The 72089-nt window shown below is 35.2% G+C and overlaps 2 protein-coding genes and 2 pseudogenes across 3 annotated transcripts; 2 read left to right on the top strand and 2 right to left on the bottom strand.

Annotated features, from left to right (window-relative positions):
• The first annotated feature begins 1369 nt into the window (after nt 1-1369).
• On the top strand, nt 1370-3945 carry LOC125679833 (uncharacterized; annotated as a pseudogene).
• Nucleotides 3946-20710: 16765 nt separating this feature from the next.
• LOC130046414 (uncharacterized) lies at nt 20711-49937 on the bottom strand. Its single transcript, XM_056161545.1, has 10 exons — nt 49818-49937; nt 47516-47554; nt 44837-44936; nt 39911-40064; nt 28085-28274; nt 25642-25737; nt 23677-23727; nt 23273-23371; nt 21533-21631; nt 20711-20899 (listed from the first exon to the last, which is right to left on the bottom strand). The coding sequence occupies exons 1-7, from the start codon at nt 49845-49847 to the stop codon at nt 23707-23709; spliced, it is 630 nt and encodes a 209-aa protein (XP_056017520.1). The 5' UTR covers nt 49848-49937; the 3' UTR covers nt 20711-20899; nt 21533-21631; nt 23273-23371; nt 23677-23706.
• LOC130053892 (uncharacterized) lies at nt 29125-36058 on the top strand. Of its 2 annotated transcripts, XM_056161543.1 has the most exons (5): nt 29125-29789; nt 30697-31158; nt 32349-32577; nt 34463-34584; nt 34933-36058. In XM_056161543.1, the coding sequence occupies exons 1-4, from the start codon at nt 29301-29303 to the stop codon at nt 34504-34506; spliced, it is 1224 nt and encodes a 407-aa protein (XP_056017518.1). In that variant the 5' UTR covers nt 29125-29300; the 3' UTR covers nt 34507-34584; nt 34933-36058. The 2 variants fall into 2 exon arrangements, with proteins under 2 accessions (XP_056017518.1, XP_056017517.1); XM_056161542.1 differs by lacking the exons at nt 34463-34584; nt 34933-36058 and having other exon boundaries at nt 32349-33518.
• LOC130053893 (uncharacterized) lies at nt 36281-38641 on the bottom strand (annotated as a pseudogene).
• Nucleotides 49938-72089: the final 22152 nt, after the last annotated feature.

Raw genomic sequence — 72089 nt, 5'->3', positions numbered from 1 at the left:
ATCTATTGAGGGATGAGGATAAAAATATGAGGGCTGGGGATTAATTTTTAAGTGATGAGGATCAGTGTCTAAGGGTTGAGGATAAGCTTTCTAGGGCTGAGGATAAAAGGTTAGGGTTAGGGTTAGGGTTAGGGTTTAGGGTTTAGGGTTAGGGTTAGGGTTTAGGGTTTAGGGTTAGGGTTATAACATAATTATGGTTAGGGTTAGGGTTAGGGTAAGGGCACTTTGACGTGTTGCGGGTGCGGGATTGCGGGACTCCGCCCACTTTTTGTCATGTGACTTTCTAAGCGTGTTTATTCTTGACTTGATAGCTGTTTGATGGTATCTGACGTCTTGCTTAGAGATGCTATATGGAACATTAAAACCAAAGATGAATTAGGATTGTAGGAGAGCGATTTCATGGTAAGTATATATTGTCATATGTTTATGATTTATGATAACAATATAGGCCTAAATTAATTGTATGTACTTAGCCAAAGTGAGTGAATATGACTAGTATGTAAATTTATATGTGACATTTAATAATACTTAACACGATAGCTAATCGTTATAACATTGAACAATAATATTATGGGTTGGAATATGATAGTGAACAATGACAAGGAAAAGAATGTGTTTTTTGTTGTATAATATTATATATGCATTCGGAAGACATATATATGTTCGTATAATAATAAGTAGAAATGGGGTATACCTAAGGTATGCCCAGGGTATACCCAGGGTGTACCCCATGGTATACCCTGGGTATACCTCCGGTATACCTCAGGTATACCCCAGGGTATACCCAGGGTGTACCCCAGGGTATACCCAGGGTGTACCCCATGGTATACCCAAGGTGTACCAAGAGTCAGGGTATACCCCAGGGTATACCTAAGGTGGTATACCCTGTGGTATACCTAATTTAATATACTCCAGGGTATACCCAGGGTATACCCCAGGGTATACCACAGGGTATACCTAATTTGGTATACTCCAGGGTATACCCAAGGTATACCTAGTTTGGTATAACACAGGGTATACCTAAGGATATACTCAGGGTATACCTAAGGGTTAGGTTTAGGGTTAGGGTTAAGGGTTAGCGTTAGGTATTTAGAGTTATAGGACTAATTGTTAGCTATATTATCCTTTTTTGTTGCAGATGGAGACCGACGATGATGAGCAGTCCTTTGCAGATACAGTATTAGAAAACAATAATCTAGCCAAGATATACAGTCCTTTATATGAGAATCCCCAGGTTTTTCTTAGGAGGAATGAAATAATATTTGGACGAAGTGTAACTGTCGATGAAGCAGAGAGAGATGTATGGCTGCACTATTCCTTTGATGTTGACGGGTGTGTCTTGGAATTGAATACCTTGGAGGCGATCACAATGCCTGTTCGACACATATCCCTGTTATCAAACGACGTTGCCAGTCTAAGGGAAGTAAGAAGTGTTTATAAAAAACACGTAGACTTAACACAATTTAGTAAAAGTGAACTGATGACATTCAGCAGTAGCGTTGGTTTTCAGTTATTTTATGAAAGGGGTTGGGAATGTTGGATAGCTTTAATTCCAACCCATCGACGAAATTCAGTAGGACTTTCAAGAGTGCAAACCAGACAGCAAACCGCCAACTTTTTTATGGAATTTCGAGAGAAATTCAAAGCTATGTTGATGTCTCTTGCTTTGCGTGGAGAGGCTACTCGAACAATTCAAAAGAATGATATGAATAATGTTAAAAGACTGTTTGTCTTGCCCGATGACTGTTCATTAATATTGAAATGCCTTCAGATTTCCTTAAACCAGGTATCTCAGATTGAGAACATGAGACCCATCCTGTTTTGTTTCCGATTCGGAGAGAAGATGACCAGCGCACTATCACTTTGTGATTTCAATAGCAATTTCATATTGCGAACAACCCTTCATGTTGCTTCAAATATATCCACAGATGGTGACGTTGACCTTCTGTGGTCTACCGCAGGGCTACAGAATATCATCGGCCATAGAGGTACTCTAAGCACCTGCTTATCCTTCGTAGACTGTGGCAATTTCCGAAGTAATTTAGATGGCAGGCCAATGGATATTAAAAATATTCTAAGAAATTGTTGTCGTTTTCCTGACCAAATACAATTTGTTCAACTGTATGCGGATGTTCCACATCGTAAGCCAAATGGTCGTTTTCATCCTGTCTCAGCATGCATTGGGGGAGGCATGTGCTTTCCAAGGTCAACATCAGACGCTTTTCTAAAGGATGCTGATCATTACATCTCAAGCTTAGAGAACAATTTCCTGCTGATGAAAAATAGTTCTTGCAGACTGGAGTTTGTGGTATCGCTGGATACTCTTTCGTCTGATCACCTGAATTCTCGGGACTTTTTTGTTCAGAAAAATTTAGAAGAACTACTAGAAAACGTTCCGTTGCTGGTTCCTTTCCCACCGCAAACGCTGAAATGCATACGACATCTGGGGATATGGATGTGTAAAGAACTCCGAGAAATGCTAAGAGAGTTTCAAAACACTGGAAATGTGCTTACCACGTGGCAATCCTATCAATTAGAATTAGCCTGCGAGAAAGTGCTATGGGGACAACCACTCTGTGCAAGAAGTACAAGATATGCAGTCAATCTTGGTCCCGGAGGTCTATCGCCAAGTCGAAGTTTGACGGACCAGTATGGATTCTTGGCGTTAGACGTATATTCAACAAGTATGCTTGATGATCGAAGCATCCCTCCACCTGAGATATGGACCAACTCTGAGAGCACCCGTAAAATGATTAAACGCTCAGTGGGTTTGCACGACCATTTGGATGCCTGTTATGGAGTCATTGGTAGACATTTGGTTATTGCATTGCTTGGCGACTTGTACGAAATTGGAACCGCCTCTCGTTACGTTCTATTTGAAGACTTTTTAGGGGAGATGAAATCTGACAAGACCAGGTTTAAGACGATCGGTACCGTGACCATAAATTCATTGGTAAAACTGTTGGCATCGAAAAGGAGAAGCCAAACACAAATGGTATATCCAAGCTTGTGCATACTTTTGGAGAAAAATACTCTTCCATTAAAAGAAGTTCTGCAGGCTGGATTTCAGGAGCTCCAATTAAAACACTTTCCAGCAGTAACGACATACGACCGTCATGGAAATGACTCTGGCATGGTCATTTCATGGGAATTTTTGGAGTCTTGTTACGGATAATCAGCCTTCCGAAGTAGATGTTAGTACACAAGAACTTATGTCAGATCTAGTCCGCGGTGATTTGGAAAACCGCGGACTAGTGTATCAAAGCAGACTGAAGAAGACCCCAAAGATATTACCATGGATGTCGATATGCCTACGGCGACTGAAAAGAGAACACCTCCAGTTAGATTCAACGGTGATCGTATTAACATAAATCTCCTGCATCGCTTTCCTGATGCAGGGGTTGTATGTTGAATACGACAGACTTGTTCCTCTGGTGAGAGATCTTCCCGTGGATCAGAATCGCTTAATTTCCCTTGAAATATTATCCAAATTGCGGCTGGCCAAATTAAACTTACGAAATCTACCATTGCACCGCCTACACTTTACCGTCCCGCATAAAGTCGATATGGAATTGGGGAAAGAAAGGACGAAACAAAATGAAGACGACCCTAATTCGAAAGGAGAGAGAACAACGGACGAAGTATCCACGAAAATAGGATATGATGACGATCTCCTTGTGTTTGAAAGAAACATAGGACCACAAAGAAGCATAAACTGCAAACCAATAAGAAAACTGACCAGCAGTACTTGGTCCGGGCAAGAGATAGAACACCTTCATGAAGTGGGCCGTGTCGATGGTCTAACCACTCGCCAGAAATTCGAACTTTTCAAATCCAAATGCGCTCAAAGGAATATTCCTTTCCGAACATTCAGAGCGTTTGAAACGAAATTAAGCAGATTATAAGTAAGACGATTGACTTGTATTCTTTGATATGCAAAACATAACCAATGTTATTAAAGACAAGTTTACCGGCAGCATTCAGAGCTGTTCAAACGAAATGAACCAGAATATAAGTGAATTGATTGACTTGTAGTGATTCCTATGCAAAATATTACAACTGTTATTAAAATAAAGATCAGTTTTTCCTATGACAATTTTTATTTCTTGGTTCAATATAGTCTACCTGACATTATTCTATATGGAACAAAAGTTTTATTTCTTGTTGCAGGGAATGCTTATAATGATCAAATGTTTTCTTACATTGTTCAGTCTATAAATGAAAAAAAAACCCATCTCTTTCATGGTAACGTTTTGCCTTGCATGCGTCTGGTTCAAATCAAACATTGTACATAAAGAGGTAAAACAAATGACAAAGAGCGTAAAACATACTTCAGAAATTATTCGAATAGTCCTTAGAGAGAGGACCATTATGAACCCTTAACTCTTCCCGACCCTGCGGTTAAAGACTTAACCCTGATATGGGTGCTCATTTCAGGGTTACCTCAGGGTTACCCCCTTAAAGGGATCAATCGTTCAGGGTTACGCCCTTTTTGGGATAGTGGGGTCATGTTGTCCCTTATGAACCCTTAATCCTTCCCGATCCCTTTGGTTAAAGACTTAACCCTGATATGGGTGCTCATTTCAGGATTACCTCAGGGTTATCCCCTTAAAGGGATCAATCAGTCAGGGTTACGCCCTTTTTGGGATAGTGGGGTCATGTTGTCCCTTATGAACCCTTAACCTTTCCCGATCTCTTTGGTTAAAGACTTAACCCTGATATGGGTGCTCATTTCAGGGTTACCTCAGGGTTACCCCCTTAAAGGGATCAATGATTCAGGGTTACGCTCTTTTTGGGATAGTGGGGTCATGTTGTCCCTTACGAACCCTTAACCCTTCCCGATCTCTTTGGTTAAAGACCGAACCCTGATATGGGTGCTCATTTCAGGCTTACCCCAGGGTTACCCCCTTAAAGGGATCAATAAGTCAGGGTTACGCCCTTTTTGGGATAGTGGGGTAATGTTGTCCCTTATGAACCCTTAACCCTTCCCGATCCCTTTGGGTAAAGACTGAACCCTGATATGGGTGCTCATTTCAGGGTTACATGTACCTCAGGGTTACCCCCTTAAAGGGATCAATCAGTCAGGATAACGCCCTTTTTGGGATAGTGGAGTCATGTTGTCCCTTATGAACCCTTAACCCTTCCCGATCCCTTCGGTTAAAGACTAAACCCTGATATGGGTGCTCATTTCAGGTTTACCTCAGGGTTACCCCCTTAAAAGGATCAATGGTTCGGGGTTACGACCTTTTTGGGATAATGGTGTCATTTTGTCCCTTATGAACCCTTAACCCTTCCGGATCTCTTTGGTTAAAGACTGAACCCTGATATGGGTGCTCATTTCAGGGTTACCCACGTAAAGGGATCAATCAGTCAGGGTTACGCCCTTTTTGGGATAGTGGAGTCATGTTGTTCCTTATGAACCCTTAACCCTTCCCTATCCCTTCGGTTAAAGACTAAACCCTGATTTGGGTGCTCATTTCAGGGTTACCTCAGGGTTACCCCCTTAAAGGGATTAATCAGTCAGGGTTACGCCCTTTTTGGGATAGTAGGGTCATGTTGTCCCTTATGAATCCTTAAACCTTCCCGATCCCTTTGGCTAAAGACTGAACCCTGATATGGGTGCTCATTTAAGGGTTACCTCAGGGTTACCCCCTTAAAGGGATCAATCAGTCAGAGTTACGCCCTTTTTGGGATAGTGGAGTCATGTTGTCCCTTATGAACCCTTAACCCTTCCCGATCCCTTTGGTTAAAGACTGAACCCTGATATGGGTGCTCATTTCAGAGTTACCTCAGGGTTTCCCGCTTAAAGGGATTAATGGTTCAGGGTTACGCCCTTTTGGGGAAAGTGGGGTCATGCTGTCTCTTGTAAACCCTTAACCCTTCCCGATCCCTTTGGTTAAAAACTGAACTCTTATATGGGTGCTCATTTCAGGGTTACCTCAGGGTTACCCCCTTAAAGGGATCAATGGTTCAGGGTTACGCCCTTTTGGAGAAAGTGGGGTCATGCTGTCTCTTGTGAACCCTTAACTCTTCCCGACCTTGCCGGTTAAAGACTTAATCCTCATATGGGTTCTCCTTTCAGGGTTACCTCAGGGTTACCCCCTTAAAGGGATTAATCAGTCAGGGTTACGCCCTTTTTGGGATAGTGGTGTCATGTCCCTTATGAACCTTTAACCCTATCCGATCCCTTTGGTTACAGACTTAACCCTGATATGGTTGCTCATTTCAGATTTACCTCAGGGATACCCCCTTAAAGGGATTAATCAGTAAGGGTTACGCCCTTTTCGGGATAGTGGAGTCATGTTGTCCCTTATGAACCCTTAACTCTTCCCGATCCCTTTGGTTAAAGACTGAACCCCGATATGGGTGCTCATTTCAGGGTTACCTCAGGGTTACCCCCTTAAAGGGATCAATGGTTCAGGATTACGCCCTTTTGGGGAAAGTGAGGTCATGCTGTCTCTTGTGAACCCTTAAACCTTCCCGATCCCTTTGGTTAAAAACTGAACTCTTATATGGGTGCTCATTTCAGGGTTACCTCAGGGTTACCCCCTTAAAGGGATCAATGGTTCAGGGTTACGTCCTTTTGGGGAAAGTGGGGTCATGCTGTCTCTTGTGAACGATTAACTCTTCCCGACCTTGCTGGTTAAAGACTTAATCCTCATATGGGTTCTCCTTTCAGGGTTACCTCAGGGTTACCCCCTTAAAGGGATTAATCAGTCAGGGTTACGCTCTTTTTGGGATAGTGGTGTCATGTTGTCCCTTATGAACCTTTAACCCTATCAGATCCCTTTGGTTAAAGACTTAACCCTGATATGGTTGCTCATTTCAGGTTTACCTCAGGGATACTCCCTTAAAGGGATTAATCAGTAAGGGTTACGCCCTTTTTGGGGATAATGGGGTCATGTTGTCCCTAATGAACCCTTTAGCCTTCCCGATCGCTTCGGTTAAAGACTTAACCCTGATATGGATCCTCATTTCAGGGTTACCTCAGGGTTACCCTCTTAAAGGGATCAATCGTTAAGGGTTTCGACATTTTTGGGATAGTGGGGTCATGTTGTCCCTTATTAACCCTTAACTCTTCCCAACATTGCCGGTTAAAGACTTAATCCTCATATGGGTTCTCCTTTCAGGGTTACCTCTGGGTTACCCCCTTAAAGGGATTAATCAGTCAGGGTTACGCCCTTTTTGGGATAGTGGGGTCATGTTGTCTCTTATGAACCCTTAACCCTTCCCGATCCCTTTGGTTAAAGACTGAACCCTGATATGGGTGCTCATTTCAGGGTTACCTCAGGGTTACCCCCTTAAAGAGATCAATGATTCAGGGTTACGCCGTTTTTGGGATAGTCGGGTGATGTTGTCCCTTATGAATCCTTAACCCTTCCCGATCCCTTTGGCTAAAGACTGAACCCTGATATGGATGCTCATTTCAGGGTTACCTCAGGGTTACTCCCTTAAAGGGATCAATCGTTAAGGGTTACGCCCTTTTTGGGATAGTGGAGTCATGTTGTCCCTTATGAACCCTTAACTCTTCCCGACCTTGCCGGTTAAAGACTTAATCCTCATATTGCTTCTCCTTTCAGGGTTACCTCCTTAAAGGGATCAATGATTCAGGGTTACGCCCGTTTTGGGATAGTGGGGTTGTTGTTCCTGATGAACCCTTAACCCTTCCTGATCCCTTTGGCTAAAGACTTAACCCTGATATGGGTGCTCATTTCAGGGTTACCTTAGGGTTACCCCCTTAAAGGGATCAATAGTTCAGGGTGACAACCTTTTTGGGATAATAGGGTCATGTTGTCCCTTATGAACCCTTAACCCTTCCCGATCTCTTTGGTTAAAGACTTAACCCTGATATGGGTGCTCATTTCAGGGTTACCTCAGGGTTACCCCCTTAAAGGGATCAATAATTCAGTGTTACGCCCTTTTTCAGATAGAGGGGTCATGTTGTCGCTCATGAACCCTTAATCCTTCCCGGTCCCTTTGGCTAAAGACTGAACCCTGATATGGGTGCTCCTTTCAGGGTTACCTCAGAGTTACCCCCTGAAAGGGATCAATGATTCAGGGTTACGCCCTTTTTGGGAAAGTGGAGTCATGCTGTCTGTTGTGAACCCTTAACCCTTCTCGATCCCTTTGGTTAAAAACTGAACTCTGATATTGGTGCTCATTTCAGGGTCACCTCAGGGTTACCCCCTTAAAGGGATCAATGATTCAGGGTTACGCCCTTTTTGGGATGGTGGGGTAATGTTGTCCCTTTTGAACCCTTAACCCTTCCCGATCTTGCCGGTTAAAGACTTAATCCTCATATGGGTTCTCCTTTCAGGGTTACCTCAGGGTTAGGGTTAGGGTTAGGGTTAGGGGGTTAGGGTTAGGGTTAGGGTTAGGGTTAGGGTTTAGGGTTTAGGGTTAGGGTTAGGGTTAGGGTTAAGGGTTAAGGGTTAGGGTTAGGGTTAGGGTTAGGGTTAGGGTTTAGGTTTTAGGGTTAGGGTTAGGGTTTAGGGTTTAGGGTTAGGGTTAGGGTTAGGGTTAAGGGTTAAGGGTTATAACATAATTACGAGTTCATTTGGAGGTTCATCTCGTCACTGTCAAGTAAAAATCACGTGTTGTATGTGGGCGGAGTTAACCATTAGTATATATATAAAGCTCTGGCGTTGAAATCGTCCATTTTGTTTCTTCGGATATATGAATAGGCAAAAAATAATCAGGTGTTGTTTTTATCTTAATTCTTGTGAGACTTTGAAATGTAAATGACCACGTGATTACTAATTGAAATACTTGAATTTGATAAACCGGAACTTTTCTGGTTATAATGTTTACTTGTACAAATTATTCTTTTTCAGTTTTCTGTAGTTAACATGTGTGAAACAGAAGTTTTGATAACAACTGTAGAAGAAAATATGTTGCCGAGTTTGAAAGTAATAATTTTGAAGCTTAATCTTTCTTGAAAAGCGATTCAACCCTGCGTATAAGAGACTGTTGAATAGGCAATATCGCCCAAGATCTGTGGCTGCCTTTCACTGGGGACATTGATGGTATAGTAGGAATTCTCAACAATTTTCCAGATATTACTGCTCCGTTTTCGTATATCAGTATATTACCGAGAGGAGAGAAAAGTTTAATTGATGTATACCCAATTTCGAGAAAACATTGACCGTTACAGTTGTACAATTCTGACGGTATGCAGTATTTGAAATGGACAAAAGGTATCAAATGCTTAGAAGGGGATGGCTTTGATTTTCACTTGACTCTCTTACCAAGAGAAGGAAATTTGCATTATCCTAAGTACAACAGACGTGAATTTCAGAAGTTGCAGTATGCTTATTATGAAGATTTCAAAGAGCAGCTTTCAAATACTAGAATGAATTTGGATGAAAAAAGTTTGTCCAGAAGTACAATGAAGAAAAACGTAATTTCCGATATCAGAAAATTGCATGTTTTACCAGTTGACCGAGAATTTATTTTGAACACCTTCGACAAAAGTCTTCAAAAGATGCACAGAATTGAAATTTTTAATATATGTATCATTGCATTCAAATTTGGTGATAGAGATCATTCAAGCTCAATAGAAATAAATGCTTTTAATGTGTACGCAGTTGATGTGAGCATTCATGCTGCCCTTACCATTTCATCGCCTATTTTGTCACAAAGTTTGTTTTGGTCGCGCTATGGTTTACAGGACATCGTTGGTGATAGGGGAAATGTTGTTCCAACATTAACCCTGCGATCCAAGACTTGCACGATTACTGCTTCATTATCTTCCTCTACAGAAAGCCATCAGTGAAATCAATGAAACGAGTTTGATTTTTGTTAAAACTACTTTCTGTGAATTGTTTATCCTAGTTATCAATAAAACTCTATTTTTTCTTGATGAGTAGTGTATTTTCAATGCCAAGAAATGTATTATCCATAAACCATTTCAGAAAAAGAGTGAAAAAGAATTTATCTCTTTCAATACAAGAAGTGGAAGTTTAACGTTATCTTAGATAATTTAGATAAATACGGTGAGGCGAATGACATTTAAGAAAATCAATTACTTACCCATTACTTTAGATAGTTAAACAAATTTCATGCAAATCTGAAAGAAAAATTAAGCACCAACTATAATATTTAATAAGAAATGTGTACAGGACCACTATAAAGGAAACCTACTTCGACCCCAGCTCCTCTACAGTTAAACTCTAACTGACTGAAATGTGATGCTTCCACGCTAATATACCCCAGCCCCAATGAGGGTGAATGATAAGGGTAAGGATTAATTTTTAAGCGTTGAGGATAAGTGTGTGAAGGTGAAGGAAAACCAATTGAGAGCTGAGGATAAAATTCTGAGGGTTGAGGGTTAATTTTTAAGCAATGTAGATAAGTGCATGAGGGTTAAGTATAAGAGAATGACGGTTGAGGATAAATTTCTGAGGGTTGAGGATTACTTTTTAAGCGTTTAGAATAAGTGTCCAAGGTTTGAGGATAAGATTTTGTGGCCTGAGGATAAAATTGTGAGGGCTGAGGATTAATTTTTAAGGGATGAGAAAGTGTATGAGGGTTTAGGATAAGCAAGTGAGTGTTGAGGATAAATTTCTGAGGGTTGAGGATTAATTTTTAAGCGTTGAGGATAAGTCTTTGAGGGATGAGGATAAGCAATTGAAGGATGGGGATAAATTTATAAGAGTTGAGGATTACTTTTTAATCTTTTAGGATCAGTGTCTGAAGGTTGAGGAAAAGCTTGTGAGGGTTGAGGATAAAATTCTGAGGGCGGGGGATTAATTTTTAAGGGATGGGAATAAGTGTATGAAAGTTAGGGTTAGGGTTAGGGTTAGGGTTTAGGGTTAGGGTTAGGGTTTAGGGTTTAGGGTTTAGGGTTAGGGTTTAGGGTTAGGGTTAGGGTTAAGGTTAGGGTTAGGGTTAGGGTTAGGGTTAGGGTTAAGGGTTAAGGGTTAGGGTTAGGGTTAGGGTTAAGGGTTAAGGGTTAGGGTTAGGGTTAAGGGTTAAGGGTTATAGTCTACCCCCTCTAAAAGTGTAAAAAACGACCCGATTTATGTAAAAAACGACTCGACCAAAATAAAAGTGTAAAAAACGACCTGGTCAAAGTGTAAAAAACGACGTAAGTGGTAAAAATCGACTTACGGATTTACAATTTGTCGGGGCTAAAAAAATATCAATTTTTTTTAATATCTTAGATTTCAAGGGGTTAGATTTGGGTGACAATGCACTTAGTTAGGACTTTTTCTGAGATTTGGTTTTTGAGTTATGGATTAGCCTTAAGTCGTTTTTTACACTTCTGCTACCAGCACGAAAAAAAGTGATCAATTGGAATTTTTACATAGAAATATTCTTTGGCACATTTTAAGATTCGGCGAAGGGTTTCCCGCAGATTTCATCCGAAAATAAATGTATTATATGAGATTTATATTTCGTCGTTTTTTACACTTTCTAACCCTAGGGTTAGACAATTATTCAGAAAAATTGGTTTCTTAATATTTAAAGGAAATGAAGGTTTATTTTAATGTTTTAAGGTAACTAAAGCTAATTTTACGGACTTAGACTTAGATATAGGTACCCTTATACAGGTACCCAATATGGGATTGATATTGCGTCGTTTTTTACACTTTTCTAACCCTGGGGTAGAAAAATTATTCAGAATCTTCGTTTTCTTAACTATTTAAAGGAGATGAAGGTTTATTTTAATGTTACCTAAAGTTAATTTTACGGAAAAAATGAATCGCGACTACAGAAATATCTTATTAGAGTTATCTCTCTTGTACCGTTCACGTTTAGGGTTCATGAAATAATAGTCTAGTCAATCTAGCTCAAAAATGAGCAAAACCTCAAACTAATTGCAACAGAAATGAAATTTTGATTATTCATGCAAGAAAACACATGCAAACAACATATTAAAAATCGGCTTTGTATTTCCATGGGAAAATTCGAATTTTGGGGTAAAGGGATGTGTTTTTTCATGAAAATCACTAAAAACTGGAAATTAAAGAAAATGTCCATTTTATGTAACATACAGTAAAAATAAGTTTCATATCTCAAATTTCAACCTGGAAATGTTCGATTAATTTTTTTTTACAGCAGAATATATTCTTTCCTTGACTGTAATTTTTGGGTAAAATCTTGCTTTTTTGAATATAATTGTTAAAGGTTGAAATTTTAAGAAGAAAACCCACATTTTGTCATAATTGAGTCTACCAATAAAAAATTAAAGTTAGGATTTATTTTAAAAACTGCTCTACAAGCACGATATATAGATTATTGGCAATATATATGAAAAATGCCATTTTAGGTAGGAAAACTTACCTTTTTCTAAAATAAAAATAGTGAAAAACTGGAAATGATAGGGAATGACTGTTTTATATAAGAGATGACAGTGATCTTATAAATTTAAGAATAAAACGTCCAAATCAACAACTAAACTTTTCTGCACCAAAATTTATTTCTCTTGCCGAATTTTGGGCTGAAATCTTCATTTTCCAACAAAAATCGTTAAAAACTGGATTTTGGAAGAAAATACTTTTTCCTGTCCATTAGGCATATATGAGTTACCAAATAAAGATTTATACATTAAAATAAACTGTTAACACAAAACAAGTGCCCCTTCAAAAATGGTCCTTACATCGGAAGTTGGAGGCGCGCTTACCATTCCGGACCTATGTTTCACATAAATACATGTAGTATTTTAAAACAAACAGTGTATAGTAAAGCTTACGTTACCAAATTCTTTATTAAGCTTAGTTTTAAAAGTTTGTACTACATCTATGACGAAACAAGGTTAAGTTTCTTCGATTTTATGAAGAAATCTTTAATACGTGCACTTCGTCAAGTTCTAGAGTTTGGGAAAGAGGGGGGTGGGGGGGGGGGGTTATAGCCGTACTTGATGTTTAGTTCTATCCAAATTATTGTGCAATTAGTACCGAGAATTTCAGGAGTAATATGTTTTAAAAACAATGGACACATAGAATTAAAAGCAAAATGAATCAGGTACGTAGCATCGTAAAAAAAGGGGGGGGTGTGAAGATAATTTCACAATATTGCCTGAAAATTGACAAGTAAATTTTAATCCAAAGTTATAAAAATCCTTGATGGTGTGTGTGGTTGGGGGGGGGGGGGGGGGGGCTAAGGTTGTTCTCTCAGTTCAATTTTACACTTCCACTGTGTACAGTTCACGACAATGCTATTTTTTTTAAAAAAAAAAGAGGAGGGAGGGCAACCAATCTGTCTAAAAATCGACCTCTGAACGTAAAATTTTATCAATTTTGCATGTAATGATAAAAGGTGTAGAGCCATTATTGCTACGTGCCTGATAATTATATAAGTGATCATTTGAGTAATTGCAGTACAGTTCAGTCCATGTTTTTACAAGTACAACGGCTAGTGTCACAATTTGCCTTGCATTTACAGCGAAAAACGTTCAAAAGTTTATCTGACGCGACTTGTAATTTAGTTTTAACGGATACAAGAATTGCTGAAAGCATTGATAAGCCCCAATTCGAAGGATCCAAATTAATCATTTCTTTAGTCCACTCTATGACTTAAAAAATTCTTGCAGTGCTCCTTTTCTGCAGCTGTAGTTAGTAGTTAGTGGCAATGACTGAACTTAAAAAAATTATATTGTGTTAGACAATTCTTCACAAAGCAAATCTCCTATAAGTGTCTCTATGGTATTCCATCGTACAAAATCGATATGACATCGACACCAGAATACATCTTTTTCTCTATGAAATCCTCATTTGGGAAGGTGAAGATAACGAACAGTGATCCATCTCGTAACTCCAATAAGCAATACAAAATAGAGAGGTGGGCAAACACGGACCCCTGGATATACCAGAAGTGGGATCAGGTGCCTATGGGCTATAAGGAGTAAGCACCTCCTGTTGACCGGTCACACCCGCCGTGAGCTCTATATCTTAATAAGGCAAACGGAGTTACCCTTATTGGATATCTCATTGTGCCCAAAAAACGGCCTAACAATCTATATGAAACAAGTCAAACAGATCTGACCCAATGATAGGTTGTATTGGCAAAGTAGATTGTTATAACGATCATATAATTCGCGAAATGCTGACTTTAAACGAAACAGTTGAAACCCCTTCACCATCAACTTGTTTGTCAGTAGCCTGCCTCCATTTAAAAACTAATCATATACAGAATTTTTTCGCGATTTGTCTACATTTTGACTATACAGGACCCGTTCCGATGCCGAACATTCCTGACGTTGTGTCGCATCCTGTGAATGCATGTAGAAATGGCAAGGATTGACAAACTTCGTTTCCTAAAAAGACGTCTGGTTTTAACGATATTCTTCACTTAGGGGCAAGATAAAAAATTCAGTGTCTCACAAAAACTATATGTAGGCTTGTATATCTTATTAGAGTTATCTCTCTTGTACTGTTCATTTTCGATAAATGACTAATGCTATTAGCAACGGATTTCTTTACTGATTATTATATTTCAATCTTCTTTATACCATTTTTTTTCGCCTCATTAAGACAAGAAAGAATACATGTAAATAAAACATATAGATTGGAAAATAAAGTTTTTAAACTTTAATAAGATATTTCTTCTTCAACCTGTTAATATCACAGTATATGCATAGACTTTTGAGAGTCAAATTTTCATTTCTTAAGCTATGTAAGTGTGCTTTATACTCCTTTCTTAATGAGATGCTCATAAATATGCATACCGCATCGAAAACGAGGCTACCGTCGGTTTCGACGCACAACAAACATGTCGGATTTAGCGGAATGTACGAAGTCGGTTGGTTGCGCAACGCGAGATCTCAGTATTGTCCCCCCTCATTACCTTCGGTTTTGTTGAAGAAACAATAAAAACTTTAAACAAGAGTGAAGGATGCAAAGAAGTTTCCAAGGGATACAAATATTTCAGCGAGAAATACATCTCGGATATCAGAGGTAGGTCAAATCGTCTATCAGCTGATCAGTTTGACAGATACTATCAACTGATCGATCTTGAATCGTTTTGTGGCTGTAACTTACACCATATCAGCCTGTAACAAAGATGTCTACTGAAGAGATGATCTTACATAATAATTAGTTATATGAATTAAATATGATGATTGTTGGTAAAACTGATCGATCGTATACATGTCCAAGTACCCCCCCCCCCTCAGAAAAAAAAGTTTTAGGCCTATAGCATCCCAGCCTGCTGAAAAACCATATATTTTTGTTGAATGATAAATAATCTAGTAGTTTCAATGAGTTAATTTATGACAAACTAGCATCATTTTATCAATTTATAGCCCCTGCATATATATATCATATGATTTATTTATTCCAAATTAGGGCCCTCCTGGGCATACATCACTATTATTAATACATATATATTCTCAATAAGATATGTTTAAATCATAATGCATTTGACAGATTTCAGTATGTAATGTTTATGAGAAGAAAAAAAAAGTGCATTGTAATTTAGTATTATGAGCTACAAACAATGTTCATAACATGAGACATTTTGAACATGGTATTAATACTTAACGTATTACATGCAATTAACTTGTGCCGTAAAGTTTCAACTTTGCATTTGATGTGTGATTTCACCGCAACACCTACAGATAACATTATATTGAAATCACATGAAGAAACTACAAACAGTGCATATGTGCAAACATGGTTTCTCATGGTTCATACATAATACACTGTATTACTAGTAGTATGTGCTTAGACAATGTAAACCACATGAGACATTACATCATACATGTAACCATAACATGCATATATCATGGTATACATATGTATATTGTATCATGTAGTTATAATGTTCAATTGTTAAAATTGTATACTATAGATAAGCTGTTTCGAATACTTAGGGTACAAGACTAGTCGACATGACACATGCAGGCACTGTCCCTTGGTACCCCCTGTGTTCAGAACAACAACTCCCCATATATCATCCTTCTTATACAGTGCATTTTCAATAAGTATTGTTACATTGTATGAGCCAACTCTAGACCAATGTCAATATAGAAATTCTTAACATGTGTATTTAAGGTATACATGTGTATCATTATCATGTAGTCATAATGTAATTGTTAAATATAGTATATGTGTTATATATATATATATATATATATATATATATATATATATATATATATATATATCTGATTTCTACATTAGGTAGACCATCCTATAAAATCTGGCTTAAGGGGACAATATACATTTCTCTAATCCTTGCACATTTCAAGAAACAAATAGCATTTCTTTTTAGTAAAAGAGTACCAAATTTGGCCTTGTGCCAATGAATTCCACATAACGGTGAGCATAAAAAATATACAAAAAAATCGGTCTCCCTAATAATGTGTAATCCTTACGTATTCTTTAGGGAGACCAGTATATATAATTTGCAATATATGGCTTAAGTGGACCTTCATTTGTAATCTTTCTGCATAGTTTAGGGAGACCAATATATATTTTTGTGATTTAAGTTGACCATTGTTTCCTTGCAGTTTTTACCATTTCAGTTTAACACAGAGACAGAACGAATGGTTATGTGCTTATTTTTCACAGTTGCATCATATATAATGTAAACTAGATCTTGTTTTTAGTAAAAACAAATGTCTCCCTTGTTCCCCAAATTAATATTATACAGATTCAGAATATTTCTACTGTAACATTTACAAAAATGTTTGGATTATCATATATCCTGATGATAGGCACATCTCCAAGTGGTAATGAGGCAACATACAAAGATTCAAGGTTAAGTGATGAGCCATGTAGGAGAAGTTTTGCAATCTCCACCCCTCTTACAACAATTATATAATGTCCAAAAATAACTGGATCCTCATATCCTGACAATATGCACATCTTCATATGGTAATGAATCATTGTAAAATTTAATGTCAAGGCTATGTAATAAGCCTTCTAAGAGAAGTATTGATAAGCAATTCTACGTCCTTGATCCCACGAAATCCAGTGAAACTTTTAATGGACTTCAGATCCTGATGAAATGCACATTTTCAAGTGGAAATGAAGCATTGTACAAAGTTTCAGGGTGATGCAACTAGCAATATAGGAGGAAAGGCATTCACAAGCTATTTTATATCCTCCACCACTCTTAGATCCACTATAACGTTTTAAAAACTTAATGGATCTTCATTCCCTTCTAATATGCACATTTTCAATTAGCAATGAAACATTGTACAAAGTTTCAAGGTTATGCGTTAAGTGATTTATGAGGAGAAGCATTCATAAGCTACCACCCCTTTTAGATCCAATATAATTTGTACAAAAATAATTCCATCCTCATATACTGATGATATGGGCATTACAAAGGTAATGAAGCATTGTACAATATTTCAAGGCTATGCAATAATTGATGTACGAGAAGTGTTTACAAGCTATTTTATACCTTCTACTCCTCTTGGATCCACTATAAGTGTACAAAAATATATGGATCCTCATATACTGACACCATGCAAATCTTCAAAAGGTAATGAAGCATCTTACAAGGTTTCCAAGGCTATGTGATAAGTGATGTATGAGGAGAAGAGTTCGCAAGAGATTTTATACCTTTCACCCCTCTTAGATCCACTATATCTTAGACAAAAATAATTGAATCATCAAATCCTGATGGTAGTTACATCTTCAAATGGTAATGAAGCATTGTACAAAGTTTCAAGGCTATATGATAAGCCTACACAATCTATTTCATACCTCCCACCTCTTCGATCTACTACAACTTGCACACAAATAATTGGATCCTCATATCCTGACGATATGCACATCTTCAAATGGTAATGAAGAATTGTACAAGGTTTCAAATCTATCAGATAAGCAATATTGGAGGAGGAGTGTTCACAAGCTATTTTACACCTTCCACCCATCTTAGATCCATTGTAACTTTTAGGAAAATAATTGGATCCTCACGTCTAGATAATCTGCATATCTTTAAATGGCAATGAAGCATTTTGCAAAGTTTCAAGTCTATCCTATAAATAAGCCATATAGAAGGAGAAGTGTTTACAAGATTTTATGACAGACAGGTGGACAGAAAGTACAAAAACAATGTCTTCCCCTTGAAAATTGAATATAGGAGTTCCTGGCCTTGTGATATATACAATGTATATTGGCCTCTCATCAAGGCAGCTTCAGTAAGATTCTTGGTCTTAGTGCACACAAGTTTTCTCTTTCATGAATCTTTCAGACTTCATTTGCAGTCCTATTTCACTTCAAAAATATTTCTGTTGAATATTTGACCTTACCTAGTATTTCTAATTCATGTACAATAATTCTGAAAACCAATCATAAAATGATGACTTCTGTTGAAAAACAAGACAAACCACAGGAGAAGTTGTTGAGCAAAACTAAATTTAAATCTAGATTTTTCCTTTAACAGAACCTAGTTTCCTCAGGTTAATCTACATAAGTTGACAGAAAACAAATCATACAGCAACATTTTAACATTTATTGAAACAATCTCCCAGTATTTAAGACATTATTGCAATTTAAAAAGTAACTATGATTTCTCAGAGATGTACATAAAGCATTTTAAGAATTCATGACAACATGATTATATTATTTAAAGTGAAATTTAAATGAGTATCCCCACCTGTAGGTAGGTTACAGCATGTTCATGAAAGGTCCAAGAGGACCTGATGCTCTACTGACATATGCAGAAATAATTAAATTCTTAAAATTTACTTAGGCATAGCATTAACTTTGTTCCTTGGGACTTGTCCACATAAGAATTGGGACAAACTACATCAGGGGATCATTGAGGGCAAGTTTCATCAAAATCCAGCTGGTATCTTAGGAGAAAATGCAATAACATACTCTTTTGAATGTGACCTCTTACTGGGCCCTTAAGGATGGATTTTTTTTAGGACCAACTACAACACTAGGGGATCATTCTTGGTCAGTTTCAACAAAATCCAACCAATAACATAGGAGGATGCCATAATTACTTTTTGGGTGTGGTCCCTGATTGGGCTTGTAGGGGTAGGACACCCATGATAATTCATTAGCACCAACTAAAGCACTAGACGATTATTCTGAATAAGTTTCATCAAATTCCAACTAATAACCTGGGAGATGTGATTACCCTTACTTGGCCCCTACAGTCAGACACCTATGAAAATTCATAAGTATCAACTAGACCACCAAATGATCAATCTGGGAAAGTTTCTCCAAAATCCAACCAAAAACCTGAGAAAAGATTCAATGACAGACTTATTAAGGGGTTGCCTCTTACTTTGTCAGACTAGGTCAAGAGCCCCATGAAAATTCATAAGGACAAACTACACCACTAGGGGATTATTCTGCGAAAGTTTTATCAAAATCCAGCCAATGACATAGAAGGAGATGCAATAATAATCTTTTTTGGGGATGGCCATTAACTGGGTTAATTCCTATGAAATTCATAAGAACAAATAATCTTCTAGGGGATCAAGTTGCATAAGTTTCATCAAAATCGAACCAAATACCTAGGAGTAGGAAATGGGACAACAAACTTGAGGTGCCTAATGAGATCCCTAGAGGTCTGACCCCGATAAAAATTCATTAGGACCAACTACACCATTAGAGGATTATGCTGTATGTTTTATCAACATCCATCCATTTCCTTAGGAGAACTTTTAGGGTGGCCCTTAAATAGGCCCATAGGGAACGGACCCCCATGAAAATTTATAAGGTCTAATTAGACCAATAAGGGAAAATTCTGGGTATGTTTCATCAAAACACAACCAAAAACCTAGGAGAAGTTGTGATACCAAACTTTTTAGGGCTTGGCCCCTAAGTGGGAACTGGAGTTCTGACCCCCATAAAAATTTATAAAACCAACTAGACCACTTGGGGATTATTCTGAGTAAGTTTTATCAATATCCTACCAATAATGTAGGAAGAGATGCAATAACAATTTTTTAGGGTTCACCCTTACTAAGCCCTTAGGGGTAGGACCACCATGAGAGCTTATTTGAACCAATCACACTAGTCAGGTATCATTCATAGTAAGTTTCCTCAAAATGCAACTTATAACCTAGGAGGAGAGGCAAATAACAAACTTTTTGGGATGTGGCAGTTAACTGGGCCCCTGAGGGTCAGACCCCTATGAAAATTTAAGACCAACTAAACTACTACGGAATCATTCTAGGTAGGTATGATCAAAATCCATTCATTACCTCAGGAGATGCTATTACAAGTTTTAAGGATGTGGCCCCTTATTCGACCCCTAGGGGTCAGAACCCAATAAAATTGGATTTGTACCATCTAGACCACTACCAGCTCATTTTATGAGTTTTATCAAAATCTGTTCCATGCAAAGAACCTTAAGTTTACAGATGGATAGACGACAGGGTATCACATAAGCTCAGTAGAGCTATAAACTGTAAACTATAAGTATTCATTCAGGCCAGTGACCGTGACCTTTTGACCTCAAAGACATAGACCATGTCTCAATTCAAGCTTTAACCCTTATGCTCAAAGAATAAAAAGGAAAGTGACATTCAGAAATCTTGGAAACTAGGGGATCATTCTTGTTCAGTTTCATCAAATTCCAATCAATGACCTAGGAGGAAATGTGATGACTTTTTAAGTCATGGCTCCTTAGGGGTTGAACTCCATAAAATTCATTAGAACCAACTAAATCACTAGGAAATCATTCCGGTAAAGTCTCCTGCAAATCTTCTCGTTAACTTAGAAGGAAATGTGATGACAAGAAATGACAACAGATGGACAGACAATAGGGTAATGTATCAGCTTCAACTGTAGATCTAAAATCTGTTTATTGCTTTTACTTTGTTCCTGACATTTTTGTCATGGATGTTGCTGTTTTTGTTCTCACAGTCTGTCATTAAATAGCTTTGTTCTGACTTTGGTGTATTGTTCATGTGCAGTTAAACCTCTGATGCTCTGTAAGTTAGTTGTTGCGAGAAATTGAAGAATGGCCTCTTTGCCTACAAAAGAAACCAAAGATGTCCTATAAACATTTAATTCCAAATTATTTTTAATGAAAACAAGGAATATGTGAGCCAATGCTCACTAGTGATACCCCCGCTCTAAACGTCCAAGTTCTCAGCAAGCAGGAAGTTGTCCAATGGATCTGAAAATGCATCCCTAAATACATCATACCTATATAAATCTTCATGCAAAATATCAGTAGCCTGTGATGTATAGTTGCTGAGAAATATGTTACGAAAAATGTTGTATCTGACCACTGCATACGAAAAATTCTAAGTTTTCGGCAAACAGGAAGTAGATGTCCGATGGATCTGAAATTACATCTCACAATACATCTCATCCATATAAAGCTATGTACAAAATTCTAAGATGTTAAGTTGTATAATTTTTGAGATATGGCAAACAGAAAGGTGTTACAGATGGAATGATGGACAGACGGATGGAATGACACACAAGGGTAAAACAGTATACCCCCTATCCTTGTGAGGGTATAATTAGCCCTTAATCACAACCTTGGTAAACTAAGGGAGATCATATTAAAATTCATTACGATCTTATCTCACAACCTTCATGTAATCATTTCCATTCTATATATATTTACATTACATGTATTCATTACAAATGCTTACTTTGCAGTGGTTTCTCATTTGTGGAGCAGATGGCAGTCTGATATACAAAGTCCCTAAAATGATTTCTTACAATAATGCTATCTTCTCTTGACCATTTCACTACAACAAAAAGTATGATTTTATATTAACTGTAAATGCATTATAATTTGAACACCAAAACGAAATAATGTGTCTTCCAAAATATGAAAGTTATGTCTTTTTAAATGTTGCCATCTAGCTTGTCTAACATTACAAATCTGTTTTATGGCTGTTGGTGGTTGTGTTGATTTTACTGGTGTAAGCCAGCAAGAAGCAATAACAGTACAACACAGTGAGATGGATGGGGCAAAGCTGTATTTTCTTGAGAAGCTTTACTGAAAATAGTTACTTTGGTTTCATTAATATTCCCGGTCATGGAATTCCATGGTTTTCAGTAGGTGCTTCGGTTCAAGCAAAGATGCTTAGATTCTAGGATATTTGAATTCATGGATGAATGTTTTATATTTAACATATATAGGTAATTATAACATTTCGTTGAACATTTGAATTCATGTATGAAGTCAACAACAAAATCCACGAAAATTGATGATCGACAAAAAATGATGAAACTAATGTAAGTCTTTCTGAGAAGACAATTTGTTTGTTTCCCTACTGCTCATCTCCTCAAGAATTCCTTGTACTGACCCATAATACAATTATCATTCACTTTAACAATGATTATTAAAATCTAACAATTCAAGGACAGTAACTTTGAAAAGACAAATACCATCAAGTTTAAAACAATTTTGACCTTCATCTTTGCTCAATATACTTTTGCACTAAATGTAAATCCAACATATCACATTCTGATATTTCATCTGAAGTTAAAAGTGGTGGAATTAAAGTTTTCAAGGGCAGTATTTCTAGCATAATATGTCATCAAAGTCAAACTTGTCCTCTGTATTTGCTTTGTTTTTATGAGATTATTGATTGTTTATCTCCACACTCAACAATTTTTCAGCTACATGTATATAATGGCATCCATGTTTTTATTGGTATTCTCACATAATGTCATCCATGTTAAATATATCCATGTTCTAATTTAAATGAAGGTGTGATGTCTTGTTTACACATTTAATAAAGTGCACCGCCACGGCACATGATACGCCCGTCACATATTGTTAACAGTATAGATTGTACCCATTAAACATTCTTTTTTTATATCACCTTAATTAAATGTCACAGTGACCTTAAAGTAGGATGCGACACACCTTCTACCTAAGATGCATTAGTTGACCAATTTTGGTGATTCTAGGTCTAGGTCTAATAGTTTTCAAGTTATGAGCCGGACAAGTTTTTGCCATATATGGCCATATCTTCTTAATGAAAAGTCACAGTGACCTGGTTTTAATGTGCGACACACCTTCTACCCAAGATGTATCTACAGACAAAGTTTGATGATTCTAGGCCTTGTAGTATTTAAGTTACGGGTCGGACACGAAAAAGCTAACAGACGGACGGACATGAACGCCATACCAAATACGTCCCGTCTTAAGACGGGCGTATAAAAATGTTAACTGCAGTTGTACTCAAGCCAGAGACATTGCCCTTTGAAAAGCAGTAACAAAAGTAATACAGTTCTGGATGAATGGACAGTTAAAAGATGGCAGAACATGGAATGACACCTCAATGGCTTCGGTTTATAAGCAAAAGTTAATTAAATTGCATAATCCAATTGTTTAAGAACAGTAGAGCAAATATAATATGAAACTTAATTCTTGCCTGAGCATTTTCTAGATGTCCTAGGAACATTCTTTTGAACTGATTCCACCTGTTCATCATCACCGTTAGTATCTTCTTCATTAACATAACAAGTTTCCTCTAAAATTGAATGGAATTCATCAGTAGTCTACTTATTCATTAGGAAATTAAGAAGTCAGTAAATTGTAAAAGGCAATATTTCCCGAAATGTAACTTAGAATGTTATGTAGATCAATACCCAAAATGAGGTAAAAAGAAATGATCAAGAGAGAAAAACAGATGACTCAAATATCTGAGAATACAGTTTTTACAATCCTTGTGTTCAAGTTTCAAAGTTTCATCACATTAAAACAGAGCTTATTAAACATCTTCATGTTAAAGCACTGATTAAATTATTCGAAAGAACAATGAAAGCATAACTATACCTGGAAGCATTGCAGAACATTGAATACCATTTAGGGACTCCTGAACAGAACCTGAAATATATTTAAATATGCATTACAGACTACAGGTATAGACGTTAAGGTTAGGGTTGGTTTCAAGAAATACTAAAATTGGCCAAAATGGCATGGTTGATTTAATACATTATTCACTGACATAAAATGAAATATTTTAGGCCATGCCTTTAGATATCATGCTGGGAAAATTACAAAGATATGAACATGTAGCACACTTCCAAAGTGCCACATGCAGATTTTCTTCGTGTCCATTACAACTGTACATGGTCTGAAGAATATCAAATAAAAGCTGTGAGAGGAGTTAATAACATACTGAGAAAAATACAAAGTTCAACTACATGTAAATTTTTCCAAAAAATGTCTGAACACTTCCTAAAAATCACATACATATCTTCAATGTGTTCATTACAACTGTACAAACAAGGTCTGAACAATGTAAAGTAAACGCTATGAGAGGAGTCAATTTTACAAAGTAGGTACTGTCTATTTCAAAACAAGTTGTGAAAGTGACAAAGTTCAACTAAATGTAAATTTTGGAAAAATGTCAGAGCGCTTCCAAAAAGTCAAAAATACATCTTTAATGTCTCCATACAATTGTACAAAGTTTGAAGGATGTCAGGTTAGAGGTGTGAGATGATTTGATTACACAAAGTACATTGCATGCACAAGTGGTCCGCTCAGCCAGCTGATCACCTGGCATTCACCATACTTCAAAGCTGAATGCAGGTTCTGCAACCCGGCCAAACATTCAACATCATTAGGAGATTAAATTAGTTGTAAAATACACTCAAAATCTATTTGATCATCATTTTTGTATCATGCTACAAAAGCAAAACTTCTTCCTAGCAAAAATTTGAGCGAAGCATGAATGAATTTATGCTAAATCCTAAAATTGCTCCTGCAAAAGATGTGCGTCCTCCAATTACCACTTTACGGTGAAAGAAATGAAGTGTAATTGTTAGGAAGTATCACTAAGTCTCAAATACAACCTTCAGATTTAAAAGCCAGTGCCCTACCAAAACAAAAAGTTTGAACCCACTAGCTAGTATTAATAGGTGCCCCGATATACTTAAACCTAAGTACCACAACGGCCAAATCTACCAAAATTAATTCAATTTGCAACATCTGCACTAGTTGTTGATGCATTTATGGTTACCTCACATATTCTTAAATTCTTTACTGTTAATTTTTTTTGCTTCTCATGCAAAAAAATGTTAAAATCCAAGTTTGGAAGTGCAAGGATGATCATGTTCCTTTTCGTGCCCTCAAGTGAAGATAGCATAGTCATGTGGGATGCTTTATTTTATGGAAAAATGCCATATTCACATCTGCAAGAGACATCTTTTACTGTCTTAACTACATTGATGACACCTTTTTTCATTCCCTGATTTTGTTTGGTTTTTTTTGCCACACTCAACAATTTTCCATCATACAATGGTGTCCAGTTTTTATTGGTGGAGGATAGAACCAGTAACAATATACTTGAATCTCATGGTCGCTTATATGCCCCGTGCATAATATCAAATCATTCTCTCCAGTGCTTTATGACAAGATGATTTTTTAAGAATGGTACCTTTTTAACCATTTGGGCCCATAAGCACAGAACCCTGTGACTAGGGGCACCATTTGAACACACTTGAATCCCCATCGCGCAATGATACGTTTTTCCAAGTTTGGTTGAAATTGGCCTGGAGAAGAAATTGAAAATGTGGAAAGTTTACAGACTGACGGATGACAGACAAACTAATCAAAAAACCTCACATGAGCTTTCAGCTATAGTGAGTTAAAAATGAAATGGAGCCATATCATTTGGGTGGATTAACATACATGTATCATGAATCAAACCGAAACTTCTGTATCACAATTTATAACACCATGGTATATTGTTGTACTCCTTTTGCTGGGGGAGACATAATTGATTAACAGCTTTACCTGACTTGTTCCTTTGGTTGCTGCAGCTACTGCTTCCCTCATAGTCACCCTGTCCATTTTCATCATTTTCTGTGTTTCCATTACATGTATGTTCCACTGAAAAAGAGTATAAAATGATACAATGCCAACTCATGGTAAGGAATGAACGGTCATGAGTAAAATAAAAATAGGTTCTCCAAACTTGCAGATTAACCCTCAGCATTTTGACATATTGACACAAAAAGGCTAATCTACCATATCTGATTAACATCCTACCAAGTTTCAATAATCTTCTAAATTTAAGACTTTTTTTTATATTTTCAGTACATGTAACAGTGACCTCCCCAAAGGTCAAATTCACATTTTGACCCCAACATCTACCTTATCTGAGTAAACATCCTGAGAAAGTTCAATGATCCATCTTCTATAGTTTAGGAGATAGCTAATTTGCTATTTTTAGTAAACAAATTTGTTATTTTTAATAATAGTGATCTCTCCAAAGGTCAAATTTACATTTTAACCCCAAAAAACAAATATAAACTATATCAGTAAAGATCCTACCAAGTTTCAATGATCCATCTCCTATACTTAAGATTTTTCTATTTTAATTTACATTGACCTCCCCAAAGGTCAAATTGATACTTTGACCCCAAAAGGCATATCTACTCTATCTGAGTAAACATCCTACCAAAGTTCAATGATCCATCTTTTATAGTTTAGGAAACATTTTCCTAAAACAATTTTGCTATTTTAAGTTATAGTAACCTCCCCAAATGTCAACCTGACATTTGACCCTGAAATGCACATCTACCCTATGTAAGTGAACATCCTAGTAAGATTCAGTGGTCTTACTCCAAAATCAAAGGATGTATGGCCTGAAAACAATAGTCTAATGCACACACACATAAACACTAATACACTCCCATCTGACTTTGTGTTGACAATACCCTTAGGCCAAAATTGGCAGAGGGGTAAAAAATTAAGAAATCTAACTGCAAAGATAGTATTAGATATGTCCAAGTGACACCATTGCCCCACTTCAGCAGAAAAATTGGAAATTTACAATTTGTAACTACCTATAATACAGCTATATATAAACAAGAGGCCAATGGCCCACAATGCTCACCTAAACATAAAAGTTGCTAGAAAGCTTTATGCAATATACCAAATCATTCTGCTCAGTACTTCCACTAAAGACAATTTATATCTTTTCCAGTATAAGACTTTGTTAAACTTTCATCCACTTGCAGGCCCTTAACATGCTTAAGTCAATGGATTGATTTCCCTTGAATAATTTGACTCCTCTTGTTGCTGGGAAGTTCATGCAAAATATCTAATCATTCTGCTTAGTACATGTACTTTCACAGAAGAACATTTTTATATCTTTTACTGTATAGGGGCCTCCATGTCAAAGTGGTTATGGGATCACATTTTTAATCATGAGGCCTCTCATGTCCAGTCTTATTAGTACTTTCGCAGAATATTTTTTTTTTTATATCTTTACCTATATAAGCATATGTTTAACTTTGAACCTACCCCCATGGGTAAAATTTGAAACCACTACCCCATCCCCACCCATCCCCTTATGGGCAGTCGACAAGTTGACAAACCAATATCACTTTAACAATTTTTGTTGCTAGGAAGCTTCATGCAAAATATCAAGTGGTTCTGCCATGTACTTTCACAACTTTTTAAATCTTATTTCCTATATAAGCCTACGTCAAACTTTGAACCCCCTATATGGGCCCCAAAGTTTGCAGATCGTTTTCTCTTGAATGAACTTGAATCTCATGGTCCTTTAGCTGCCCCATGCATAAAATCTTATCATTCTTTCCAGTGCCTTCTGAAAAGAAGATTTTTTCAGAAATGGTACATTTTCACCCTTTTTGGCCCTTAAGTACAGAACCCTAGGTGCCAAGGGCACCATTTGAACAAATTTGAATCCCCACCGCGCAATAATGCTTCCTGCCATGTTTGGTTGAAATTTGCCTAGCAATTTCAGAGAAGAAGTCTAACACTTAAAAAATTTACGAAGGACAGACAACGGAAAAATTGTGATCAGAAAAGCTCACATAAAACTGCTGTTCCACGTGAGATAAAATGGTCCATAATACTGAATTTTCTATGAAATGACATGAATGTAAAACAAAGCAATCAATTCATGGCTTAGGTGAAGTCAAGTAATGAGTAATAATATATATCATTTCCTTCCATGGGATGAGAAAATCCATAAACTTCAAGTATAGGTTGAGAGGTGAAAAACTCAAAATACAATGTAAACTGAAACTATTCATCTTCATGGTTATCAAATTTCAAATTTGTATTAATGCCTCAATTCAAGGGTAAATCATTATATAACTTTATATCTAAAGAAATTTAATCCAGTTCATTGAACATTTGATATCATGGATCAAGTCAATCACAGTAGATTGAGAAATTATTATGCTTTCTTCAATATCTGTACCTTATTTCTCCACCAGAGATTCTGAGTATCTCCATAGTTATACAGTATTTCTTCTTTCTCTTGAATATCTCTGACAGCAAACAAGCATAGACAAGGCCTCTCAAAAGTCAAAAGTTTCATGACAGCATTAGCCATCTTGTTCCCATCATTGACATACTGGCATATATGATCTTGAGTTGAAGCATCAATACTGAAAATGACAAATAGATGTATCTCAAAGTGGTAGCAAGTCAGCAGAAATGGCAAAGTTATGAGATTAACCTATATTTTGACTAAAATTGAAAGTGGTAAGGGTTGTAACTCTTTAAAAAAATTAAAAACAATGGACCATAATGCCCCTCCTCCATGTGCATCTTCATATCATGCCTTTACTTTTTACAAAGTTTCAAAACATTTTCCCTCAAACCATTGAAGAGGAGTTGCGATGAAAAAATTAATCTACTATTCTGGAGATATTCTAAGTGTCAAGGGCTGTAAACTCTGTAAAAAAAAAAAACAATGGAAATATAGGTGGCGGTGACCTACTTTTGGTATAGAAAGAAAAAAGGCACACAAAATTTTGCCTTAAAAGGGCACACGTTATGCAATTTTCGGATTTTTAGGGCACTTTGTTATCATAATTATTTGATTTTAAAGGCAACAATATTTAGTAATATATATAACTTTGCAATACATCCTACATGTATATACTTTCTCTTTTTGAGAAAGTGTTATATGCATCTTCATGTACTTGCCTTCCAAAAATAAAATTACACAGATTCAGAAAAAACTAGTATATAGGGGGGAGGGGGGCATTATTTCATAACTTCAGGTCATGTAAAATTCCCTCAATTTAAATTTCATAGAATGAACTTAACTCGTTATATCTTTCTTTTTTCGTTAGAGACGACCAGTGATCTAATGTAGTTTTAAGATTACTTTTAGCAAAAAGAAATAAATGGCGCTCTGTTGTCGATAGGTTTGAATGAGAAAAAGGGCATGACGCCGGAAAAAAAGGACATGGCATCAGGAAAAGGGCATGACACCGCGCCCATCGTCGGAAACCCACGGTTGATTACGCTTCGTTCCTCTCTCCATCACCCGTGGGTCCATTCATACCTATTCGCTCGTTCTCATGAATAATATCTAAAAATATTGTCCAATCAAAGTAATCGTTATAATAACGGAACTCTTCTGTTTTTAAAGGTAGCATTACTTAACTGCTACCACAGCAAATATGGCCGCGCCTGTAAAATATTGCGTGCTTTGCCAAAAGACCATCACTGACCGATCATACAGGTCTCTATCGTCAGCCACGAGTCAGGAACAGTACAAGGATGTGTACAAACTTATGTGCGTTCCAAGCATAAAAGGATTTGCATGTAATTCCTGTGCCAACAAGCTCAACCGCGTTCAAAAGCTCAACAACGATCTGAAAACTAAATTAATTAGCATAAAAGACGAACGAGATAAGCTGTTATCCACGTTGAAAGATATGACAGGTGTTCGAAGTCTTAAAGACAAACTGTCAACGCCTAAAGGGACAAAACGAGTGTTAAGTTCATTAAAACTCACCCCAACTCCAAAATCAAAAGTAAAAAAGGGTTTGTTTTTAAGTCCTAGTTCTTCAAGCAAAAGAAGAGTTGAACCTGTAAAGTGCCACGATGATAAAAAGATTGATGAGTGTACTCAAACGAAAGACCAGTCTGAGGAATTTGACGTGAAGGTAATTATTTTTTAAAAATATCATTGGGGGGGGGGTATTTCTTTAATGTTCCATGATCTTTTGTCTGAAAATAAGAGGGGTGAAAATGAAGATTTAAAAAATACTTTCACAAATATCATGTTTAGCGTAATGTATTTGAACCGTGCAATGATTTCAATACATGTAATACATAAGATTTGTTTCTGTCATGTCTGTTTAAAATATCCTAGAGTAGATAAAATGTAATATTTTGATATTTCGTCATAATGTAACCATAGGTATGGAACGTTTAAACCAAGAAGGGTTGAATTGAAAGAACGCAACACTTAAGAAATTAAGATAAACAAGTTTATCAATACTTGTTAATCCTTCTATTGTTTTAAAATTGAAATGCAGGAATATGTGTGACAAAGGTAGAAAAAATCTCAACAAGTTGTTTTAGACGTTGAATTTAACTAATTTTCAGTATTTTCCTTTAATTTATATGTATGCTTCTTAATTCTAATATTTTTTGATAATTTTTAATGACTTACAACCCAGAATCATTAAAGCTTCCAAACATCGATCTACCAATTAATCAGACAATGAACAATTTGTAGCAAACCTGTTCTTACAGCATTGAAGCCCCTTTTATTGTTTACACCCACCTGTACAGGTATACAGACATACATGTACATTCCCTTTTGCATCTGTGTAAACAATAGCTTTCACACTTGTCGCTCCATTGACCACAGGTCGCCCTTATACTCACCACTCCAATGAGTAAATATCACCATTACAAAGTTTTTAATTTTGTTTTTATATATTTATTTTTATTATCTTTTTATTGGGGGGGGGGGCAAAATTATTGGGGCGACGACTGGCGCCCCTGAACTTATTTTACTTTGAATGGATTTTCTTATAAATGAATATTTACATCTTTATACAGATAGTAGTGAAGTACAGTGGTGTTGAAAGATTAAAGATTATCAAAGAAGAACACGAGCAGGCAGCTTTAAAGTCATTGCTGAATAATGCCTCACCTCGAGCAGTGCTGAAGAATTTAAGTTTGAATGAAAATTACAAGAAGGAAATGTTTGACATTGTTAAAAATGTGATACTAAATGAAATAAAACATATTTCAAAAAAGGATAGTGAAATATTCAAAGGACATGCATCCAACAATGAAAAACTTATAAAATTTGACTGGAAATGTACAAGTCAGCAGCTCCAACTAAAGGCACCATATCTGTATTCAGTATTTAGCAGTGTTGTTGGCTTGCAAAAGAAGAAAAACCTACCACAGATGCTTACATCCCTTGCTGTACTTTTGTATGGAAGATCACAGACCATTAACCAGTTGCAATACATACTAGGCTTAATTCTCCAGAAATGTGGCTTGAACAGAGAGGTATTATAAAATTTAAAAAGTGTTGTAAATGACATCTATATTTATAAATCTCCATGTGTATGTTATTTAATTGCTGTATCACAAGTATGACCTACAATCAAAAAGGCCTGCAGGAGGTAGTACTTTCGAGGATCCAGTGCTACATTTAGCCAGTTTGAATTTGGGTTGTGTAATGTATCTGGTAATTAAATTTGCATGAAATTGAATTAAGTGTTCGAATCAGATAAACTGTAGTTACCAATGTACAAGTAAATTTTTAGGTCGCCTGAGTAGACTTGCATGTAGGTCACATTTTGCAATTGTTTTGCATCCGTCGTCTTGCGTCTTCCGTCGTGAGTTAACAATTAAACATCTTTAACTTCTTCCTTGATAACTACCATTCCAATTCTTTTCAAATTTGGTATGAAGCATCATTGGGACAAGGGGACATAAATTTTAAATTTCCCCTAGGGCGTGACAAAAACTGCCCAAAATTTTACCAATTTTCAAAAATCTTCTTTACAACTACACATGTATGGGAAAAATTAAATGCATAGTAATGTAGAGCCTCTAACAAAATTGTAACTTTCATGATCACTGGTATAAGGGTTCTGACTTCAGGGTGGGGCAAGATTTGGCATATAGAATTTTTGTGTAAAACATTTTAATGACATTTTTAATGCTATTGATACTAAATTGTAACTAAATGGATATTCAGAATGAGCAGGTAGCCCTTTACCAAAATTGAAAATATGATGATGGGTCAGGCCCTAGGCCAAATAGTGAAAATATATTAAATCTTAGAAACTCTTCTTCTCTACTCCTATGTATAATTGAGATAAACTAAATGCATGATTATGATGTGCATAAAGCTCTCTATCTAAATTGTGAAATTTTAGGCTCCTGTGTATGGGATTCAGGTCCTAGGGTGGGGCCAATATGGCCACATATAATGAAAAATGAAAATGTTTAAAAATACAATTAGGAAATGTTGATATGATTTATATCCTCTAAACTTCCATTTTCCTTATTCTGTAATTAAATATGAATTGTGTGTATTTTGAAATATCATGAATATGTGCACAAAAGACTCCATATTGATGCTTATATAGAAATTTGAGGCTCTGTATGGGCTGTGATACTCAGGTGACAGTTAAGGCCCATGGGCCTCTTGTTTGTAAGTTTTAAAAAAAAATACATCTGAATTTCAGGGAATGAATATCATTCATGACTTGGGAATAACAATTTCCCCTACAAGTCTACACAAGAAAACAAAAGAGCTTGTGAAGCAGCAAGAAAATCGACTCCATTCAATGATGACATCTTATGTTGAGGAGATTGAAAGCAGGCATGAGATGGGGAATGAAACTGCTGCAGAAGAACAAATGGATGCAGAGGAAGTTACATGTAACAAAAAGCTGAGACCAATTGAAATACTAGGTGACAATCTAGATATTACAATCACCCCTTCTAAAATGAGCTTGCAAAATCAAAAGAAAAGTTTACACTGGTTTCTAGTATTGGTCAAAGAGAAACAAATCACTTTTGATGAATCCAAGGTCCCCTTTGATCCGCCTGTGGATTTCCCAACATTGAATGCTGTGAACTGGATCCCATCAAGTGAACAGTTGAATTCTTTAATGTCCAATTTCAAATTTCATGTGGCTAATGTTCTTATGCATTATGTTCCTTTTCTGCAGTTACATATTACAAATTTTCCCAAGTATATAGAGCACATGTATATGGACCAAATGAGAAAGAAATCTGTTTTTCTGAACTGTGATTTAGTAGATGCCAGTGAGAATAGCTCACAAGGAATGATAGAAATTCTCCAAAGAGTTCATCAACTTGCTGTTCCACATGTTAGGGAAAATCCTGAAAAAAATGTTTTGGAAAAGGTAGTTTTTGGTGGGGATGTCCTGACAAACGAAAGGTCATTTAGTGCTCAAGAAGCAATGCAGAACAGCCCTTCTGAGTATGAGTCTTTATTGGGAGTAATTCACAGACCAGAGGGTCTACATAGAGAGATGAACTTCCTTCTGGTATAATTTAACATCAGTTGAAAGCAGTTTGGAGTTTTGTTGAAAATTACAGTTGTTGTTTATTAAGGCCCATATTACCATTCCTTAAATTTTTGACTAATGAATACTAATAATAGATATCTCTAACTCATGACTGTTTTAGATGCTGTAGTTCCATGTTCAAACATGTTCCTCTAACACAACTATTAGCCACCTTCAGAGTTTTTATCCAATCCCCAAAATATAGTTTCTTTCTGGAGATTAATTCTAAAGGTACATGTAAGTAATGCTATATTTTTCTGTACTTTTCTCCCCTATATGAATAGGAATATTTAAGATTCAAATCCTGTTATTTCCAGATCCCCCCCCCCCTTCCCATTGATCTTTTCAATCATTGACCAGTACATTATAACTAATTTGAACATGGAACTGCAGCATCTAAAACAGTCATGAGTTTCCCGATAATGTTACCACAAACCCTAGCCAAATTGTTACCTTATTATAGTTTTTTAGCTCAAGTAAGCTTTTCTGATCACCTGTTGTCCGTCTGTCTGTAAACTTTCACATTTTAAACTTCTTCAGAACCACCAGGCCAATTTAAATTAAAATTGGTACAAATCATCTTTGGGTGAAGGGAATTCAAAATATCAGTTCAATTGAAGGGCCATACCCCTTTCAAGGGGGAGATAATCACAAAAATGCAAATATGGTTCAATCAAAAATCTTCTTTCCAACAATCAGAAAAACCAGAAAAGTTGGAATTTACATGGAAGCTTCCTGATATATTGCAGATTTAAGTTTTTTTAAATTATGGCCCACGGGTTAGGATGATGCCACAGTAGGGGATCAAAGTTTTACATGCTAATAAATATGAAAAGTTTTTAAATATGAATTATTGTTAAGATGACTCAGAGCGATGTGGCTCATGGGCCTCTTGTTTTGAAATGTTAATTTTGTGTTTGTTTCATTTTACATTCATATTTTTTGTTTCAATTATAGAAATCTTGTTAAAATATAGAGTAATTAGATTGATATAATTACTTCTTGCATTGTTTGGAATTTTCATGATACATATTTCATAATAATGCTGCATTTTTTAAAAACAAACCTGCCATTCAGGCTTTTGAAAAGGGCTATAAATGTAATATATAGTAGTTAATAATTTTTGAGCTCTTTTTGCCTTTGTAAAATTTTATAAAGTAACAAATAGAACCATTGGTTAAACAATCTGAATTTTTAAGCTACAAATATTTTGGTTGTTGCTATTCTTCTTTGAATAACCTTGTTCACTTTTCTTTGTGCAGGGAATTTATCAGCTCTTCTACAAAGAGAAAAGCAATGCAGATAAAGGGTCTTTATACCAGTTGCGGAATCTGATTAATAGACGAAATGTTTCTGGCCCTGAAGAAGTCAATTCAAGCTACAGGTATTGCTAGTCATACATGTCACACATGTACTTCATTAATTTCTTGATATGACAATTCCTTTTATAAGTGTTAAAATTGGGTTGTTACATTCCAAAATATATACATTGCATCGAACCTGTAATATGTATTATCAGAATCATACAAAATGGATGAATTTTAGTAGTGCCTATTTTTAAGTCACCCAGGAGACCTATTGCCATTCGTCTTTATCCGTTGCATGTTAACAATTATATACATGTTTAACTTCTTGAAAACTACAAAAAGCTATATCCAGGTGACTGTTATGGCCTGTGGGCCACTTGTTAAAACTTGAAAGTTTGCTATTATTACTTTATTTAATTATTCAGAGCACATCATGACTTCATAACAGACATCACAGACTCGTACATTGTTGCAGCATTTCTAGATCTCATGCAAATGGAGGATTTGAGTTGTACACCTAATCCGATACCCTTGTTTTCGTTGATGTCTGATAATCAGAAAAATGAGTGGCTTCTGAATGCAGCAGAAAGAGTTTTGAATGAGCTGAAAGTAAGCAAAGTTTCCTTTCAGGATATCGTTGACGACATGGGGGCTCTGGACGGTGATGTAAATAACCTTGATGCTATGAAGTCTGCTGATTTCTTTTTATGTGCAGTATGTGGAAAACAATATCATAAAAGAGGCTGGCTTAAAAAACATCTAGAAAAGAAACATCATTGGAAATTTCATATTCCGAAGGGAAACTCTGTGTGTTACAATCCCATACAGACTTTTCTATTCATGTCTTTGCTACACAGAGACACCTGCGACTCGTATCGAATGGGTGATGGTGATAGAATCGTACGAAATGTGTATTTTGAGTGGTTATTCGCATCAGGACTGAAGCACTCAAAGTATAAAATCTGGCTTTTCAGAACTCTTTGCTACATTTATCTTCTAAGTCCTGAGCTGAGTTTCGAATACAAATGGAATATGACAGTAAATTTAAAAGGTGGAACTGGACAGTGTATTCCCAATGATAACTGTGTTGAGTTACAAGTGGGCAATATAAAGAGCCAGTTGAACACTCAGGGTTCTAACAAGTCATATAAGTCAGCAAAACAAATCTGTATGACTACTCAAGTCATTGATGCTGTAAAAGAGAGTCTTATGTCGTCCACAAAAACAGCAAGATCCAAAAGCAGTCGACCAGTGGTTGACAAGATGAAGGACATTGTGGCCGTTATAAACTGCTTAAGATCTAAAGACTTCGTTAAAGACTTAACATGGTCAAGTTTCCACAATTTTAAAGATCCAATCAGTGGTATTGACTGTAAAGATTTGCATGAGTGGATTTTTCATCAGAGAGAAGTTGCCAATCAGTATATGAAATAATGTAATGATACTTGAACATGTTAAGTGTTCAAAATATCAGAGTATAAATGGAGTAGATTGGGAGTTTACAACTAAGATTAAATATATCTGATGTTAATAAATTGGTATTTACTCAAATGAAGGTTTATTATTTTTATTTTTATGACCAGTTTGTATAAAAGTACACACACCACTTTATATTACTCATCATGTATTGTTATTCATCACATACATGACATGCCACACAAATGAATGGGATCTAACTTCATCTACTACTGCACTTAAGATATTTTTGCTATGATTAAAAAGTGGTAAAATAAGGTAATTGGTTTTTTCCCTTGATATGAAAACAACGAACAATGACCACTAATGGCAATTTATTACCTCATGTACATCATGGTATGCAACTTAATTAACATGAAAAATTAATATGTAATTTGAAATATACTTATGTCAACAAGCAAGATTATTATGTTGATTCTTGTGACATACTTATCGTAACATTTGACGTATTTATATGAACAGAATTTTCTTGCATGTTCACACAATTATCTTTCATGTCTGCATAATCTGTAGAAAAAATGAGAGGGGACAGAAATATACCACAATTTTTCAGAAGGGTTTAAATAAAATGGACATATTTTCCATATATAATATTTTGATTATACAAATAACCTGAGATAGAAAATTCTTCATATCACAAATATTTGGCAGATATCAAAGGTCAATATTGAAATTTCGTCCAACTCTGAACTACAGTATAAAAATAACAGCCAAAAATTTAATGCTCTTTTTTTACACGTCAATAACTTGACAAATACTGAACATTACTAGTAGTCTTTCAGACAATATTAAATGGTTAAATACAAGCAATTAGAAAGAATCAGTATCACTTTCACTCTCAGAGTTATCAGAAGATGTTTCTTGTAGTTCCTCATAATCCATGAATGAATGTTCATAATCATTACAATTGTCTTTTCCGCATGAGCAACTAGCATTACATATATCGCAACATAAATGCTTCACTCTGTTTTCTGCTGGATCATAGTTGTACGCAGACAACATAACTTGTCTCCTGCACTTATCCGAGTTATCAATGTACTTTTTCATATCATCATCTAAATTTTTGCATTGTCTTGAATTATAAAGTAATAAGGCCATTGCTGTTTGTGAACCATCTCGTCCTGCTCTACCTAACTGCTGTACAAAAGAAGCCATATCCTTTGGTGGACCAAAGTGAATTACATTGTTTACACCTTTAAAATTAACCCCCATTCCTGCAGCACTTGTTGCAATCAATACTCTTATTTTACCATTTTCATCCTGCATATCCTGTTTAATATTTTCTTTTACAGTTTCAATTGTTTTTGAATGATACATATCAATGTTCTGAGTTTTTTCCATCTTAAATGCACTAAATACATCTCCACATAACTTGATAGAAGGACAAAAAATAATATAACGTTCACATAGCTCTTTTTTTTCCTTCAATAATCTTACTAAAAACAAGAATAAATCTGCTATTGGTATTGTACTTTTGACCTTTTTCACAAAGAGTTTAATATTGTCTCTATCAGGATTGTCAATCAATTCAAAGCAATCATTCATGGCAAACTTTCTCTTCAGGTCAGATCTAGCTGCCTTGTTAGCAGTTGCAGTTATCAGTAAAATAGGGTAATTGAATCAGGGATCGTATTTCTCCAATTTTACCATACCACACTCTGAAAGGTTCATCACCTCTGCAACCACTTTCTCCCCTGAAATAAAAATAGAAAATTCTTCATTTTGCAAAACTTGCTCATGGTTAACAGGTCCAGCACAATCTCTATCAGCTGTTTATTAAGCTATACAGCTTTATTTAGCCTTATAACTTTATAAAGCTGTTTTAAGCATCTTTGACCGTGGAGAACTGATCCCACTGTGTACTGTTTGACCACAGGGATCAAACTCTGGTCCCACCGGTGAGAAACGAGTGTGTTAAGTACAGTACTTGGACACCCATAGCTTAATAAAGCTATAGCTAAATAAAGACAGTCATTGTGCTGGATCTGGTTAAATTATGATACACTAAAGCTCATGAAACAACAGTACATTTTTAAAACAATTACATATAAATGCTAATATTAAATTGGACTCCTTTGATATTGAGTACAGGTTATTATTATAAGTGCACATGCTTAGAGGATGCTTGTTCTCTCTCTCTCTCTCTCTCTCTCTCTCTCTCTCTCTCTCTCTGAAAACATACCATCGTAAAACAGTATGGGCCTCGTCTACAACAATCAATTTGAAGTGCTGGCTCCTGGTCACCATTTCACGCCATTTCGTAACGGATAAAATCGCTTCCGGAGAGGTAAATAAAAACTGAAACTTCTCATCTGTTATTTGATCATCTTCTTCTGAGTTTCTTCCGATGTAGGTCGCAGTAAATCCAAGTGACATCAAAGACTCGCACTGCTCTTTCATTATTGAAATCAGAGGGGTTATCACTAAAACATTGCAGGGATTTCGATGTTTTTCAGTCCACAACAATGGGAAAGCTTGATAACATAAGCTTTTCCCGCCCCCTGTCTTCATTGACAAATATACATCTCTTCCTTCTAACAACTTGTTTATGGTGTCTTCTTGGAAATCCTTTAATTTGCTTATTCCGAACCGTTCAGCAATCGCCATTTTGAATTGTATACCGAAATTGGACTGAAAGCGTCTTTTTGATTGGACGAATTCGCTAAGGGTATACGTAAAGCGCCCAATCAAATTGCCTCATCAATTATTCATGAGAACGAGCGAATAGGTATGAATGGACCCACGGGTGATGGAGAGAGGAACGAAGCGTAATCAACCGTGGGTTTCCGACGATGCACCGCGCCATGCTAAATTGCTTTAGATTGAACACTATGGTATATTACACAATATACCTACTCATGTACCAAATATGAATATCCTGATTGAACTAGTTGAGGAGATATTTCCCCAAAACCCAATTTCTTTAATTGGTTAAGGTCAAAATACAAAAGGCAGTGACCTAATTTTGGTATGTGACAGAGTATTACATGTAACAAAGTATGTACACAGTATGAACATCCTGCACAAAATAGTTGAGGAAAAATAAACCAACAAGAGCAACGCCAATGTGGCATAATACGCCCGTAGATTTTGCTCAAGGAAAACATATTTTAGTGGGATTCATATTTTAGTGAAGTTAGCACTGTCCTATGTGAGTTAATTCATTATTATGCTTGTAGAAATGGATATCAAGATATAAAGAGGGATAGCCTTAGAACCTTGACCTCTGACTTTGAAAAACAATAGGCACCTTCCTCTCATCATGATGATCAAATATACCAAGTTATAATATCCTGGAGCTTACGGTTCGGTTTGTATCCTGCCCACAAGGTTTTCCTAAAAAGTGATACTACGACCTTGACCTTGAAAAACAATAGGCATCTTCCTCTCATCATGGTGATCAAATATACCAAGTTATAATATCCTGGAGCTTACGGTTCGGTTTGTATCCTGCCCACAAGGTTTTCCTAAAAAGTGATACTACGACCTTGACCTTTGACCATGAAAAACAATAGGCATCTTCCTCTCATCATGGTGATCAAATGTACCAAGTTGTAAAGTCCTAGGGCTTATGGTTCAGTCTGTATCCTGCCCACAAGGTCCGGACAGACAGACGGACGACGCCATACCATAATACGTCCCGTCTTCGACGGGCGTATAAAAAACTATCAGGCAAACACGCAATAAGCAAGTAGGCACACACGCTGACATACAGTCAGGCACAAAGCAAATACATGTACAGGTATCATATTACCCCGACTTTGTCAAGTCCGGTACAAAAAACTATTTCAATTATGCATTAACCAAATAAAGATCAATAATGTTCTTACATGTACATGTCGTTTAATTTAGAAAACAACAATGAGCTTTGCAAACTGAAAACAAAACACTTTCTGATATCTACCATCATTCATGTATAAAACTTACCACATACTTTTTCCTTTGTTCTTGTAAAAAAAATTTTTATTTTCATCACATTTTCTCTGCCTTTCAAATGCCTCTTCTTCAGTAATTATTTCTCCAACATATTCTAGAAGAAAATCCCCTGCTCTGAAGTCTTTTTCGGCAAATACACCAAATCCTGCATAATGTAAGAACAAATGCATTCATACAAATAGAGCACAAGCAACTCAGCATTAGTTCACCTAAAGTAAACAGTACACTGTATGTATAGCAATAACATTTCTTTCTCATTTGCACTCAATTTCAGTGATTCAATATTTGGTGATACAAGTACTTATTAGGATCACATACATGTACAATACCACGCAATTACAAGCTTATGTGTGTCTGAGTTGATGGGTCAAACACACAATAGTGCCAAAAAATATCAATATGATTTTTCAAAATCTACTACATGTAGGTGAGCATTTATAATAGCACAAGCAAGCATAAATTCTTATTTCAAACCTTCTAAAAACCTCCTAAAAATATCTCTATTAAAGTATATTCAAGAAAAGGTACCAATGTGGCAATCAAAATGGAAAGACCAGGGACAAAATTGAAAATAAATACGATCGACACATAAAAACACACAAAAAACAAGGAAACGCATGAACCCTAGAATCATCCTGGGTGAGGCCAGGTGTTCCAGAAGAGTGAGCACTTCATGAGTGAGTGCTCCACATGTGTCACTCGTCATGCATTTCTCAAAGTCAAATCAGGTAAGAGACCAGAAAAATTAGTTATGTAGCGCAGAGTATATCACGAGACAATTTTGAAACACTGATGCTGTATCTGTTAACGAGTTTGTGGTGTCGCCCATAAAACTTTTTCATTGATGATATAAGCTTGGGCATTTGGTATCCCTGTGTCAACAGTTTTTTGGCAAGCAACACAGATCTGTTCAAGAAGTCTTTATACAAAGAGCTTCCTCTAGCATGTCTAGCGTCGCGAATCAACTGGGAAACAAATACACCGTACGCGGGAAAAGATGGACTGTTGCTTGACAAGTGTGGAAAGTTGACAATAGGGAAATTGTAATCATCACGTTTATCATATATCTTCGTGTTTAATTTTCCTTGCCTGTCAAATTAAAAAATAAAGTGCACCGCCACGGCACATGATACGCCCGTCACATATTGTTAACATGAACATATCACCATGAAGAGATACATGTAGGTATGCATGGAACCAAATGTCATCCTTCCTTTAAGAATCTTACCCACTTTATGGCCTCATGTGACATTGCTTCAAATATTGATAATGTAAGCTTAATGATTTTTAAAAGGATATAAAAACATTTTCCCAAATGTTTTCAATGAAATGATTAAAGTGCAAGATAGCCCTTTATCCAAGCAAACAACTTACAATAAATGGGAGTACTCAAAAAGGTTGATTTATTCAACATATCAAAAAATACATATATCAGTATCTGCCTTTGTCAAATCTTCAAGTATAAAAGTAAAATATGCATGGTGATGTCAATATAAATAAATATAGATTAAAAACGGTTATTTCAAACACTGGTGCATCTCCTACGGTGTAGTTATTAATTAGAAAAAAATAATACATCATATATTTCTCAACTGGTTGTGTAAGACTTGAGAAATGCACATCTGCAGCTTTGCTCATTGTATTTTAAGGAATGAAGAACAATGCACAGCGTAATAAAACATCAAACATTAGTCATTATGTTTATTCTTAGACTGTAAAACTGTCATCTTAGTGAGACATGACAATCTGCACCTTGTTGTTGAGATATAAAATAAAAATACATTTTACAATATCATATTAATTCTTAAACTTTATACCAAATTAACTTTCAAAGTAATGGCTACCAATTAGAACTGTTCTAAAATTTGACAGATCAATTAGAAGGCTAGATTCCTCTGCCCAATTCCCGATTGCAAGAGATATAGATAGCACCTCCTTGATCAGATTGCTGTAACAGAAATCTTCTAAACTCATTAATCAATCTGTAATTTGACAGAATGCAATTTTTCTGTTAGCAAAATGCCTCCTGAATTGCTTGATAATTACACCCATGGGACAAGGGAAATTTCTCTTGTTACTGACACAAAAGAAATAATTTGTTTGTTATATACTGCTGTATAGTACAGTGTATATAATGAAGAATGTGTAGTTTCTTGAATTAACATTTTTTAATATGGTTATTGCAATACTATTTCATCTGTTCAGATTTACACAAATGCCCAATCTGCAGCTTTGTTCATTGTATATCTTTTTTCTGAACAATGCCACAGCCATAACAAAACATCAAAATACTAATCATTAAAATAGGCCTTTATACATATTGCAACCATTTGTTGTCTTAGTGAGAAATGATACTCTGCATATAGGTTGCCGAGAAAAAAAATTAAAAATTATATAGTACAATGTCAAATTAATTTTGAAAATAAAGACTAACCACAACAAACAAATTCACTTTCACAAATAATTTCTGGTATATCTGCAATTAAGAGGCTAAGATCTCTCTGCCCAATTCCCTAGAGATAAAGATAACACCTGCTTGATCATGTTGATCAGAGATGCTCTACACAAAACTCATTAATTAGTCTTGTCAAAATGCCCTTTGCATGCTACTCCCATGGGACAAGTGGAATTTCTTATTGTTAGAAACAAAGGAAACATTACATAGGCTAAAAAAAAGCTGTACAGTATATCATAAAAAAAATGTGTTTTCTTGATGTAACATTTTTGAATGAGGTTTTCTACAAAACTCTTATATGAGTAGGGATTGTACCAATTATAACATACTTTTTTCAAAAAATCACTTCAACTAAATGTCACAGTGACCTTAAAGTACAGTGCGACACACCTTCTACCTAAGATGCATAAGTTGACCAAGTTTCATGATTCTAGATCAAATAGTTTTCAAGTTATGAGCCGGACAGGGTTTTACCATATTTGGCCATATCTTCTTAATTAAAAGTCACAGCGACCTGGTTTTAATGTGCGACACACCTTCTACCCAAGATGTATAAACTGACAAAGTTTGATTATTCTAGGCCTTATAGTATTTAAGTTATGAGCCGGACACGAAAAAGCTAACATACGGACGGACAGACGGACAGACATGAAGGCCATTACATAATACGGCCCGTCTTAAGACGGGCGTATAAAAAAAAGGTCTAAATATGAGGCAGAACAATGCGACTCCATACATGTAGTTGAGTTAATCTCAAGTTCAGGAGGATAAATGATATGCAGACACTTAGAAACAGTATCATTGTTAATCAGTCTTCGACGTTAACCAGCGGCCCGATGCCCGAGGCCAGTAAAATCGGGATCAGGCTTCTTAAAATATTAAACCCTGGAGTCCGGTGGGCCTGTAAATGTTTTCTTATATGTTCTGTATATATTACAAATAAAGCGTGAGATTGACTCAGACTAAATGTCATGACTTAGTCAAATTTCGCATAGAAAAATTATCAACCATGCTGCCTTTTCTGAAGTATAGGGAGGGGGCTCGTCCGGGAAATTCAAAACCGCCCAAGCGTATTTCAGAATCACAACCATCCGATAAAAAAAAACCCAAAAAAACCCTGTCGTACGAGGAGAAAAAAAACGAAAATTCATGCCCCATTGGACCGAGGGCAGTGTACGAAATTAACCATAGACCGATAGACCGAGTCTATGTCAAATGGCACTGGTCTATGCCAACTGTAATTGAGATAGACCAAATTGTCTATGCCAATTTTCTAGATTTAAAGCAATAAAGTATCCAAGAGGGCCTTGCATGGTCAGTCGATGTCTGATAAACATTATGAGGAAAGGATATTACAGAAATGGAAAGAAAATACACTTTCTAAGTATATTAGAAGTAAATGAAAATGTTTTAAATTTGTGTTATTATTTTTTCAATGTTATGGTCTATGCCAATTCGATGAGGTCTAAGTCATTTTATCTTGGCATAGACCTGTGGTCTATACCAAGTTTTAAACCAATTTCGAACACTGCGAGGATGGGCCTTGGCTAACATTTAAGTGATTCTGGAGAAAACAAAATGTTTTGTACGTGGTGTATACAAAACAGAGTTGAACATAAGCTGCTGATGTATCTGCGAGATTAATCAGTCTATGCGAAAGACATCGGACCGTCGGACCTGACCGATGTGCAGTGCCTCAGGTCCGATGTATCATTTTTTACACCGGACCAGAATGTCCGATGTCTCAATGTCCGGTTTTGAGCTTTACTATTTTGATGCGGAGTTTGTTATAAGTAAAAAAAAATAGCACACATCCAAATACGTAAATGAATTGATTAAAACCGCATGGACTGTCTAAAGTATTATACGGGAGGGATTCCTGGTATAGTATTACTAGTATAATAAATAAGATTCCCTTGGTTTTGCATTTTCACATGTTTCACTTTTTTACATTAGGTTTTTCGGTCTGACAAAATTTGGTTCGGTCCGGTGTGTTCATTGATCACACAGGACCGAATGTCCTGTGTGGTCCAAAAACTTTCGCATATACTGGATTAATATGTTGAAAAATAATATAATCCTTTTAATGTCAGTTGTTCTCTAACTATGATCATCTTGACCTGTATTTTCCTACAGTAGAACTGTGCATGTGTCTATAGAGTAGAATCAGCAGATAACAAGAGGTCAAATTAGAAAAAAAACATTTTGGGCCTCCAAAATATTGTTCGGGCTTGCACAATTATTATACTGGGAAGCCCGAAGGGCCTGTGCTTTACAAAGTTTTTCGTGAAAACTGGTTAATACATGTAGATAAGACGTCATCTATGTATCTGAACGTTAGATTAGATTTTGAGGCTAAGATCTTGTTTCTTATGCGGAGTTGTTCCTGCATGAATTCAGCCTTGTAGGAATATAGGAACAAATGAGCAAGCAAAGATGATATAAATATGGTTTAAACTCACCTTTATAGTCAGATATATATTTTACTTTGAACCCATCTTTGTCAAGACCAGCCTGACACCACCATTTGGCATCTTCCTCAGGCTTCAGGCGTTTTACTTTCTGTTACAAATAAAAACATAAAATGAAAACATCATATATCAGTCAACACTTGGTCATCTAACCATCTTTTAATATCTCAAGAAAGTCACTCAATAAATTGGGATATAAAAAGGTGTGCACTGTCTCAAAGTACAGACCCTGAAACGTGCTACTACACCTTAAAAACGAACCGAACCGTTCCGTGCAAGAAACGAACCGTACCGTTCAAGAAACGTACCGTCCCGTTCAAGAAACGAACCGTATCGTTCAAAAAGCGTACCGTACCGTGCAGAAAGCGTGCAGGATAATATTATGCAAACCCCGCCCCCAAAAGCCCGAAAACGTACCGTACCGTGCAGAAAGCGTGCAATTTATGTCATGTGACCCACTTTTTCAGCCACAGTATATTATTTTCACAATGGCGCCCGATGGGAAAGGAGGTCGTAGACTATCGCTGGCTATTCGAAGCATTATCCTCAAACATCACGAGGCTGGGTTATCAACTGTGAAAATCACCGAGATGCTTAAAACAAAGTACGATTTCAAAACTATGCGGCAAAGTGTTAGAAGATTTCTAATTCGCTATGAGACGAATGGTTGTCTACTGTTGTATTCAATATGTACTTTCCTACGTACAGTGTCTGAATCATATGAGAAATTTCTAGACCGATTAGAAAAATTGTCACGTTCTACACTGTAATATTTTCATTACTTTATTAGCAATAATTTTGACATATCTTTTTCTCTTCTACATTGATAACGACCCATATAGATAGATGTAGATTGGCGGATTTATTAAATACACTAATAAACAATTTTTAATTACATCGACAGAGAAATAAATAGATACATACATGTGTAAAAGAATGTAAACAAGTTAAATTGATGCAAAGCATCAAATCGGACGCAAAAAATTATTCATTTCAGCATTTTCAAGTATTTCAACAATATATAGAAAAGGTATATGAAACATTTTTATTGCAAACTATACACTTGCCTTACTTTTCTGTTAATTTTTTTAATTCAATTTTCAGTAATCAAAAATAAAGTCAGGGAAATGAAAATCGGACTTCGCGTGATAAAGGATAGGAATATATATGTATTATCATCATTTTATTTGATTCAAAGACAAATGCAACAGATATCTAACATTATTAATTATGAATGACTGAATGCTGACAAAAAAGGATGTACAAACTTCACGTGCAGATATCCTGGATCTTTCATAATGCCGATGATAAATCACAATAAATGTGAAGTGCAGAAAATAATCATTGTGTCATTTACGACTTTAGTGTATTCAAAACAAAATTCACTTCTTCTTAAAAACTTTTCCAATTTAGGCACTGTAATTTATATCCGGAAACTTAATACGCTTTGTTTTTACACTTACGCACGCCCATGTCGGGGAGCAGTTCATGTAACAACTTTTTATAAAATCGTAAATTAATAAATGTCTGATGAGAAATGAAAAACAAATTGAAACGTAATAACAACCATTAAGACTTAGACTTAAGCAAATTCTAAAAACTTTTATTCATAACTTTTATGTACGTTATCAATATGGAATTATTCCATCGAAGCAATCAAAAATAACATCTCATTTCCCCATGTGCACATTCTAACACAACCACAAATCCTGCAGTCGATAATCAAAGAGCCGAATAAGACCAATCGAGTGAAAACAAACTATCGAAACGTACAATTTATACGAAGTCAAAGCGTTCAGGCCACGCCCACTTCATTAATAAAACGTGCAAACCGTTCACAAAGCGTGCAGCTATTTTTAGCAAACTGTACCGTGCAAGAAGCGAACCGTACCGTTCAAGAAGCGTGCCGTACCGTGCAAGAAACGAACTGTACCGTTCAAGAAACGAACCGTACCGTTCAGAAAACGAACCGTACCGTTCATAAAGCGTACCGAACCGTACCGTGCAACTGGTGTAGTAGCACGTTTCAGGGTCTGTAGATTATAGTGCAAGTCATGACACATCGTGTTGACATAAGTTTTAAATATCCTAAATAAGTTGGAGATATAGAACACACAAGAAATTAACAAAAAATGATCTAGTGACCTTAAAGATATGACCTAGAGGGTAGGTCATGACATGAATTGTATCATTTCATTCATATGGGTGCAGAGTCAGAGTGCATAGGAAAGTTGACAAAAAAGTGTCACAAGGACTGACAAATACAATTTTAATGCACTTGCCCAAGGGCAAGTAGCTATGTCAAAAATCACTTGCCCAACCTGCTGACCAATCACAATACCCCCCCCCCCCCGATAAATGTTGAATATTGAAAGGAGATGTACATGTATACAGTTTCAAAGAAGGGCCTTCCTAAAGAGATCTATATATAGTAATACATATTTAATTATCCATACTGTGAAAAACATGTTGCGAATTGTGTGTGTATGGTGGGGGGGGGGGGGGGGGCTCTGCATTTGTGTTAGCCTCCTTTCTTTGTTTACATTACATGTACCATATCCCCACCCCCACATAATGACGAGTTGACAGAAATAGTTACAATATCTCTGGTGTCAAAGAATGAAAGTGATTGAACATTGGAATCATCTTTTAATGCAAGATTGTACCCACCTTTTGCAAAATGCCTTGACTTTCAAGTCCAGCTTTTAACTGAAAAAGTACAAATGAGTCCACTTAAAGGCATACACAATAGTTACAGGGGGAAATAACTCTGTTTTGCTATCACTAAGGCCATGGCGTCACAATATATGGACAATCAAAGCCATAACAGGCATGTAAACAAACGCCAGCGCGTAACAATCTAGGTAAACATCATAGTTCATTTTTAATGTCACAGTGATTTAATAAAAGCAGGGAACGTACATCATAATTGCATGTAAATGGCAATGCTGCCATCCGCCAAATAACGCGCCATTCATTGGCATGGGCAAAAATAAGATGAAAAAAGTGTTAAATAATGCCAAATATCTAAAAAAAAAAACAAAAACAAAAAAAAAACAAACACATTGACCCCATGTTTTGAAAAGAGCATAAATATACGTGTATTATCATTTACAGCATATGAAATTATGAACAAATTGTCATCATGAGGAAAAATTTTAATTTGCCATTATCATGATTATGTATTGTATAAAAGGGTATAAATAATGATAAAAACTGCAATTTTACCCCATAAAAATTGGAAATTCAGTTCACAGTGATTTTTTTACAAGAAAATAAATTTAATGAATGCTCTCAACAATGAACCTCAAACAAGGCAGTTCTGACTTTTACTTTGCAAGAAATTTAAGTTTTTATTTAACATTAACATGATTAAACTGTTTTTCATGTATTTTCAAAAACACCCCCTTATGGCGGCCCCATAGCACTGTAAATCGCGCATTATGAGGTAATTTTCTTTGCATATATCTAATGTTCATATCTTCAATGATACGTGGTGTAATTTTAAAGAAAATCTCATTGTAGGAAAAAACTGTTGTGTATGCCCTTAATCTGATATCAGTTGCTTAAGGTTATAACCATAACTACATACGATATACAACTGACATACATAATTATAATATTCTATAAATAGGGATTTTCGCCGTGACGTCAGAAATCAGTCACGTGACTTACTGGTTGGCAAAACATTTGAAAGTTTAATGGCCGAATGCTGAGTAAACACGAGCAAAACGATGGTTATGTCATGTTGTGTAATAGGCTGTGCTAATAAATTTGATAAGAGTAGTCCGAAAAGCTTTTACCGCATACCCAAGAAGCAAGAATCAAGAAGAGAGCTCTGGATATCTGCAATTAAGCGTCAACACATCAGTGGTAAATCATGGGAACCAGCGGACATCTTCTGTACTAGTACGTTAGTCATGAATTCCATTAGGAATTATTTACAAGAACAACTATCGTAATTATGCATTTATATTGTCCCATACTTGTAAGCATCTAATGATTTGTAGGCCTTCATAGACTCCTTTGTAAACAAAGATGGTGTGTCGATCAGGTACAGGTAAATATCACCGAACGTCAAATCTGGCCAGGTACCTGGGCTTTGGCTCCAATTCACGTTAAATGGTAAGGATCATGCAGAGAACAGGTACCACGGTTGTACAGCAACTTTACCGTATATCTCCTTTTCGCTTCTTCTGACAAAGAGTTCGCATATGTTGATAAAATATCGTTATCGGTAGACTTCTTCATACTAAGTGCCATTATCAATTTTTGGTTCTGCCAACCAGTTTACACACATGCCTGAATCGTGACGTCGCAGTACACTTCGGCGAACATTCCTATACATATTGTGTAGGATTAACATGTATGTATGTAAAATAATACACTAAATATGCAATAAGTATAACTAAGTATACATGTAACTCAAGTATTATACATGTGTATGATTATTTTGGGTGCAGAGTTAGAACTTACAACCTTAATAATGAATAACGAATTTAATCAATATCAATTTTCATTTAATCAACTAATGATTTGGAAAATATTATAACAAAAAAGTAAACAATAGTGTTTATCTACAGTCAGATACATCTGAGATCTTTTCCTATATAAGACTATGTTCAACTTTTGTGTCATAGTACTGACCTCATCCCGAATTTTCTCGCGTTACCATAAACGCTTGCTGTGCTAGCTATAAACTTGAGATTTCTGGATTTGGTGAAACGTACAAAAAAAAAAAGAAAAAAAAAACCGTGGAGTTATGCATAATGAAAACATTCTATAATCATTACTGCTCTTGAAGAGTTGCTTTGGATTGCATATTTAAAATTTGGCTAAAAGACAGCAAGCTTTTTTGAAAAGCTAATCATTGAACGCATTGATACTTATTAAAGCCGACAGAAATATAGCTGTGTTTTAATCTGCACTATAAAAAAAATAATAGTTGATTTGTTTATCCTTGTAAACTTACCATGCGCTTCCCGTAAGATAAATTCGCCATTTTCCGCTCAATGTGACTGGATACGGAACACAAAACTCCGAGCCCGAGCGTTAATTTCGGAATCGTGAAAATGAAAATCTCATCGAACAACAAAATTTAAAATTTTTAAATAATAAAATTTTAAATAAAGCAAGTGTCCAGATATGTGCCTATTAGTCATAGAAACAATGTTCAAAAAGCGAAAATAAAATATATAGTCGATTTTTGATTTTTCACAACGATTTTTGATGGTCTCCCTAAGGCAGGTTTACTTTATTTTTCAATATACAAAGTCTATAATTAAAATTTATTTTCTGTCCTTAAAACCTGAAAGCACCTACTCCTGATAACACATTCTATGAAAGTACAATCTAAAGATACTACTACATAAGATTTATCCTTGAAAGTACAGTGAGTTGGCACCTGCACGATGCTAAAATATTAGGGAGACCAGATTTTTTCCCCCTAATCCTGCGGTCTCCCTAATGCAGATAATTATATACCATTGGTCTATCTAAACATGATTTCATATATATATATATATATATAGATTGGCAAACAACTGTTTGATCACAGATCTGTTAGAAAGATTATAACCCGTTAAGACTTGTTTGAAGTCATTTCATTAAACACACACTGACGTACACACGTGCAAGGACCAACCTATTTCGAGGCCTACTTAATTCTATGATATAAGGGGGTCATCTCTCCGTATTATTTGGAACAAAGTTACATAAACATACTCTGAATAATGGACCAGGATCCCTCCGAATAGCATGTATCCAAGCCTTGCGAAGCTCCAATCTTTGTGGGATTTGATGAAAAGAGAGCTCTGGGTTGCAGCGTCCATTTCCATTACAGTTCGGCACGCAACAGTGCCTGTCGTTCTTGCCTCCGTCTAAGGTCGACGCCATACTTGTTTATACTTGGATACGACGGTAGCCTCGTTTTCGATTTAGAAGCGCGGTTTATGAATATTCTGCGAAAGGGAGTATACCATCTTTTTCCTCTCGAAAAGACAAAAAAGAATATGTAATTGAAATAAATGTAGGATGGATAATAATATTGTTATGCCCCAAACCTTCTATAATTTGAAATTAGCCTTTTTCGATAAATGACTGTAATGCTATTAGGGGCTGAATTCTTTATTGATTATTATATTTCAATCTTCTTTATACCATTTTTTTCGCCTCATTAAGACGAGAAAGAATATATGTAAATAAAACATATAGATTGGAAAATAAAGTTTCTAGACTTTAATAAGATATCTCTTATTCAACCTGTTAATATCAAAGTATATGAATAGATTTTTGAGAGTCAAATTTTCATTTCTTAAGCTATGTGAGTGTGCTTTATACCATCTTTTTCCTCTCGACAAGACAAAAAAGAATATGTAATTAAAATAAATGTAGGATGGATAATGAAAATGTCATGCCCCAAACCTTCTATAATTTGAAATGAGCCTTTTTCGATAAATGACTGTAGTGCGATTAGGGGCTGAATTCTTTATTGATTATTATATTTCAATCTTCTTTATACCATTTTCCCCCCTCATTAAGACGAGAAAGTATATATGTAAATAAAACATATAGCTTGAAAAATAAAGTTTTTAGACTTTAAAAGGATATTTCTTATTCAACCTGTTAATATCACAGTATATGCATAGATTTTTGAGAGTCAAATTTTCATTTCTTAAGCTATGTGAGTGTGCTTTATACCATCTTTTTCCTCTCGAAAAGACGAAAAAGAATATGTAATTAAAATAAATGTAGGATGGATAATAATATTGTTATGCCCCAAACCTTTTATAATTTGAAATGAGCCTTTTTCGATAAATGACTGTAATGCAATTAGGGGCTGAAATCTTTATTGATTATTATATTTCAATCTTCTTTATATAATTTTTTTCCCCTGATTAAGACGAGAAAGAATATATGTAAATAAAACATATAGATTGGAAAATAAAGTTTCTAGACTTTAATAAGATATCTCTTATTCAACCTGTTAATATCAAAGTATATGCATAGATTTTTGAGAGTCAAATTTTCATTTCTTAAGCTATTTGAGTGTGTTTTATACCATCTTTTTCCTCTCCAAAAGACAAAAAAGAATATGTAATTAAAATAAATGTAAGATGGATAATAAAAATGTTATGCCCCAAACCTTCTATAATTTGAAATGAGCCTTTTACGATAAATGACTGTAGCGCAATTACGGGCTGAATACTTTATTGATTATTATATTTCAATCTTCTTTATACCATTTTTTTGCCTCATTAAGACGAGAAAGAATATATGTAAATAAAACATATAGCTTGAAAAATAAAGTTTTTAGACTTTAAAAGGATATTTCTTATTCAACCTGTTAATATCACAGTATATGCATAGATTTTTGAGAGTCACATTTTCATTTCTTAAGCTATGTGAGTGTGCCTTATACCAACTTTTTCCTCTCGAAAAGACGAAAAAGAATATGGAATTACTATAAATGTAGGATGGATAAAAGAAAATGTTGTGCCCCAAGCCTTCTATAATTTGAAATTAGCCTTTTTCGATAAATGAATGTAATGCTATTAGGGGCTGAATTCTTTATTGATTATTATATTTCAATCTTCTGTATACCATGTTTTTTTTTGCCTCATTAAGACGAGAAAGAATATATGTCAATAAAACATATAGCTTGAAAAATAAAGTTTTTAGACTTTAAAAGGATATTTCTTATTCAACCTGTTAATATCAAAGTATATGCATAGGTTTTTGAGAGTCAAATTTTCATTTCTTACGCTATGTAAGTGTGCTTTATACCATCTTTTTCTCCTCGAAAAGACAAAAAAGAATATGTAATTAAAATAAATGTAGGATGGATCATAAAAAATGTTATGCCCCAAACCTTCTATAATTTGAAATGAGCCTTTTTCGATAAATGACTGTAATGCTATTAGGGGCTGAATTTTTTATTGATTATTATATTTCAATCTTCTTTATACCATTTTTTTGCCTGATTAAGACGAGAAAGAATATATGTAAATAAAACATATAGCTTGAAAAATAAAGTTTTTAGACCGTAATAGGATATTTCTTATTCAACCTGTTAATATCAAAGTATATGCATATATTTTTGAATGTCAATTTTTCATTTCTTAAGCTATTTGAGTGTGCATATACTTTGATATTAATAGGTTGAATAACAAATATGATATGATTGCGTTAAAGAAACATAAATTCTGTATCAAAAATTATTATGACTCTGTTAGTATAAACATGGCAGCCAAAGAGGGAGTGCGAAACAGGACGACATCTAATTTTTGGATGTTACGAGTACTTTCTTTTATTTTTTTTAAGGAACTTTGACCGAAAACCATTAAGTATTCATTATACCTACTGTTCGCAACCCATATTTTGTCGACAAAATAATTCGCAACTACAGACTACAGGGGACTCACTCTATATACAGGGGACTCACTCTATATACAGTCTGTGTATAGAGTGAGTCCCCTGTAGTCTGTATATAGAGAGTGATTTACACTTTTTGAAGACCAAAAAAAAGTCTAACCCCTACCTGTTTTAAGGCTAATCCCAATGCATTCTAAGCACATATTTTTACACTACAGTACTTTAAATACTACGAGGGCTACTCATTTCATAATAATTAAAATAAATATAGGATGGATAATAAAAATGTTATGCCCCAAACCTTCTATAATTTGAAATTAGCCTTTTTCGATAAATGCCTGTAGTGCGATTAGGGGCTGAATTCTTTATTGATTATTATATTTCAATCTTCTTTATACCATTTTCCCCCCTCATTAAGACGAGAAAGAATATATGTAAATAAAACATATAGCTTGAAAAATAAAGTTTTTAGACTTTAAAAGGATATTTCTTATTCAACCTGTTAATATCACAGTATATGCATAGATTTTTGAGAGTCAAATTTTCATTTCTTAAGCTATGTGAGTGTGCTTTATACCAACTTTTTCGTCTCAAAAGACAAAAAAGAATATGCAATTAAAATAAATGTAGGATGGATAATAATATTGTTATGCCCCAAACCTTCTATAATTTGAAATTAGCCTTTTTCGATAAATGACTGTAATGCTATTAGGGGCTGAATTTCTTATTGATTATTATATTTCAATGTTCTTTATACCATTTTTTCGCCTCATTAAGACGAGAAAGAATATATGTAAATAAAATATATTAGTTATAGTTATTGGTCGAAAACTGTAGAATGTCAGGGTTATACTTTTTGTCGACGAGTAAATTGCAATTCTTTTAGAGGGATATTGTCTTATTATACACACTAGAGCAATGTTTTCACGTGGAATAAAATGATATAAAGAACTTTAACCTATCTTGAGATATAAAAAAATCTATTTTTGACTTGAGGATATGCAGCATTACAATAAGAATGACTACCTATTTGCCTGTGAAATTCTTATTGAATGCTCAATTTTATAATGTTTGCTATCATTGTCTTTGTCTCGTTGAGACGAGAAAAATGGTGTAAGAAACATTGCTCTAGTGTGTATAATAAGACAATCACCCTCTAAAAGAATTGCAATTTACTCGTCGACAAAAAGTCTAACCCTGACATTCTACAGTTTTCGACCAATAACATTTTTATTTCTTGTCGCACAGAAATTTCAATCACATATTCTTTCTCCTCTCAACAAGAAAAAGAATTTGATATATAGATAATAGGGTTTTGAATCGGAAAATTTTGTATGGCAGAATCTGCCAGAAAAAAAAAGACTCCAGGTTATCTACACACATTGAAGGCTGGAGCGCAAATAATAAAATTTTACCCCCTGGTGAGAGCATTTAGAGTTGAGATACCTGAAAACCTTTTCTTCTGTAGAAAGTTCTGAGTATTTAACGTACTGTAGCGTAAAAATATGTGTTTGGAATGCATTGGGATTAGCCTTGAAACAGGTTGGGGGTTAGACTTTTTTGGTCTTCAAAAAGTGTAAAAAAAAAAAAAAAAAAAAAAAAAAAAAAAAAGAGACTTTGAATTGATCCAAAATGATTTAGGGTAACTTTTGTATTTTTTGTCGCACAGAAATTTCAATCACATATTCTTTCTCCTCTCAACAAGACGAAGGCTGGTGCTTTCATTTCTTGGGCTATCTCTTTGATACTTATATCATTTTCGATAAATGACTGTAATGCTATTACGGGCTGATTTCTTTATTTATTATTATATTTCAATGTTCTTTATACCATTTTTTTCCCGCCTCGTTAAGACGAGAGATTTCGTCTTGTTTCGTACTCCCTTTCTGACTACCATGTTTATACTAACAGAGTCGTAATAATTTTTGCTGCATTGTTTTACTTCTCTTTCTCTCATCATATAGATTTTTTCAAAGTTATAATGGCCTTGTTGACATACTGTAAACGTATTATATTTGGCGTGTACGATATTTGGCGGAAATCGTTTTTTCAACAAGTTAGCGTAGATTTGATTTAGCGCATTCCTGAATTACTTTAAACATCTAGATTTACGGATGGCATTTAGCGATGTACTTGATTTAGCGGAAGCTGCGTTCCGCCAAAGGCGCTAAATAGAATGCACAGCCAAATGTAATACATTTACAGTATACCCAGTAGAGAAGTAGAAGTTATTTTTTCAATGATATAGTGAACAGAACTAGATTACCATGAATCATTGAAGATAAATTTCTAATGCTATCTACTTCTGTATTGAGTATTTATATTGTCAGTTTCAAATAAAACACCACAAGTAAATCACATTTGCTCAATGTTTTTATCTATATTAGTATAATATACACTTCTGTGAATGCAATCCTTTTGCACACACAAGACAACCGAACACAACTTTAGTGTAAGCCAGGCAAGCTTGTCGGGCAGCAGGCGTGTAATAACTTTACAACAAATTTACTATATGCAAGTTAACTGACATGAACAAGTTTTATGCAAGTACTGAATCAAATAACAAAATGTCAAGAAATCCCCATCATTAACGTTAAAAACCGCCCCGGAAGAACTATAGATAACATTTATGACTGAATTCTTTTCTGTTGCTGGAAGACGGATATACAGAAACGTAGAGTTTGTCAAAAGGAAGAATGATGAAATTAATAAGGATTTGATATGAAGTATCAAATTACTGAAATATTTTCAGATTTGCACCACATCTCTCTCCGAAACTAAACTTGTAACGGAATAAATGTATCCATACAAACTAGAATTTGGCTTGCAGGAATGTACCTTTTATCCCGTTATAGGCAAGAAGAAAAGTATCTTTAGAATAAAGTGTAAGATTTGTTTTTCCTTTAGTAAGAGTTATTTGCTCTTTGAATTTGGTTTATTCCGTTAAATTACTATAGGAATATGCACATTTTCAAACATTTGAATATGGCACAGGTGAAAGAAGTATAAATTAAAAGAACCTTGTGGGTGGTGGTGGGTTATAATTACGGAATAAACTGTATATTTAAGATCTGCTAAACTAATTCGTCCCGCGGAGACAATAACATGATTATGCCACAGGAGTATATATAGAGAGAAGATGATGAGGAAAATGTACACTTTCTTGTGAGCTTCAACTGTACAAAAGCCATATGTAAAAACGTAGTAGACGGTGCATTAATTTCTTTCCAATATTTTTATATATTCTAATAGCCCTGGATTCACAGATGTGCGGAAACTTTACCGAATGAAAATAGGCAAAGTATTTTAGAAGATAATGCAAGCTCAACGAGTCTATTCCATCACTTTTAGAGTAGTATTGTTGTCGACATTGGTCTTTTCCGGTCAGGTTTTTCAATATATTTCATTAATTTATTTCAAATCTTTTGATATATTCTAATGGCCCTGGTTTCACAGATGTGCGGAAACTTTACCGAAGGAAAATACTCAAAGTATTTTAGGAGATAGGGCAAGTTCAACGAGTCTATTCCATCGGTTTTAGAGTAGTATTTTTGTCGACCTCGGTCCATTTTGTCCAGGTTTTTCAATATACCTCATTAATTTATTTCCAATATTTTTATATGTCCTAATAGCCCTGGTTTCACAGATGTGCAGAAAATTTACTAAATGAAAATACTCAAAGTATTTTAGGAGATATGCCAGTTCAACGAGTCTATTCCATCACTTTTAGAGTAGTATTTTTGTCGAGATTGGTCCATTCCAGCCAGGTTTTACAATATATCTCATTAATTTATTTCCACTCTTTTGATATATTCTAATAGCCCTGGTTTCACAGATGTGCGGAAATTTACCGAAGTAAAATACTCAAAGTATTTTAGGAGATAGTGCCAGTTCAACGAGTCTCTTCCATCACTTTTAGAGTAATATTTTTGTTGAGATTGGTCCATTCCGGCCAGGTTTTTCAATATACCTCATTAATTTATTTCCAATATTTTTATATATCCTAATAGCCCTGGTTTCACAAATGTGCAGAAACTTTACCGAAGTAAAATACTGAAAGTATTTTAGGAGATAGTGCCAGTTCAACGAGTCTATTCCATCACTTTTAGAGTAGTATTTTTGTCGAGATCGGTCCATTCCGGCCAGGTTTTACAATATACCTCATTAATTTATTTCCAATCTTTTGGTATATCCTAATAGCCCTGGATTCACAGATGTGCGGAAACTTGATCGAATGAAAATACTTAAAGTATTTTAGGAGATAGTGCCAGTTCAACGAGTCTATTCCATCAGTTTTAGAGTAGTATTTTTGTCCACGTCTGTCCATTCCGGCCAGGTTTTTCAATATACCTCATTAATTTATTTCCAATATTTTTATATGTCCTAATAGCCCTGGATTCACAAATGTGCGGAAACTTTACCGAAGTAAAATACTCAAAGTATTTTAGGAGAGAGTACCAGTTCAACGAGTCTATTCCATCGGTTTTAGAGTAGTATTTTTGTCGACTTCGGTCCATTCCGGCCAGGTTTTTCAATATACCTCATTAATTTATTTCCAATATTTTTATATATCCTAATAGCCCTGGTTTCACAAATGTACGGAAATGTTAGCGAAGTAAAATACGTAAAGTATTTTAGGAGATAGTGCCAGTTCAACGAATCTATTCCATCACTTTTAGAGTAGTATTTTTGTCGAGATTGGTGTATTCCGGCGAGGTTTTACAATATACCTCATTAATTTATTTCCAATCTTTTGGTATATCCTAATAGCCCTGGATTCACAGATGTGCGGAAACTTGATCGAATGAAAATACTTAAAGTATTTTAGGAGATAGTGCCAGTTCAACAAGTCTATTCCATCGGTTCTAGAGTAGTATTTTTGTCCACGTCTATCCATTCCGGCCAGGTTTTTCAATATACCTCATTAATTTATTTCCAATATTTTTATATGTCCTAATAGCCCTGGATTCACAAATGTGCGAAAACTTTACCGAAGTAAAATACTCAAAGTATTTTAGGAGATAGTGCCAGTTCAACGAATCTATTCCATCACTTTTAGAGTAGTATTTTTGTCGAGATTGGTGTATTTCGGCGAGGTTTTTCAATATACCTCATTAATTTATTTCCAATATTTTTATATATCCTAATAGCCCTGGTTTCACAAATGTGCAGAAACTTTACCGAAATAAAATACTGAAAGTATTTTAGGAGATAGTGCCAGTTCAACGAGTCTCTTCCATCACTTTTAGAGTAGTATTTTTGTTGAGATTGGTCCATTCCGGCCAGGTTTTACAATATACCTCATTAATTTATTTCCAATCTTTTGATCTATTCCAATGGACCTGGCCTCACACATGTGCGGAAACTTTACCGAATGAAAATACTTAAAGGATTTTAGGAAATAGTGCCAGTTCAACGAGTCTATTCCATCGGTTTTAGAGTAGTATTTTTGTCGACTTCAGTCCATTCCGGCCATGTTTTTCAATACACCTTATTGATTTATTTCAAATCTTTTTATATATTGTAATAGTACTACTTTCACAGATGTGCGGAAACTTTACCGAAATAAAATACTTAAAGTATTTTAGGAGATAGTGCCAGTTCAACGAGTCTATTCCATCACTTTTAGAGTAGTATTTTTGTCGAGATTGGTCCATTCCGGCCAGGTTTTTCAATATACCTCATTAATTTATTTCCAATATGTTTTGATATCGTAATAGCCCTGGTTTCACAGATGTGCAGAAACTTTACTGAAGTAAAATATTCAAAGAATTTTAGGAGATAGTGCCAGATCAACGAGTCTATTTTATCGCTTTTAGAGTAGTATTTCTGTCGAGATTGGTCCATTCCGGCCAGGTTTTACAATATACCTCATTAATTTATTTCCAATCTGTTGATATATTCTAATGGCCCTGGTTTCAGAGATGTGCGGAAACTTTACCGAATGAAAATACTCAAAGTATTTTAGGAGATAGTGCCAGTTCAACGAGTCTATTTCATCACGTTTCAAGTAGTATTTTTCTTTGAGATTTGTCCATTCCGGCTAGGTTTTACAATATACCTCATTAATTTATTTCCAATCTTTTCCTATATTCTAATGTCCCTGGCTTCACACATGTGCAAAAACTTTAGCGAATGAAAGTACTTAAAGGATTTTAGGAGATAGTGCTAGTTCAACGAGTCTATTCCATCGGTTTTTGAGTAGTTTTTTTGTCGACCTCTGTCCATTCCGGCCAGGTTTTTCAATATACCTCATTCATTTATTTCCAATCTTTTTGATATATCTTATTAGCCCTGGTTTCACAGATGTGCGGAAACTTTACCGAAGTAGAATACTCAAAGTATTTTAGGAGATAGTGCCAGTTCAACGAGTCTATTCCATCGGTTTAGAGTAGTATTTTTGTTGACTTCGGTCTATTCCGGCCAGGTTTTTCAATATACCTTATTAATTTATTTCAAATCTTTTTTAATATTGTAATAGTTCTGGTTTCACAGATGTGCGGAAACTTTACCGAAGTAAAATACTTAAAGTATTTTAGGAGATAGTGCCAGTTCAACGAGTCTATTCCATTACTTTTAGAGTAGTATTTTTCCCGAAATTGGTCCATTGCGGCCAGGTTTTTCAATATACCTCGTTAATTTATTTCCAATATTTTTATATATCCTAATAGCCCTGGTTTCACAAATGTGTGGAAGTTTTACCGACGTAAAATACTTAAAGTATTTTAGGAGATAGTGCTAGTTCAACGAGTCTATATCTTCACTTTTAGAGCAGTATTTTTGTTGAGATTTGTCCATTCCGGTCAGGTTTTACAATATACCTCATTAATTTATTTCCAATCTTTTCATATATTCTAATGGCCCTGGCTTCACACATGTGTGGAAACTTTACCGAATGAAAATACTTAAAGGATTTTAGGAGATAGTGAAAGTTCAACGAGTCTATTCCATCGGTTCTAGAGTAGTATTTTTATCGACCTCCGTCCATTCCGGCCAGGTTTTTCAATATACCTCATTAATTTATTTACAATATTTTTATATGTCGTAATAGCCCTGGTTTCACAGATGTGCAGAAAATTTACTGAATGAAAATACTCAAAGTATTTTAGGAGATAGTGCCAGTTCAACGAGTCTATTCCATCACTTTTAGAGTAGTATTTTTGTCGAGATTGGTCCATTCCGGCCAGGTTTTACAATATACCTCATTAATTTATTTCCAATATTTTGATATATCCTAATACCCCTCGTTTCACAGATTTGCGGAAACTTAACCAAACTGAAATACTCAAAGTATTTTAGGAGATAGTGCCAGTTCAACGAGTCTATTTCATCACTTTTAGAGTAGCATTTTTGTGGAGATTGGTCCATTCCGGCCAGGTTTTACAATATACCTCATTAATTTATTTCCAATCTTTTCCTATATTCTAATGGCCCTGGCTTCACACATGTGCGGAAACTTTACCGAATGAAAATACTTAAAGGATTTTAGGAGATAGTGTTAGTTCTACGAGTCTATTCCATCGGTTTTAGAGTAGTTTTTTTATCGACCTCCGTCCATTCCGGCCAGGTTTTTCAATATACCTCATTAATTTATTTACAATATTTTTATATGTCGTAATAGCCCTGGTTTCACAGATGTGCAGAAAATTTACTGAATGAAAATACTCAAAGTATTTTAGGAGATAGTGCCAGTTCAACGAGTCTATTCCATTACTTTTAGAGTAGTATTTTTCCCGAAATTGGTCCATTGCGGCCAGGTTTTTCAATATACCTCGTTAATTTATTTCCAATATTTTTATATATCCTAATAGCCCTGGTTTCACAAATGTGCGGAAGTTTTACCGACGTAAAATACTTAAAGTATTTTAGGAGATAGTGCTAGTTCAACGAGTCTATATCTTCACTTTTAGAGTAGTATTTTTGTTGAGATTTGTCCATTCCGGTCAGGTTTTACAATATACCTCATTAATTTATTTCCAATCTTTTCATATATTCTAATGGCCCTGGCTTCACACATGTGTGGAAACTTTACCGAATGAAAATACTTAAAGGATTTTAGGAGATAGTGAAAGTTCAACGAGTCTATTCCATCGGTTCTAGAGTAGTATTTTTATCGACCTCCGTCCATTCCGGCCAGGTTTTTCAATATACCTCATTAATTTATTTACAATATTTTTATATGTCGTAATAGCCCTGGTTTCACAGATGTGCAGAAAATTTACTGAATGAAAATACTCAAAGTATTTTAGGAGATAGTGCCAGTTCAACGAGTCTATTCCATCACTTTTAGAGTAGTATTTTTGTCGAGATTGGTCCATTCCGGCCAGGTTTTACAATATACCTCATTAATTTATTTCCAATATTTTGATATATCCTAATACCCCTCGTTTCACAGATTTGCGGAAACTTAACCAAACTGAAATACTCAAAGTATTTTAGGAGATAGTGCCAGTTCAACGAGTCTATTTCATCACTTTTAGAGTAGCATTTTTGTGGAGATTGGTCCATTCCGGCCAGGTTTTACAATATACCTCATTAATTTATTTCCAATCTTTTCCTATATTCTAATGGCCCTGGCTTCACACATGTGCGGAAACTTTACCGAATGAAAATACTTAAAGGATTTTAGGAGATAGTGTTAGTTCTACGAGTCTATTCCATCGGTTTTAGAGTAGTTTTTTTGTCGACCTCTGTCCATTCCGGCCAGGTTTTTCAATATACCTCATTCATTTATTTCCAATCTTTTTGATATATCCTATTAGCCCTGGTTTCACAGATGTGCGGAAACTTTACCGAAGTAAAACACTCAAAGTATTTTAGGAGATAGTACCAGTTCAACGAGTCTATTCCATCGGTTTAGAGTAGTATTTTTGTTGACTTCGGTCTATTCCGGCCAGGTTTTTCAATATACCTTATTAATTTATATCAAATCTTTTTTAATATTGTAATAGTTCTGGTTTCACAGATGTGAGGAAACTTTACCGAAGTAAAATATTTAAAGTATTTTAGGAGATAGTGCCAGTTCAACGAGTCTATTCCATTACTTTTAGAGTAGTATTTTTTCCGAAATTGGTCCATTGCGGCCAGGTTTTTCAATATACCTCGTTAATTTATTTGCAATATTTTTATATATCCTAATAGCCCTGGTTTCACAAATGTGCGGAAGTTTTACCGACGTAAAATACTTAAAGTATTTTAGGAGATAGTGCTAGTTCAACGAGTCTATTCCATCACTTTTAGAGTAGTATTTTTGTTGAGATTTGTCCATTCCGGTCAGGTTTTACAATATACCTCATTAATTTATTTCCAATCTTTTCATATATTCTAATGGCCCTGGCTTCACACATGTGTGGAAACTTTACCGAATGAAAATACTTAAAGGATTTTAGGAGATAGTGAAAGTTCAACGAGTCTTTTCCATCGGTTTTAGAGTAGTATTTTTATCGACCTCCGTCCATTCCGGCCAGGTTTTTCAATATACCTCATTAATTTATTTCCAATATTTTTATATGTCCTAATAGCCCTGGTTTCACAGATGTGCAGAAAATTTACTGAATGAAAATACTCAAAGTATTTTAGGAGATAGTGCCAGTTCAACGAGTCTATTCCATCACTTTTAGAGTAGTATTTTTGTCGAGATTGGTCCATTCCGGCCAGGTTTTACAATATACCTCATTAATTTATTTCCAATCTTTTGAGATATTCTAATGGTCCTGGTTTCACAGATGTGTGGAAACTTTACCGAAGTAAAATACCCAAAGTATTTTAGGAGATGGTGCCAGTTCAACGAGTCTATTCCATCGGTTTTTGAGTAGTTTTTTTGTCGACCTCTGTCCATTCCGGCCAGGTTTTTCAATATACCTCATTCATTTATTTCCAATCTTTTTTATATATCCTATTAGCCCTGGTTTGACAGATGTGCGGAAACTTTACCGAAGTAAAATACTCAAAGTATTTTAGGAGATAGTGCCAGTTCAACGAGTCTATTCCATCGGTTTAGAGTAATATTTTTGTTGACTTCAGTCTATTCCGGCCAGGTTTTTCAATATACCTTATTAATTTATTTCAAATCTTTTTAATATTGTAATAGTTCTGGTTTCACAGATGTGGGGAAACTTTACCGAAGTAAAATACTTAAAGTATTTTAGGAGATAGTGCCAGTTCAACGAGTCTATTCCATCACTTATAGAGTAGTATTTTTGTCGAGATTGGTCCATTCCAGCCAGGTTTTTCAATACACTTCATTAATTTATTTCCAATATTTTTATATATCCAAATAGCCCTGGTTTCACAAATGTGCGGAAACTTTACCGACGTAGAATACTTCCAAGTATTTTAGGAGATAGTGCCAGTTCAACGAGTCTATTCCATCACTTTTACAGTAGTATTTTTTTCGAGATTGGTCCATTCCCGCCACGTTTTTCAATATACCTCATTAATTTATTTCCAATATTTTTATATATCCAAATACCCTGGTTTCACAAATGTGCAGAAGCTTTACCGAAGTAATATACTCAAAGTATTTTAGTAGATAGTGCCAGTTCAACTAGTCTATTTCATCACTTTTAGAGTAGTATTTTTGTTGAGATTGGTCCATTCCGGCCAGGTTTTACAATATACCTCATTAAATTTCCAACCTTTTCATATATTCTAATGGCCCTGGCTTCACACATGTGTGGAAACTTTACCGAATGAAAATACTTAAAGGATTTTAGGAGATAGTGAAAGTTCAACGAGTCTATTCCATCGGTTTTAGAGTAGTATTTTTATCGACCTCCGTCCATTCCGGCCAGTTTTTTCAATATACCTCATTAATTTATTTCCTATATTTTTATATGTCCTAATAGCCCAGGTTTCACAGATGTGCAGAAAATTTACTGAATGAAAATACTCAAAGTATTTTAGGAGATAGTGCCAGTTCAACGAGTCTATTCCATCACTTTTAGAATAGTATTTTTGTCGAGATTGGTCCATTCCGGCCAGGTTTTACAATATACCTCATTAATTTATTTCCAATCTTTTGAGATATTCTAATGGTCCTGGTTTTACAGATGTGTGGAAACTTTACCGAAGTAAAATACCCCAAGTATTTTAGGAGATGGTGCCAGTTCAACGAGACTATTCCATCGGTTTTAGAGTAGTTTTTTTGTCGACCTCTGTCCATTCCGGCCAGGTTTTTCAATATACCTCATTAATTTATTTCCAATCTTTTTTATATATCCTATTAGCCCTGGTTTGAGAGATGTGCGGAAACTTTACCGAAGTAAAATACTCAAAGTATTTCAGGAGATAGTGCCAGTTCAACGAGTCTATTCCATCGGTTTAGAGTAATATTATTGTTGAGATTGGTCTATTCCGGCCAGGTTTTTCAATATACCTTATTAATTTATTTCAAATCTTTTTTAATATTGTAATAGTTCTGGTTTCACAGATGTGCGGAAACTTTACCGAAGTAAAATACTCAAATTATTTAGGAGATAGTGCCAGTTCAACGAGTCTATTTCATCACTTTTAGGGTAGTATTTTTGTTGCGATTGGTCCATTCCGGCCAGGTTTTACAATATACCTCATTAAATTTCCAACCTTTTCATATATTCTAATGGCCCTGGCTTCACACATGTGTGGAAACTTTACCGAATGAAAATACTTAAAGGATTTTAGGAGATAGTGAAAGTTCAACGAGTCTATTCCATCGGTTTTAGAGTAGTATTTTTATCGACCTCCGTCCATTCCGGCCAGTTTTTTCAATATACCTCATTAATTTATTTCCAATATTTTTATATGTCCTAATAGCGCTGGTTTCACAGATGTGCAGAAAATTTACTGAATGAAAATACTCAAAGTATTTTAGGAGATAAAGCCAGTTCAACGAGTCTATTCCATCACTTTTAGAATAGTATTTTTGTCGAGATTGGTCCATTCCGGCCAGGTTTTACAATATACCTCATTAATTTATTTCCAATCTTTTGAGATATTCTAATGGTCCTGGTTTCACAGATGTGTGGAAACTTTACCGAAGTAAAATACCCCAAGTATTTTAGAAGATGGTGCCAGTTCAACGAGTCTATTCCATCGGTTTTAGAGTAGTTTTTTTGTCGACCTCTGTCCATTCCAGCCAGGTTTTTCAATATACCTCATTCATTTATTTCCAATCTTTTTTATATATCCTATTAGCCCTGGTTTGACAGATGTGCGGAAACTTTACCGAAGTAAAATACTCAAAGTATTTTAGGAGATAGTGCCAGTTCAACGAGTCTATTTCATCATTTTTAGAGTAGTATTTTTGTTGAGATTGGTCCATTCCGGCCAGGTTTTTCAATATACCTTATTCATTTATTTCAAATCTTTTTATATATCGTAATAGCCCTGGTTTCACAAATGTGCGGAAACTTTACCGAAGTAAAATACTTCAAGTATTTTAGGAGATAGTGCCAGTTCAACGAGTCTATTCCATCGGTTTTAGAGTAGTATTTTTGTCGACTTTGGTCTATTCCGGCCAGGTTTTACAATATACCTCATTAATTTATTTTCAATCTTTTGATATATTCTAATGGCCTTGGTTTCACCGATGTGCGGAAGCTTTACCGAAGTAAAATACTCAAAGTATTTTAGGAGATAGTGCCAGTTCAACGAGTCTATTCCATCGGTTTTAGAGTAGTATTTTTGTCGACTTTGGTCTATTCCGGCCAGGTTTTTCAATATACCTTATTCATTTATTTCAAATCTTTTTATATATCGTAATAGCCCTGGTTTCACAAATGTGTGGAAACTTTACCGAAGTAAAATACTTAAAGTATTTTAGGAGATAGTGCCAGTTCAACGAGTCTATTCCATCACTTTTAGAATAGTATTTTTGTCGAGATTGGTCCATTCCGGCCAGGTTTTACAATATACCTCATTAATTTATTTCCAATCTTTAGAGATATTCTAATGGTCCTGGTTTCACAGATGTGTGGAAACTTTACCGAAGTAAAATACCCAAAGTATTTTAGGAGATGGTGCCAGTTCAAGGAGTCTATTCCATCGGTTTTAGAGTAGTTTTTTTGTCGACCTCTGTCCATTCCGGCCAGGTTTTTCAATATACCTCATTCATTTATTTCCAATCTTTTTTATACATCCTATTAGCCCTGTTTTCACAGATGTTCGGAAACTTTACTGAAGTAAAATACTCAAAGTATTTTAGGAGATAGTGCCAGTTCAACGAGTCTATTCCATCTGTTTTAGAGTAGTATTTTTGTCGACTTTGGTCCATTCCGGCCAGGTTTTTCAATATACATTATTAATATATTACAAATCTTTTTATATATTCTAATAGTACTAGTTTCACAGATGTGCGGAAACTTTACCGAATGAAAATACTTAAAGTATTTTAGGAGATAGTGCCATATGAACGAGTCTATTCCATCACTTTTAGAGTAGTATTTTTGTCGAGATTGGTCCATTGCGGCCAGGTTTTTCAATATACCTGATTAATTTATTTCCAATATGTTTATATGTACTAATAGCCCTGGTCTTACAGATGTGCAGAAAATTTACTGAATGAAAATACTCAAAGTATTTTAGGAGATAGGGCCAGTTCAACGAGTCTATTCCATCACTTTTAGAGTAGTATTTTTGTCGAGATTGGTCCATTCCGGCCAGGTTTTACAATATACCTCATTAATTTATTTTCAATCTTTTGATATATTCTAATGGCCTTGGTTTCACCGATGTGCGGAAGCTTTACCGAAGTAAAATACTCAAAGTATTTTAGGAGATAGTGCCAGTTCAACGAGTCTATTTCATCATTTTTAGAGTAGTATTTTTGTTGAGATTGGTCCATTCCGGCCAGGTTTTACAATATACCTCATTAATTTATTTCCAATATTTTGATATATTCTAATGGCCCTGGTTAAACAGATGTGTGGAAACTTTACCGAAGTAAAATACTCAAAGTATTTTAGGAGATAGTGCCAGTTCAACGAGTCTATTCCATCACTTTTAGATTAGTATTTTTGTCGAGATTGGTTCATTCCGGCCAGGTTTTAAAATATACCTCATTAATTTATTTCCAATCGTTTGGTATATCTTAATAGCCCTGGAATCACAGATGTGCGGAAACTTTATCGAATGAAAATATGCAAAGTATTTTAGGAGATAGTGCCAGTTCAACGAGTCTATTCCTTTGGTTTTAGAGTAGTATTTTTGTCGAGATTGGTCTATTCCGGCCAGAGATTTCAATATACCTCATTAATTTATTTCCAATATTTTTATACATCCTAATAGCCCTGGTTTCATAGATGTGCGGAAACTTTACCGAAGAAAAATACCCAAAGTATTTTAGGAGATGGTGCCAGTTCAACGAGTCTATTCCATCGGTTTTAGAGTAGTATTTTTGTCGACCTCCGTCCATTCCGGCCATGTTTTTCAATATACCTCATTAATTTATTTCCAATATTTTGATATATCCTAATACCCCTGGTTTGACAGATGTGCGGAAACTTAACGAAAGTGAAATACTCAAAGTATTTTAGGAGATAGTGCCAGTTCAACGAGTCTATTCCATCGGTTTTAGAGTAGTATTTTTGTCGACTTTGGTCCATTCCGGCCAGGTTTTTCAATATACATTATTAATATATTACAAATCTTTTTATATATTCTAATAGTACTAGTTTCACAGATGTGCGGAAACTTTACCGAATGAAAATACTTAAAGTATTTTAGGAGATAGTGCCATATCAACGAGTCTATTTCATCACTTTTAGAGTAGCATTTTTGTGGAGATTGGTCCATTCCGGCCAGGTTTTACAATATACCTCATTAATTTATTTCCAATCTGTTCCTATATTCTAATGGCCCTGGCTTCACACATGTGCGGAAACTTTACCGAATGAAAATACTTAAAGGATTTTAGGAGATAGTGCCAGTTCAACGAATCTATTCCATCGGTTTTAGAGTAGTCTTTTTGTCGATCTCCCTCCATTCCGGCCAGGTTTTTCAATATACCTCATTAATTTATTTCGTATATTTTGATATATACTATTAGCCCTGGTTTCACAGATGTTCGGAAACTTTACCGAAGTAAAATACTCAAAGTATTTTTGGAGATAGTGCCAGTTCAACGAGTCTGTTCCATCTGTTTTAGAGTAGTATTTTTGTCGACTTTGGTCCATTCCGGCCAGGTTTTTCAATATACCTTATTAATATATTACAAATCCTTTATATATTCTAATAGTACTAGTTTCACAGATGTGCGGAAACTTTACCGAATGAAAATACTTAAAGTATTTTAGGAGATAGTGCCATATCAACGAGTCTATTCCATCACTTTTAGAGTAGTATTTTTGTCGAGATTGGTCCATTGCGGCCAGGTTTTTCAATATACCTTATTAATTTATTTCCAATCTTTTGATATATTCTAATGGCCCTGGTGTCACAGATGTGTGGAAAGTTTACGGAAGTAAAATACTCGAAGTATTTTAGGAGATAGTGCCAGTTCAACGAGTCTATTTCATCACGTTTAAAGTAGTATTTTTGTTGAGATTGGTCCATTCCGGCCAGGTTTCACAATATACGTCATTAAATTCCCAATCTTTTCATATATTCTAATGGCCCTGGCTTCACACATGTGTGGAAACTTTACCGAATGAAAATACTTAAAGGATTTTAGGAGATAGTGCCAGTTCAACGAGTCTATTCCATCGGTTTTAGAGTAGTATTTTTGTCGATATCTCTCCATTCCGGCCAGGATTTTCAATATACGTCATTAATTTATTTCCAATATTTTTATATGTCCTAATAGCGCTGGTTTCACAGATGTGTAAAAAAATTTACTGAATGAAAATACTCAGTGTTTTAAGAGATAGTGCCAGTTCAATGAGTCTATTCCATCACTTTTAGAGTAGTATTTTTTTGGAGATTTGTCCATTCCGGCCAGGTTTTACAATATACCTCATTAATTTATTTCCAATCTTTTGTTATATTCTAATGTCCCTGGCTTCATACATGTGCGGAAATTTTACCGAATGAAAATACTCAAAGTATTTTAGGAGATAGTGCCAGTTCAAGGAGTTTATTCCATCGGGCTTATAGTAGTATTTTTGTCGACTTCGGTCCATTCCGGCCAGGTTTTTCAATATATCTTACTAATTTGTGTCCAATCTTTTGATATATCCTAATAGCCCTGGTTTCACAGATGTGCGGAAACTTTATGGAATGAAAATATGCAAAGTATTGTAGGAGATAGTGCCAGTTCAACGAGTGTATTCCATCGGTTTTAGAGTAGTATTTTTGTCGACCTTCGTCCATTCCGGGCAGGTTTTTCAATATAACTCATTAATTTATTTCCAATATTTTCATATGTCCTAATAGCCCTGGTTTCACAGATGTGTAAAAAATTTACTGAATGAAAATACTCAGTGTTTTAAGAGATAGTGCCGGTTCAACAAGTCTATTCCATCACTTTTAGAGTAGTATATTTGTCGAGCTCGGTCCATTCCGGGCAGGTTTTTCAATATATCGCATTAATTTATTACCAATATTTTTATATATTCTAATAACCCTGGTTTTACAGATGTACGGGAACTTCATCGAATGAAAATATTCAAAGTAGTTTAGGAGATAGTGCCAGTTGAACGAGTCTATATGATCAATTTTAGGGTAATATTTTTTTTGAGATTGGTCCATTTCGGCCAGGTTTTTCAATATATCTCATTAATTTATTTCCAATATTTTCATAAGTCCTAATAGCCCTGGTTTCACAGATGTGCAGAACATTTACTGAATGAAAATACTCAAGGTATTTCAGGAGATAGGGCCAGTTCAACGAGTCTATTCCATCACTTTTAGAGTAGTATTTTTGTCGAGATTGGTCCATTCCGGCCAGGTTTTTCAATATACCTCATTAATTTATTTCCAATATTTTTATATATCCTAATAGCCCTGGCTTCACAGATGTGTGGAAACTTTACCGAAGTAAAATACTCAAAGTATTGTAGACAATAGTGCCAGTTCAACGAATCTATATCATCACTTTTAGAGTCATATTTTTGTCGAGATCGGTCCATTAGGAGATAGTGCCAGTTCAACGAGTCTATTCCATCGGTTTTAGAGTAGTATTTTTGTCGACTTTGGTCCATTCCGGCCAGGTTTTTCAATATACCTTATTAATATATTACAAATCTTTTTATATATTCTAATAGTACTAGTTTCACAGATGTGCGGAAACTTTACCGAATGAAAATACTTAAAGTATTTTAGGAGATAGTGCCATATCAACGAGTCTATTCCATCACTTTTAGAGTAGTATTTTTGTCGAGATTGGTCCATTGCGGCCAGGTTTTTCAATATACCTGATTAATTTATTTCCAATAAGTCTATATGTCCTAATAGCCCTGTTTTTACAAATGTGCAGAAAAGTTACTGAATGAAAATACTCAAAGTATTTTAGGAGATAGTGCCAGTTCAACGAGTCTATTCCATCACTGTTAGAGTAGTATTTTTGTCGAGATTGGTCCATTCCGGCTAGGTTTTACAATATACTTCATTAATTTATTTTCAATCTTTTGATATATTCTAATGGCCTTGGTTTCACAGATGTGCGGAAACTTTACCGAAGTAAAGTACTCAAAGTATTTTAGGAGATAGTGCCAGTTCAACGAGTCTATTCCATCGGTTTTAGAGTAGTATTTTTGTCGACCTCCGTCCATTCCAGCCAGGTTTTTCAATATACCTCATTAATTGATTTCCAATATTTTTATATGTCATAATAGCCCTGGTTTCACAGATGTGCGGAAACTTTACCAAAGTAAAATACTCAAAGTATTTTAGGAGAGAGTGCCAGTTCAACAAGTCTTTTCCATCACTTTTAGAGTAATATTTTTTCGACTTCAATCGATTCCAGGTTTTTCAATATACCTTATTCATTCATTTCAAATCTTTTTATATATTGTAATAGTACTGGTTTCACAGATGTGCGGAAACTTTACCGAATGAAAATACTTAAAGTATTTTAGGAAATAGTGCCAGTTCAACGAGTCTATTCCATCACTTTTAGAGTAGTATTTTTATGGAGATTGGTCAATTTCAACCAAGTTTTACAATATACCTTATTAATTTATTTCCAATCTTTTGATATATTCTAATGGCCCTGGTGTCACAGATGTGTGGAAAGTTTACGGAAGTAAAATACTCGAAGTATTTTAGGAGATAGTGCCAGTTCAACGAGTCTATTTCATCACGTTTAAAGTAGTATTTTTGTTAAGATTGGTCCATTCCGGCCAGGTTTCACAATATACGTCATTAAATTTCCAATCTTTTCATATATTCTAATGGCCCTGGCTTCACACATGTGTGGAAACTTTACCGAATGAAAATACTTAAAGGATTTTAGGAGATAGTGCCAGTTCAACGAGTCTATTCCATCGGTTTTAGAGTAGTATTTTTGTCGATATCCCTCCATTCCTGCCAGGTTTTTCAATATACGTCATTAATTTATTTCCAATATTTTTATATGTCCTAATAGCGCTGGTTTCACAGATGTGTAAAAAAATTTACTGAATGAAAATACTCAGTGTTTTAAGAGATAGTGCCAGTTCAATGAGTCTATTCCATCACTTTTAGAGTAGTATTTTTTTGGAGATTTGTCCATTCCGGCCAGGTTTTACAATATACCTCATTAATTTATTTCCAATCTTTTGTTATATTCTAATGTCCCTGGCTTCATACATGTGCGGAAATTTTACCGAATGAAAATACTCAAAGTATTTTAGGAGATAGTGCCAGTTCAAGGAGTTTATTCCATCGGGTTTATAGTAGTATTTTTGTCGACTTCGGTCCATTCCGGCCAGGTTTTTCAATATATCTTACTAATTTGTGTCCAATCTTTTGATAT

This window comes from Ostrea edulis, chromosome 4 (assembly GCF_947568905.1).
Source record: "Ostrea edulis chromosome 4, xbOstEdul1.1, whole genome shotgun sequence".
In the NCBI taxonomy this organism is placed as follows: domain Eukaryota; kingdom Metazoa; phylum Mollusca; class Bivalvia; order Ostreida; family Ostreidae; genus Ostrea; species Ostrea edulis.
The sequence above is the reverse complement of the archived record's forward strand: the minus strand, read 5'-3'. Positions and strand labels throughout refer to the sequence as shown.

Coding starts and splice junctions, on each gene's coding strand:
- LOC130046414 (XM_056161545.1), bottom strand. CDS start 49,847: ATGGCGAATTTATCTTACGGGAAGCGCATG. Junction 25,738..28,084: donor ATCTCTGGTGGAGAAATAAG/GTACAGATATTG, acceptor ACTCTTTTTCAG/TGGAACATACATGTAATGGA. Junction 23,728..25,641: donor CAACCAAAGGAACAAGTCAG/GTAAAGCTGTTA, acceptor AATATATTTCAG/GTTCTGTTCAGGAGTCCCTA.
- LOC130053892 (XM_056161542.1), top strand. CDS start 29,301: ATGGCCGCGCCTGTAAAATATTGCGTGCTTTGCCAAAAGACCATCACT. Junction 29,790..30,696: donor CTGAGGAATTTGACGTGAAG/GTAATTATTTTT, acceptor ATCTTTATACAG/ATAGTAGTGAAGTACAGTGG. Junction 31,159..32,348: donor AATGTGGCTTGAACAGAGAG/GTATTATAAAAT, acceptor TCTGAATTTCAG/GGAATGAATATCATTCATGA.